This window comes from Ammospiza caudacuta, chromosome 36 (genome assembly GCF_027887145.1).
Source record: "Ammospiza caudacuta isolate bAmmCau1 chromosome 36, bAmmCau1.pri, whole genome shotgun sequence".
Classification (NCBI taxonomy): domain Eukaryota; kingdom Metazoa; phylum Chordata; class Aves; order Passeriformes; family Passerellidae; genus Ammospiza; species Ammospiza caudacuta.
This window is the reverse complement of record NC_080628.1, coordinates 985,533-1,055,545: the sequence shown is the minus strand read 5'-3', so window position 1 is coordinate 1,055,545 and position 70,013 is coordinate 985,533. Positions and strand designations below refer to the sequence as shown.

General features: G+C 54.6%; 4 protein-coding genes and 1 non-coding gene across 6 annotated transcripts in view; 3 read left to right on the top strand and 2 right to left on the bottom strand.

Annotated features, from left to right (window-relative positions):
* The window catches only part of LOC131570649 (polyunsaturated fatty acid lipoxygenase ALOX15B-like), a 29,088-nt gene extending 20,498 nt beyond the window's left edge, over positions 1–8,590 (top strand). The window contains exons 11-15 of the mRNA XM_058823022.1: positions 475–644; positions 2,371–2,492; positions 3,475–3,575; positions 6,598–6,768; positions 8,371–8,590. Coding sequence (XP_058679005.1) covers positions 475–644; positions 2,371–2,492; positions 3,475–3,575; positions 6,598–6,768; positions 8,371–8,550 — 744 coding nt within the window. The 3' untranslated portion in view covers positions 8,551–8,590. The remainder of the gene's footprint in view (positions 1–474; positions 645–2,370; positions 2,493–3,474; positions 3,576–6,597; positions 6,769–8,370) is intronic.
* Positions 8,591–17,936: 9,346 nt separating this feature from the next.
* On the top strand, positions 17,937–30,735 carry LOC131570573 (polyunsaturated fatty acid lipoxygenase ALOX15B-like). Its single transcript, XM_058822938.1, has 11 exons — positions 17,937–18,610; positions 19,135–19,235; positions 19,846–20,018; positions 22,354–22,497; positions 23,795–23,989; positions 24,638–24,724; positions 26,147–26,316; positions 27,283–27,404; positions 28,620–28,720; positions 29,377–29,547; positions 30,556–30,735. The coding sequence occupies exons 1-11, from the start codon at positions 17,937–17,939 to the stop codon at positions 30,733–30,735; spliced, it is 2,118 nt and encodes a 705-aa protein (XP_058678921.1).
* Positions 30,736–34,216: 3,481 nt separating this feature from the next.
* Positions 34,217–49,442, top strand: MOGAT3 (monoacylglycerol O-acyltransferase 3). The gene is made up of 8 exons (XM_058822937.1): positions 34,217–34,289; positions 35,647–35,754; positions 37,751–37,821; positions 39,009–39,121; positions 39,893–40,005; positions 43,066–43,234; positions 46,852–47,039; positions 49,300–49,442. The coding sequence occupies exons 1-8, from the start codon at positions 34,217–34,219 to the stop codon at positions 49,440–49,442; spliced, it is 978 nt and encodes a 325-aa protein (XP_058678920.1).
* A 4,798-nt stretch (positions 49,443–54,240) lies between these two features.
* Positions 54,241–54,314, bottom strand: TRNAT-AGU (transfer RNA threonine (anticodon AGU)). Its single transcript has one exon. It is a non-coding gene; the product is annotated as a tRNA-Thr (tRNA).
* Positions 54,315–66,865: 12,551 nt separating this feature from the next.
* The window catches only part of AP1S1 (adaptor related protein complex 1 subunit sigma 1), an 11,089-nt gene continuing 7,941 nt past the window's right edge, over positions 66,866–70,013 (bottom strand). For both annotated transcript variants that reach the window (XM_058823014.1, XM_058823015.1), the window contains exon 5: positions 66,866–67,366. In XM_058823014.1, coding sequence (XP_058678997.1) covers positions 67,319–67,366 — 48 coding nt within the window. In that variant the 3' untranslated portion in view covers positions 66,866–67,318. The remainder of the gene's footprint in view (positions 67,367–70,013) is intronic.

The following is a 70,013-nucleotide window of genomic DNA, read 5'->3' as shown; positions in this document are numbered from 1 at the left end:
TTCGGGATTTTGGGCGGGAATTTCGGGGTTTTGGTGACACCGGGGTGGCACCGCCGTGTGTCCCCAATGTCCCCAATGTCCCCTCGGTGTCCCCAGGCGGTGGCGCTGGGTCTGCTGGCACCGAAGGGGCGGGATTTGGGGCAGAATCGCGGCATTTTGGGCTGGAATTGGGGGATTTGGGGCTGGAATTTCGGGATTTGGGGCTGGAATTTCGGGATTTTGGGCGGGAATTTCGGGGCTTTGGTGACACTGGGGTGGCACCGCCGTGTGTCCCCAATGTCCCCAATGTCCCCTCGGTGTCCCCAGGCGGTGGCGCTGGCTCTGCTGGCACCACTGGGGCGGGATTTGGGCTGGAATTGGGGGATTTTGGGCTGGAATTGGGGGATTTTGGGCGGGAATTTCGGGGTTTTGGTGGCACCGGGGTGGCACCGCCGTGTGTCCCCGGTGTCCCCAATGTCCCCTCGGTGTCCCCAGGCGGTGGCGCTCGGCCGGCGCGGGCTGCTGGCGCTGGTGGCGCGGGGGCTGCGGGCGCTGCGCTGGCGCTCGCTGGTGCTGCCGCGGGACCTGCGGCACCGCGGGGTGGCGGCCACCAGGGGGCACCACTTCGGCAGCGACGCCACCCAGGTGTGGCGCGCCATCCGCAGGTGGGGACACCCACGGTGTCACCTCAGTGTCACCTCAGTGTCCCATCAGTGTCACCCCAGTGTCCCCAATGTCCCCCCAATGTCCTCAATGTCCCCATTAATGTCCCCAATGTCCCCAGTGTCCCTAAGGTCACCCAGGTGTGGCGCGACATCCGCAGGTGGGGACACCCACGGTGTCACCTCAGTGTCACCTCAGTGTCACCTCAGTGTCTCTTCAGTGTCACCCCAGTGTCCCCACTGTCCCCTCAGTGTCACCTCAGTGTCACCTCAGTGTCCCCAGTGTCTCCTCAGTGTCCCCTCAGTGTCCCCAGTGTCCCCTCAGTGTCCCCTCAGTGTCCCATCAGTGTCACCCCAGTGTCCCCAATGTCCCCCCAATGTCCTCAATGTCCCCATTAATGTCCCCCATGTCCCCAGTGTCCCTAAGGTCACCCAGGTGTGGCGCGCCATCCACAGGTGGGGACACCCACGGTGTCACCTCAGTGTCACCTCAGTGTCCCCAGTGTCACCTCAATGTCCCCCCAGTGTCCCCAATGTCCCCCCAATGTCCTCAGTGTCCCCAATGTCCCCAGTGTCCCTAAGGTCACCCAGGTGTGGCGCGCCATCCGCAGGTGGGGACACCCACGGTGTCACCTCAGTGTCACCAGTGTCCCCTCAGTGTCACCAGTGTCCCCTCAGTGTCCCCTCAGTGTCCCCAGTGTCTCCTCAGTGTCACCTCAGTGTCCCCAATGTCCCCATTAATGTCCCCAGGTCACCCAGGTGTGGCGCGCCATCCGCAGGTGGGGACACCCACAATGTCCCCATTAATGTCCCCAATGTCCCCAATGTCCCCTGAGTGTCCCCGTTAATGTCCCCAATGTCCCCTCAGTGTTCCCAGTGTCCCCTCAGTGTCCCCATTAATGTCCCCAATGTCCCCACTGTCCCCAATGTCCCCATTGCTGTCCCCAGGTTTGTCACCTCCATCGTGTCCCTCTGTTACCGATGTTACGCCGATGTCCAGCAGGACCCCGAGCTCCCCAGTGTCCCCAATGTCCCCATTGCTGTCCCCAATCCCCCAGTGTCCCCAATGTCCCTGCTGTCCCCAATGCCCCCAAAATCCCCAGTGTCCCCATTGCTGTCCCCATTGATGTCCCCAATGTCCCCAATCCCCCAAATGTCCCCAATGTCCCCAATGTCCCCATTGCTGTCCCCAAGGTGTCCCCAGTGTCCCCATTGCTCTCCCCAGGTTTGTCACCTCCGTGGTGTCCCTGTACTACCCGGGTGACGCCGACGTCCAGCAGGACCCCGATGTCCCCAACATCCCCGGTGTCCCCAATGTCCCCATTGATGTCCCCAGTGTCCCCAGTGTCCCCAGTGTCCTCAATGTCCCCACTGTCCCCAACATACCCAATGTCCCCTTTGCTGTCCCCAGTGTCCCCAATGTCCCCAACATCCCCACTGTCCCCAGTGTCCCCAAGGTGTCCCCAAATCCCCCCAACATCCCCAGTGTCCCCATTGATGTCCCCAATGTCCCCAGTGTCCCCATTGATGTCCCCAATGTCCCCAGTGTCCCCAATCCCCCCAATGTCCCCAATGTCCCCATTGATGTCCCCAGTGTCCCCAATGTCCCCAGTGTCCCCAAGGTGTCCCCAATCCCCCCAGTGTCCCCAGTGTCCCCAAGGTGTCCCCAATGTCCCCAATGCCCCCAACATCCCCAGTGTCCCCAAGGTGTCCCCATTGCTGTCCCCAGGTTTGTCACCTCCGTGCTGTCCCTGTACTACCCGGGTGACGCCGACGTCCAGCAGGACCCCGAGCTCCAGGCCTGGGTGGGCGAAATCTTCACCAGGGGCTTCCTGGGCAGGAGGAGCTCAGGTGGGCACGGGGGGCACCGCGGGTGGGCGCAGGTGGGCTCAGGTGGGCTCAGGTGGGCACGGGGGGCACCGCGGGTGGGCGCAGGTGGGCTCAGGTGGGTTTAGATGGGCACAGGTGGGTTCAGGTGGGCTCAGGTGAGCACGGGGGGCACCTCAGGTGAGCACAGGTAGGTTCAGGTGGGCACAGGTGGGCTCAGGTGAGCTCAGGTGGGCACAGGTGGGTTCAGGTGGCACCTCAGGTGGGCACAGGTGGGCACGGGGGGCACCTTAGGTGGGCTCAGGTGGGTTCAGGTGGGTTCAGGTGGGTTTAGATGGGCACGGGGGGCACCTCAGGTGGGCTCAGGTGGATTCAGGTGGGCACAGGTGGGTTTAGCTGGGCACAGGGGGCACCTCAGGTGGGCACAGGTGGGTTCAGGTGGGTTCAAGTGGGCTCAGGTGGGCACAGGTGGGCACGGGGGGCACCGCGGGTGGGCGCAGGTGGGCTCAGGTGGGTTTAGATGGGCACAGGTGGGTTCAGGTGGGCTCAGGTGAGCACAGGAGGCACCTCAGGTGGGCACAGGTGGGCTCAGGTGAGCACAGGTGGCACCACAGGTGGGCTCAGGTGGGTTTAGATGGGCACAGGGGGCACCTCAGGGTGGGCACAGGTGGGCACAGGTGGGCTCAGGTGGGCTCAGGTGGGTTTAGGTGGCTCCACAGGTGGGTTCAGGTGGGCACAGGGGGCACCTCAGGTGGGCACAGGTGGGTTCAGGTGGGCACAGGGGGCACCTCAGGTGGGCACAGGTGGCTTTAGATGGGCACAGGTGGCTCCTCAGGTGGGCTCAGGTGGGCACAGGTGACCCTTGAGGTGACCCCGGGTGACCCCAGGTGACCCCTGAGGTGGACACAGGTGGGCACAGGTGGGTTCAGGTGGGCACAGGTGGGCTCAGGTGGGCACAGGTGACCCCTGAGGTGACCCCGGGTGACCCCGGCCGTGCCCGTGCCAGGTGTCCCCTCCCGCCTGGACTCCGTGCGCGGCCTCGTCACCTTCGTCACCACCGTGATCTACACCTGCTCTGCGCACCACGCGGCCACCAACAGCGGCCAGGTGAGTGACCACTGACCACTGACCACCCAGAGTGACCACTGACCACTGACCACTGACCACTGACCACTGACCTGAGTGACCACTGACCACTGACCACTGACCTGAGTGACCACTGACCACTGACCACTGACCCACCGTGATCTACACCTGCTCTGTGACCACGCGGCCACCAACAGCGGCCAGGTGAGAGTGACCACTGACCACTGACCACTGACCACTGACCACTGACCACTGACCACTGACAACTGACCACACTGACCACAGTGACCACTGACCACTGACCACTGACCACTGACAACTGACCACACTGACCACTGACCACAGTGACCACTGACCACAGTGACCACTGACCACTGACCACACTGACCACTGACCTGAGTGACCACTGACCACTGACCACAGTGACCACTGACCACACTGACCACCCAGAGTGACCACTGACCACCCACACTGACCACTGACCACAGTGACCACTGACCACTGACCACTGACCTGAGTGACCACTGACCCCTCAGAGTGACCACTGACCCACCGTGATCTACACCTGCTCTGCGACCACACGGCCACCAACGGCGGCCAGGTGAGAGTGACCACTGACCACTGACCACTGACCACTGACCTGAGTGACCACTGACCACCCAGAGTGACCACTGACCACTGACCACCCACACTGACCACTGACCTGAGTGACCACTGACCACTGACAACTGACCACTGACCACTGACCACCCACACTGACCACTGACCACTGACCTGAGTGACCACTGACCACCCAGAGTGACCACACACTGACCTGAGTGACCACTGACCACTGACCACTGACCACTGACCCACCATGATCTACACCTGCTCTGTGACCACGCGGCCACCAACAGCGGCCAGGTGAGAGTGACCACTGACCACTGACCACTGACCACTGACCTGAGTGACCACTGACCACCCAGAGTGACCACTGACCACTGACCACCCACACTGACCACTGACCTGAGTGACCACTGACCACTGACCACTGACCACTGACCCACCGTGATCTACACCTGCTCTGCGACCACGCGGCCACCAACGGCGGCCAGGTGAGAGTGACCACTGACCACTGACCACTGACCACTGACCACTGACAACTGACCACACTGACCACAGTGACCACTGACCACTGACCACTGACCTGAGTGACCACTGACCACTGACCCACCGTGATCTACACCTGCTCTGCGACCACGCGGCCCCCAACGGCGGCCAGGTGAGTGACCACTGACCACTGACCACTGACCTGAGTGACCACTGACCACTGACCACAGTGACCACTGACCACAGTGACCACTGACCACACTGACCACCCAGAGTGACCACAGTGACCACTGACCACTGACCGCCCAGAGTGACCACACACTGACCAGAGGGACCACACACTGACCACTGACCCCTCAGAGTGACCACAGTGACCACCCAGAGTGACCGCACACTGACCAGAGTGACCACTGACCACACACTGACCACAGTGACCACCCAGAGTGACCACTGACCACTGACCCCTCAGAGTGACCACTGACCACCCTGAGTGACCACACACTGACCACTGACCACCCAGAGTGACCACAGTGACCACCCAGAGTGACCACACACTGACCAGAGTGACCACTGACCACTGACCTGAGTGACCACTGACCACACTGACCAGAGTGACCACACTGACCGCAGTGACCACAGTGACCACTGACCACAGTGACCGCCCAGAGTGACCACTGACCCCTCAGAGTGACCACTGACCACTGACCACAGTGACCACTGACCTGAGTGACCACTGACTGCTCATAGTGACCACTGACCACCCAGAGTGACCACAGTGACCACTGACCACTGACCTGAGTGACCACTGACCACAGTGACCACAGTGACCACTGACATTGGGGTCCCTCTCCCCATTTTTGGGGTCTCTTTTCCTGTTTTTTCCCATTTTCGGGGTTCCCGAGTCTGATTTTGGGTCTCTTTTCCCATTTTTGGTCACTTTGAGCTCTCTCACATTGGGGTCTCTCTCCCCCCATTTTTGGGGTCTCTTTTCCCATTTTCGGGGTCTCTCTCCCCATTTTCGGGGTCCCCGACTCCGATTTCGGGGTCCCTGACTCTGATTTTGGGTCTCTTTTCCCGTTTTTGGTCACTTTGAGCTCTCTCACGTTGGGTTTTCTCTCCCCCCATTTTTGGGGTCTCTTTTCCCATTTTTGGGGTCCCTCTCCCCATTTTCGGGGTCCCCGACTCCGATTTCGGGGTCTCTGACTCTGATTTTGGGTCTCTTTTCCCATTTTTGGTCACTTTGAGCTCTCTCAGGGTTTTCTCTCCCCCATTTTGGGTTCTCTCTCTCCCCCATTTTTGGGGTCTCTTTTCCCATTTTCGGGGTCCCTCTCCCCATTTTCGGGGTCCCTGACTCTGATTTCGGGGTCCCCGAGTCTGATTTTGGGTCTCTTTTCCCATTTTTGGTCACTTTGAGCTCTCTCACATTGGGGTCTCTCTCCCCCCATTTTTGGGGTCTCTTTTCCCATTTTTTCCCATTTTTGGGGTCTCTTTTCCCATTTTTCCCCATTTTCGGGGTCCCCGACTCTGATTTTGGGGTCCCCGACTCTGATTTTGGGGTCTCTGACTCTGATTTTGGGTCTCTTTTCCCGTTTTTGGTCACTTTGAGCTCTCTCACATTGGGTTTTCTCTCCCCCCATTTTTGGGGTCTCTTTTCCCATTTTCGGGGTCCCTTTCCCCATTTTTGGGGTCCCTCTCCCCATTTTCGGGGTCCCCGACTCTGATTTCGGGGTCCCCGAGTCTGATTTTGGGTCTCTTTTCCCATTTTTGGTCACTTTGAGCTCTCTCACATTGGGGTCTCTCTCCCCCCATTTTTGGGGTCTCTTTTCCCGTTTTTTCTCATTTTCGGGGTCCCTCTCCCCATTTTCGGGGTCCCTGACTCTGATTTTGGGGTCCCTGACTCTGATTTCGGGGTCCCCGAGTGTGATTTTGGGTCTCTTTTCCCGTTTTGGGGCAGTTTGAGCTCTCGGCCTTCCCCCCCAACGCCCCGGCCGCCATGCGGGCGCCCCCTCCCCAGTCCAAGGCCGCTCTGAGCGAGCGCGAATTCCTGGAGGCTCTGCCGGCCATGAACACCTCGGCCACGGTGCTGGCCGTGCTCTGGGTGCTCAGGAACGAGCCCATGGACATGGTGAGACCCCTCCCCAAATTTGGAACCCGGGCCCTGAGACCCCTCCCCAAAATAACCCAGCAAAACCCCCCAAAAAAACCAAAAAAACCCAAATAATGCACCCTAAAACACCCCAAATCCACACAGAACTGACCCAAAACCGACCTAAACCAACCCAAACCAACCCCCTGAGACCCCTCCCCAAATTTGGAACCCGGGCCTTGAGACCCCTCCCCAAAATAACCCAGAAAAACCCTCCAAAAAAACCCAAAAAACCCCAAATAATGCACCCAAAACTGACCCAAACCAACCCAAAACCCACCCAAACCAACCCAACCCAACCCCCTGAGACCCCTCCCCAAATTTGGAACCCGGGCCCTGAGACCCCTCCCCAAAATAACCCAGAAAAAACCCCAAAAAGACCCCAAAAACCTCAAAAAACCAACCCAAAACTGACCCAAACCCACCCAAACCCACCCAAACCCACCCAAACCCACCCAAACCCCTGAGACCCCTCCCCAAATTCTCCCCCCAGCGACCCCCGGGCCGTTACCCCAGTGCTCCCAGCGCTCCCAGTTCATCCCAGTTCGTCCCAGTTCATCCCAGTTCACCCCAGTTCATTCCAGTAACCTCAGTTTGTCCCAGTTTGTCCCTCCCAGTCCATCCCAGTCCATCCCAGTTCGTCCCAGTAACCCCAGTTTTCCCCCCAGCGCCCCCTGGGCCGTTACCCCAGTGCTCCCAGTTCATCCCAGTTCACCCCAGTAACCCCAGTTCATCCCAATTCCTCCCAGTTCATCCCAGTCCATCCCAGTTTGTCCCTCCCAGTCCCTCCCAGTCCATCCCAGTTCCCTCCCAGTTTGTCCCAGTCCCTCCCAGTCCCTCCCAGTTCCTCCCAGTCCACCCCAGTCCATCCCAGTCCACCCCAGTTCACCCCAGTAACCCCAGTCTGTCCCAGTTCATCCCAGTCTGTCCCAGTCCATCCCAGTCCATCCCAGTTCCCTCCCAGTCCATCCCAGTTCCTCCCAGTCCCTCCCAGTTCCTCCCAGTCCCTCCCAGTTCCTCCCAGTCCATCCCAGTCCCTCCCAGTCCATCCCAGTCCCTCCCAGTCCATCCCAGTCCATCCCAGTTCACCCCAGTTCATCCCAGTTCACCCCAGTGCTCCCAGTCTGTCCCAGTTCATCCCAGTTCCTCCCAGTCCACCCCAGTCCATCTCAGTCCACCCCAGTTCACCCCAGTAACCCCAGTCTGTCCCAGTTCATCCCAGTCCATCCCAGTTCATCCCAGTAACCCCAGTTTGTCCCTCCTGGTCTGTCCCAGTCCCTCCCAGTCCCTCCCAGTTCCATCCCAGTTCCCCCCAGTCCCTCCCAGTCCCTCCCAGTCCATCCCAGTCCATCCCAGTCCATCCCAGTTCCATCCCAGTCCATCCCAGTTCCTCCCAGTCCATCCCAGTCCATCCCAGTTCCTCCCAGTCCATCCCAGTCCATCCCAGTTCCATCCCAGTCCATCCCAGTCCATCCCAGTCCCTCCCAGTTCCATCCCAGTCCATCCCAGTCCCTCCCAGTCCCTCCCAGTTCCTCCCAGTCCCTCCCAGTCCCTCCCAGTAACCCCAGTTTTTCCCCCCAGCGCCCCCTGGGCCGTTACCCCGACCGTCACTTCACCGAGGGCGCCCCCCGGGCCCGGATCCGGCGTTTCCGGCGCCGCCTGCGCCGAATCTCCCGCGGGATCCGGGCCCGGAACGCGGCCCTGGAGAGACCCTACCCCTACCTGGACCCCGAGAGCATCGAGAACTCCGTGGCCATCTGAGGGACGCCCCAAAATCAGCCCAAAATCACCCCAAAATCACCCCAAAAATATCCCAAAATATCCCAAAAATACACCCCGAAAATAGCCCAAAATCCACCCCAAAAATATCCCAAAATCAGCCAAATATACACCCCAAAAATATCCCAAAATCAGACAAAAATACACCCCAAAAATATCCCCAAAATATCCCAAAATACACCCCAAAAATATCCCAAAATACACCCCAAAAATATCCCAAAATCACCCCCAAAAATATCCCCAAAATATCCCAAAAATATACCCCAAAAATAGCCCAAAATCACCCCAAAAATATCCCAAAATCACCCCCAAAATATCCCAAAATGCACCCCAAAATATCTCCAAAATATCCCAAAAATTCACCCCAAAATATCCCAAAATCACCCCCAAAAATATCCCAAAATCACCCCAAAAATATCCCCAAAATCACCCCCAAAAATATCCCCAAAATATCCCAAAACCACCCCAAAATTATACCAAAATCAGCCAAAAATCCACCGCAAAAATATCCCAAAATCACCCCAAAAATATCCCAAAACCACCCCAAAATCACCCCAAAATTTTCCCAAAATTTTCCCAAAATTACCCCAAAATCCACCCCAAAAATTTCCCAAATTTCTCCAAAAATTCCCCAAAAATTCCCCAAATTTTCCCCAAAAATTCCCCAAAATTTTCCCAAAATGCCCCAAAGTTCCCCCAGGATCGAGAATGGCGATGGAACCGTGACGTGCCCAGTGTGGCACTGGTGTGTACTGGTTTGTACTGGTTTGTACTGGTTTGTACTGGTCTGTACTGGTCTGTACTGGTTTGTACTGGTTTGTACTGGTTTGTACTGGTCTGTACTGGTTTGTACTGGTCTGTACTGGTTTGTACTGGTTTGTACTGGTCTGTACTGGTCTGTACTGGTCTGTACTGGTCTGTACTGGTTTGTACTGGGAACCGTTACTGGTCTGTACTGGTTTGTACTGGTTTGTACTGGTCTGTACTGGTTTGTACTGGTTTGTACTGGTTTGTACTGGTCTGTACTGGTTTGTACTGGTTTGTACTGGTCTCTACTGGTTTGTACTGGTTTGTACTGGTCTCTACTGGTTTGTACTGGTTTGTACTGGTTTGTACTGGTTCGTACTGGTTTGTACTGGGCTGTACTGGTTTGTACTGGGAACCGTTACTGGTCTGCACTGGGCCATACTGGGAGCTGTTACTGGTCTGTACTGGTCTGTACTGGGAATTTTGTTGTATACTGGGAACTGTTACTGGTTTGTACTGGTTTATACTGGGAATATTGTTATATACTGGGAACTGTTACTGGTCTGTACTGGGAACTGTGACTGGTCTGTACTGGTTTATACTGGGAACCGTTACTGGTTTATACTGGGAATGTTGTTGTATACTGGGAGCTGTTACTGGTCTGTACTGGTTTATACTGGGAGCTGTCACTGGTCTGTACTGGGAGCTGTTACTGGGTTATACTGGTAACCGTCACTGGTCTGTACTGGTCTATACTGGGAATATTGCTGTATACTGGGAACCGTCACTGGTCTGTACTGGTTTATACTGGGAGCTGTCACTGGTTTATACTGGGAGCTGTTACTGGTCTGTACTGGTTTATACTGGGAGCTGTCACTGGTTTATACTGGGGGCTGTTACTGGTCTGTACTGGTTTATACTGGAGTGTTACTGGTGTCAATAAAGGTGTCGGTGGAGCAGTACTGGTCTGTACTGGTCTGTACTGGTCTGTACTGGTCTGTACTGGTTTGTACTGGTTTTTACTGGGCAGAGGTGGGACACAGCCAGGGATGGACTGGGATGGACTGGGACAAACTGGGATGGACTGGGACAAACTGGGATGGACTGGGAGGGACTGGGATGGACTGGGATGGACTGGGATGAACTGGGACGAACTGGGTGGGACTGGGACGGACTGGGATGAACTGGGACGAACTGGGCGGGACTGGTGCGGGGGTGGCTGAGGCCGGCGGGGCTGGAACTGGTCAGACTGGGAGCGGTGGTGAAACTGGGAGGAAACTGGGAGGGAACTGGGACAAACTGGGAGGGAACTGGGAGGGAACTGGGACATTCCTGAGGCCGGGAGTGCCCTGACCGGCCGGACTGGGATGAACTGGGAGGGACTGGGATGAACTGGGAGGGGATTGGGAGGAGACTGAGGGGAAACTGGGAGGGGACTGGGAGGGGATTGGGACAAACTGGGATGAACTGGGAGGGACTGGGAGGGACTGGGATGAACTGGGAGGGGATTGGGACAAACTGGGAGGGACTGGGACAAACTGGGACAAACTGGGAGGGACTGGGACAAACTGGGACAAACTGGGACAAACTGGGAGGGACTGGGAGGGAACTGGGAGGGAACTGGGACAAACTGGGAGGGAACTGGGACATTCCTGAGGCCGGCAGTGCCCTGACCGGCCGGACTGGGATGAACTGGGAGGGACTGGGAGGGGACTGGGAGGGACTGGGAGGGGACTGGGACAAACTGGGAGGGGACTGGGAGGGGACTGGGACAAACTGGGACAAACTGGGAGCACTGGGAGCTGTCACTGGGAGCACTGGGAGCAGCCGAGCCCGAGCGACTCCGGAGCCGCCGAGGGACCCCCCGGGACCCCCCCCCAGGAGCGAGAGACCCCCGGGGACCCCCCCAAAATCCTTAAAGGGACCCCCCCCAAAAAACCCCCAGGGACCCCCGGGGACCCCCCAAAATCTCCTAAGGACCCCCAGGAACCCCCCCAAAACCCACAGGGACCCCCCAAAAACCCCAAAATCCCCCGGGGACCCCCAAAATCCTTAAAGGGACCCCCCAAAATCCCCCGGGGACCCCCAGGGACCCCCCCAAAAACCCCCCAAAACCCCAAAACCTCCCGGGGACCCCCTAAAAAACCCCAGGGACCCCCCCCCAAAACCCCAAAATCTCCCGGGGACCCCCCCAAAATCCTTAGAGACCCCCCAAAATCCCCCGGGGACCCCCGGGGACCCCCAAAAACCCTCAGGGACCCCCCAAAACCCCAAAATCCCCCGGGGACCCCCAAAATCCTTAAAGGGACCCCCCAAAATCCCCCGGGGACCCCCAGGGACCCCCCAAAAACCCCCCAAAACCCCAAAACCTCCCGGGGACCCCCCTAAAAAACCCCAGGGACCCCCCCCCAAAACCCCAAAATCTCCCGGGGACCCCCCCAAAATCCTTAGAGACCCCCCAAAAACCCCCAGGGACCCCCGGGGACCCCCAAAAACCCTCAGGGACCCCCCAAAACCCCAAAATCCCCCGGGGACCCCCAAAATCCTTAAAGGGACCCCCCAAAATCCCCCGGGGACCCCCAGGGACCCCCCAAAAACCCCCCAAAACCCCAAAACCTCCCGGGGACCCCCCTAAAAAACCCCAGGGACCCCCCCCCAAAACCCCAAAATCTCCCGGGGACCCCCCCAAAATCCTTAGAGACCCCCCAAAAACCCCCAGGGACCCCCGGGGACCCCCAAAAACCCTCAGGGACCCCCCAAAACCCCAAAATCCCCCGGGGACCCCCAAAATCCTTAAAGGGACCCCCCAAAATCCCCCGGGGACCCCCGGGGACCCCCCAAAAACCCCCCAAAACCCCAAAACCCCCCAGGGACCCCCCAAAACCCCCCGGGGACCCCCCAAAAACCCCAAAATCCCCCGGGGACCCCCAAAATCCTTAAAGGGACCCCCCGAAAACCCCCAAGGATCCCCGGGGACCCCCCCCAAAACCCACAGGGACCCCCCAAAATCCCCCAGAGACCCCAAAACCCCCCGGGGACCCCCCGAAATCCTTAAAGGGAGCCCCCCAAAAACCCCAAAATCCTTAAAGGGACCCCCCCAGGACTGGGAGACCCCCGGGGACCCCCCCAAAATCCCCACAGGGACCCCCCAAAAACCCCAAAATCCCCCCGGGGACCCCCCAAAATCCCCACAGGGACCCCCCAAAATCGCCTAAAGACCCCCGGGGACCCCCCAAAAACCCTCAGGGACCCCCCAAAAACCCCCAAATCCCCTCGGGGACCCCCCAAAATCCCCTCGGGGACCCCAAAAACCCCTCAAGGACCCCCCCCAAAAACCCCCCAGGGACCCCCAGGGACCCCCGAGTGACCCCCGAGTGACCCCCGAGTGACCTTTAGTGACCCTTCGGTGCCCCCTGGGTGACCCCCTGACCATTGACGGACCCCTGAGTGACCCCTGAGCGACCTTTGACCCCTGAGTGACCCCTCAGGGCCCTCCACGGACCCCTGAGTGACCTCTAGTGACCCCTGAGTGACCCCTGAGTGACCTTGAGTGACCCCTGACTGACCTTGAGTGACCTTGAGTGACCCCTGAGTGACCTCTGAGTGACCCTTGACCACTGAGTGACCCCTCAGGACCCTCCAGGACTCTTGAGTGACCCCTGAGTGACCTCTAGTGACCCCGGAGTGACCCCTGAGTGACCTCTAGTGACCCCGGAGTGACCCCTGAGTGACCTTGAGTGACCCCTGGGTGACCCCTGCCTGACCCTTGACCACTGAGTGACCCCTCAGGGCCCTCCAGGACCCTTGAGTGACCCCTGAGTGACCCCTGAGTGACCCCTGAGTGACCCCTGAGTGACCCCTGAGTGACCTTTAGTGACCCCTGGGTGACCCCTGGGTGACCCCGGCCATGTCCAGCGGGGGTGGGGGAGGGGCCCGGTACCGCCTGGGCGTGACCACGGGTGACCAATGGGGGGGGGGCACCCTGGGGACGGTGACGGTGACGCTGAGGGGGACGGCGGGGGTGGCACCGCCCTGGCACCTGGGCTGGCACCAACTCAGGGCCGGCACGGTGAGTCCGTACTGGTTTGTACTGGTTTGTACTGGTTTGTATTGGATATAATGGTTTGTACTGGTTTGTACTGGTTTGTACTGGTTTGTACTGGGAGGGGACAGCGGGGGTGACACCGCCCCGGCACCTGGGCTGGCACCACCTGAGACCCGGAAATGTGAGTCCGTACTGGTTTGTACTGGTTTATACTGGTTTGTACTGGTTTGTACTGGTTTGTACTGGGTATAATGGTTTGTATTGGATATACTGGTTTGTACTGGTTTATACTGGTTTGTACTGGGAGGGGACGGTGACGGTGACACTGCAGGGGACAGCGGGGGTGGCACCGCCCTGGCACCTGGGCTGGCACCAACTCAGGGCCGGAAATGTGACTGTACTGGTTTATACTGGTTTATACTGGTTTGTACTGGTTTATATTGGATATAATGGTTTATACTGGTTTATACTGGGTTATACTGGGATATATTGGATATAGTGACACAGGTGACACTCAAGTGACACACAGGTGACACAGGTGACAGGTCCATCAGATGGAGATGCTCTCAGTGACACACGTGACACAGGTGACACAGGTGTGACACACAGGTGACACACAGATGACACAGGTGACGCACAGGTGACACACAGGTTGCACACAGGTAACACAGGTGTGACACACAGGTTGCACAGGTGACACACAGGTGACACAGGTGTGACACACAGGTGTGACACACAGATGACACAGATGACACAGGTGACACACAGGTGACACACAGGTGACACAGCTGTCCCCGTCCCCAGACCCTGTGGCTCGATGTCACCTGTCCCCGTCCCTTGGGGACGCTGCTGTGCCTGTCACCGACACTGGGGGTGACACAGGTGTGACACAGGTGTGACACACAGGTGACACTCAGGTGACACAGATGACACAGGTGACACACAGGTGACACACACAGGTGACACACAGGTGACACAGGTGTGACACACAGGTTGCACAGGTGACACACAGGTGACACACACAGGTGACACACAGATGACACAGGTGACACACAGGTGACACACAGGTGACACACAGGTGACACAGGTGTGACACACAGGTTGCACAGGTGACACACAGATGACACAGGTGACACACAGGTGACACACAGGTGACACAGGTGACACAGGTGTGACACACAGGTGACACAGGTGACCCACAGGTGACACACAGATGACACAGGTGACACACAGGTGACACACAGGTGACACACAGGTTGCACAGGTGACACACAGATGACACAGGTGACACACAGGTGACACACAGGTGACACAGGTGACACAGGTGTGACACACAGGTTGCACACAGGTGACACAGATGACACAGGTGACACACAGGTGACACACAGGTGACACACAGGTGACACAGGTGTGACACACAGGTGACACAGGTGACACACAGGTGTGACACACAAGTGACACAGGTGTGACACACAGGTTGCACACAGGTAACACAGGTGTGACACACAGGTGACACAGGTGACACACAGGTGACACAGATGACACACAGGTGACACACAAGTGACACAGGTGTGACACACAGGTTGCACACAGGTGACACAGGTGACACACAGGTGACACAGATGACACACAGGTGACACAGGTGACACAGGTGTGACACACAGGTGTGACACACAGATGACACAGGTGACACACAGGTGACACAGGTGTGACAGATGACACACACAGGTGACACACAGGTGACACAGCTGTCCCCGTCCCCAGACCCTGTGGCTCGATGTCACCTGTCCCCGTCCCCTGGGGACGCTGCTGTCCCTGCGCCTGCACAAGGAGCCGCTGCTGTCCCTCGTCCCCGACCGCTGGTTCTGTGACAGCGTCACCGTCACCGGGCCCCTGCCTGGGGACACCCGCGGGGACACCGGGGACGCCTCTGGGGACAGCGCTGGGGACACCGGGGACGTCCCCACGGCCACCTTCCCCTGCCACCGCTGGGTGGAGAGCGGCGAGCTGGAGCTGCGCGAGGGGACAGGTACGGGGACACTGTGGGGACGTTGGGGACATTGGGGACATTGAGGACACTGGGGGGACGTTGGGGACATTGGGGGGATTGGGGACATTGTGGGGGTTTGGGGACATTGGGGACATTGGGGGGGTTTGGGGACATTGGGGACATTGTGGGGGTTTGGGGACATTGGGGACATTGTGGGGGTTTGGGGACATTGGGGACAGTGGGGTGGTTGGGGACATTGGGGACACTGTGGGGACATTGGGGACATCAGGTTCCTTCACGATGTCCACACTGATGTCCCCAGTGTCCCCAATAACGTCCCCAAGTGTCCCCAATGTCCCCAAACGCCCCCAATCCCCCCCAAACGTCCCCACTGATGTCCCCATTGGTGTCCCCAGTGTCCCCAATCCCTTCTTCCCCTGATTTCCCCCATTTCCCCCAGAATGTCCCCAATGTCCCCATTGATGTCCCCCCAACGTCCCCAACATCCCCAATGTCCCCGATGTCCCCAATGTCCCCAATGTCCCCAATGTCCCCAATCCCCTCCAATGTCCCCAGTGTCCCCAACACCCCCAGTGTCCCCAATGTCCCCACAATGTCCCCAATCCCCCCCCAATGTCCCCATTGGTGTCCCCAATGTCCCCAACCCCAAAAATGTCCCCAGATCTCCCAAATTCCAAAAATGTCCCCAATGTCCCCAACGCCCCCAACGCCCCCAATGTCCCCAATGTCCCCAATGTCCCCATTGATGTCCCCAGTGTCCCCAACACCCCCAGTGTCCCCAATGTCCCCACAATGTCCCCAATGTCCCCAATCCCCCCCAATCCCCCCCAATGTCCCCAATGTCCCCAACACCCCCATTGTCCCCAATGTCCCCAATGTCGCCACTGTCCCCAATTCCCCCAATCACCCACAATGTCCCCAATGTCCCCAATGTCCCCAACCCCAAAAATGTCCCCAGATCTCCCAAATTCCAAAAATGTCCCCAACGCCCCCAATCCCCCCCAATGTCCCCAATGTCCCCAGTGTCCCCAATGTCCCCCAGTGTCCCCAGTGTCCCCAATGTCCCCATCGCTGTCCCCAGCCCGCACTCCCCGTGTCGCCGCCCGGGTGCCGCAGCTGCTGCAGCAGCGCCAGGAGGAGCGGAGAGAGCGGCGGGAGAACTTCCAGTGAGCACCGGGACGGACTGGGAGGGACTGGGATATACTGGGAGGGACTGGGATATACTGGGATATACTGGGAGGGACAGGGATATACTGGGAGGGACTGGGATATACTGGGATATACTGGATTATACTGGGATATACTGGGAGGGACTGGGAGGGGACTGGGATATACTGGGAGGGACTGGAATATACTGGTTTATACTGGGAGGGGACTGGGATGGACTGGGATATACTGGTTTATACTGAGATATACTGGATTATACTGGGATATACTGGGATGGACTGGGAGGGGACTGGGATATACTGGGAGGGGACTCAGACATACTGGTTTATACTGGGAGGGACTGGGATATACTGGGAGGAACTGGGATGGACTGGTTTATACTGGGATATACTGGTTTATACTGGTTTATACTGGGAGGGGACTCGGACATACTGGGATATACTGGGAGGGACTGGGATGGACTGGGATATACTGGTTTATACTGGGAGGGACTGGGAGGGGACTGGGATGTACTGTTTTATACTGGGATATACTGGTTTATACTGGTTTATACTGGGAGGGGACTCAGACATACTGGTTTATACTGGGAGGGACTGGGATGTACTGGTTTATACTGGTTTATACTGGGAGGGACTGGGATGGACTGGGATATACTGGGATGTACTGGTTTATACTGGGAGGTACTGGAATGGAACTGGGAGGGACTGGGATGGAACTGGGAGGGAACTGGGATATACTGGGTTATACTGGGATGGACTGGGAAGGGATTGGGAGGAGATTGGGATATACTGGGATATACTGGGAGGGACTGGGATGGGATTGGGTTATACTGGGATGAACTGGGATGAACTGGGACGAACTGAGATGGAACTGGGATGAACTGGGACGAACTGGGCGGGACTGGGAGGGACTGGGATGAACTGGGACGAACTGGGCGGGACTGGTGCGGGGGTGGCTGAGGCCGGCGGGGCTGGAACTGGTCAGACTGGGAGCGGTGGTGAAACTGGGAGGGAACTGGGAGGGAACTGGGACAAACTGGGAGGGAACTGGGAGGGACTGGGACAAACTGGGAGGGAACTGGGAGGGACTGGGACATTCCTGAGGCCGGGAGTGCCCTGACCGGCCGGACTGGGATGAACTGGGAGGGACTGGGATGAACTGGGAGGGACTGGGATGAACTGGGAGGGAACTGGGAGGGGATTGGAGGGAACTGGGAGGGACTGTGTTATACTGGGTTATACTGGGTTATACTGGGAGGGACTGGGAGGGAACTGCTGGTCACTCATGGTCACCAGTGGTCACTCTGTCCAGGTGGGCTCTGGGATCACCAGTGGTCACTCTGGTCACCCGTGGTCACTCTGGTCACCCGTGGTCACTCGTGGTCACCAGTGGTCACTCATGGTCACCAGTGGTCACTCTGGCCACTCGTGGTCACCAGTGGTCACTGCTGGTCACCCGCGGTCACTCTGGTCACCCGTGGTCACTGCTGGTCACCAGTGGTCACTCGTGGTCACCAGTGGTCACTCTGGTCACCTGTGGTCACTCGTGGTCACCAGTGGTCACTCATGGTCACCCGTGGTCACTCTGGTCACCAGTGGTCACTGCTGGTCACCCGTGGTCACTCGTGGTCACCCGTGGTCACTGCTGGTCACCCGTGGTCACTCGTGGTCACCCGTGGTCACTGCTGGTCACCCGTGGTCACTCTGGTCACCAGTGGTCACTCTGGTCACTCTGTCCAGGTGGGCTCCCTATGCCCCGGGCTGGCCGTGGCGTCTCCGGGCGCTGCCCCCGGCCCTGTGCCCTTGGCCACGCCCTCCGGCCACGCCCCCTCCGGCCACGCCCCCTCCTGACACGCCCACAATGGTGACGTCACGGGAGGAGCCGCCAGCAACGACGTCGCAGGAGCGGTCGATGACGTCACAGGAGCCGCCGATGACGTCACAGGAGACGCGGTCGACGACGTCACACGAGGGGCCGTCGATGACGTCACAGGCCCCGCCCACCGCGCTGTCGCCCACCCTGAGCTTCCCCCTGGGGCACCGGGCCCAGCTGGCCGCGCGCGCCGCCGCCGCGTCAGTGACGTCATCGGGGTCACCGGGGGGTCACCGGGGGTCATCGGGGGTCAATGGGGGTCAATCAACATCAATGGGGGTCAATGGGGTCAATGGGGGTCAATGGGGTCAATGGGGTCAATGGGGTTCATCAAGGGTCCCCAATGTCCCCAATCCCCACAATGTCCTCAATCCCCCCACTGTCCCCAATGTCCCCTCACTGTCCCCGCTGTCCCCATTGATGTCCCCATTGATGTCCCCGCTGTCCCCAATGTCCCCTCGCTGTCCCCTCACTGTCCCCTCACTGTCCCCTCATTGTCCCCTCGCTGTCCCCATTGATGTCCCCGCTGTCCCCAATGTCCTCAATGTCCCCACTGTCCCCTCACTGTCCCCTCATTGTCCCCTCACTGTCCCCTCGCTGTCCCCTCGCTGTCCCCATTGATGTCCCAGCTGTCCCCAATGTCCCCGCTGTCCCCGCTGTCCCCAATGTCCCCGCTGTCCCCAATGTCCCCAATGTCCCCAATGTCCCCTCGCTGTCCCCTCAGGCGCATCCGGCTCCGGCTCCGGGGGCTCTGTCCTGGCGGCTCCTGGCGCAGCCTCGGGGACGTTCGGGCGGCGCTCGAGGGGCCCGGGACCCCCATCAGCGGTGGGTGGCGCTGTCCCCCATGTCCCCAGCGTCCCCAAGGTGTCCCCAGGGTGTCCCCAATTTCCCCGGTGTCCCCACTGTCCCCAATGTCCCCGATGTCCTCAAGGTGTCCCTGATGTCTCCCCAAGTGTCCCCAAGGTGTCCCCAGTAATGTCCCCCAATGTCCTCAAGGTGTCCCAAATAATGTCCCCAATGTCCCCAGTGTCCCCAAGGTGTCCCCAATGTCCCCAATGTCCCCAAGGTGTCCCAAATAATGTCCCCAATAATGTCCCCAACGTCCCCAATAATGTCCCCAATGTCCCCGAACATCCCCAACAATGTCCCCAATAATGTCCCAAATATCCCAAATAATGTCCCCCAATGTCCCCAATAATGTCCCCAGTAATGTCCCCAATGTCCCCAATAATGTCCCCAATGTCCCCAATAATGTCCCCAATCCCCCCAATGTCCCCAATGTCCCCAACATCCCCAATGCCCCCAATGTCCCAAACATCCCCAATGTCCCCAATCCCCCCAATGTCCCCAACATCCCCAATGTCCCCAATGTCCCCAATGTCCCCAACAATGTCCCCAACAATGTCCCCAACGCTGTCCCCAACGCTGTCCCCAGAGTACGTGGTGCGGCACTGGCAGTCGGACGCGTTTTTCGGGGAGCAGTTCCTGAGCGGGGTGAACCCCGTCCTGCTGCGCCGCTGCCGCCGCCTGCCCCCCAACTTCCCGGTCACCGGGGACATGGTGGCACCGACCTTGGGGACAGGGACGGACCTGCAGCGCGAGATGGAGGTGAGGAACCCGAAAAACCACCCCAAAATCCATAGAACGCACCCCAAAATCCATAAAAACCACCCCATAATCCATAAAAATCACCCCAAAATCATCAAAACCCCATAAACACCCCCAAAAAACCCCGAACAAACTCCAAGGCCGTGGTGGCCCCGGGCCTGGGGACAGGGACGTCCCTGCGGCGGGAGATGGAGGTGAGAAACCCTAAAATGCCCAATAAACCACCCCAAAATCCATAAAAACCACCCCAAAATCCATAAAATCCACCCCAAAATCCATGAAAACCACTCCAAAATCCATAAAAACCGCCCCAAAATCCATAAAAGCCACCCCAAAATCCATAAAAGCCACCCCAAAATCCATAAAACGCACCCCAAAATCCACAACAACCACCCCAATATCCATAAAGTCCACCCCAAAATCCATGAAAACCACCCTAAAACTCATAAAAAATCACCCCAAAATCATCAAAACCCCATAAACACCCTAAAAAAAACCCCAAACAAACTCCAAGGCCATGGTGGCCCCGGGCCTGGGGACAGGGACGTCCCTGCGGCGGGAGATGGAGGTGAGAAACCCTAAAAACCATCAAATACCCCAAAAAACCGCAACCAGAAACCCCCAAAACCTCAAGAATCCACAAAGAGAAAGTCAGAAAACCCAAAAAACCCCGAAGAGAAACCCCCAAAAAAAATCCCCCCAAAAAAATCCCCCCAAAAAATCCCCAAAATCCCCCAAATCCCCCAAACCCCCCAAAATCCCCAAGCCCCAAATCCCAAAACCCAAAAATTCCCAAAGCCCCCCAACCCCAAAATCCTCAAATCCCCAAAACCCCATTTTGGGGTCCCCATTTTTGGGGTGTTTGGGGGGGGTTTCGCATTTTTCGGGGTTCTCATTTCAGTATCTCCATTTTTGGGGTGTCTGGGGGTTCCCATTTTTGGGGTTCCCCATTTTTGGGGTGTCTGACGTTTCCCATTTTTGGGGTGTCTGACGTTTCTCATTTCGGCGTCCCCGTTTCTGGTGTCCCCATTTTGGGGTGTCTGGGGGTTCCCATTTTTGGGGTTCCCCATTTTTGGGGTGTCTGACCTTTCCCATTTTTGGGGTTCCCCATTTTTGGGGTGTCTGACGTTTCCCATTTTTGGGGTGTCTGACGTTTCTCATTTCGGTGTCCCCATTTTCGGGGTTCTCATTTCCGTGTCCCCATTTTGGTGTCCCCATTTTCGGGGTTCTCATTTTTGGGGTGTCTGGAATTTCTCATTTCAATGTCCCAAATTTTGGTGTCCCCATTTTCGGGGTTCTCATTTTTGGGGTGTCTGGGGTTTCTCATTTCAACGTCCCAAATTTTGGTGTCCCCATTTTTGGGGTTCTCATTTTTGGGGTGTCTGAGGTTTCTCATTTCCGTGTCCCCATTTTCAGGGTGTCCCCGTTTTTGGGGTATCTGTGGATTTCCATTTTTGGGGTGTCTGACGTTTCTCATTTCTGTGTCCCCATTTTGGGGTGTCTGAGGTTTCTCATTTCCGTGTCCCCATTTTGGTGTCCCCATTTTTGGGGTTCTCATTTCGGTGTCCCCATTTTTGGTGTCCCCATTTTTGGGGTGTCTGGGGATTTCCATTTTCGGGGTGTCTGACCTTTCTCCTTTCTGTACCCCAATTTTCGGGGTGTCCCCATTTCGGGGTGTCCCCGATTTTGGTGCACAGGCCAGCTGCCCCTTCCTGGCCGATTACATTTCAACGTCCCAAATTTTGGTGTCCCCATTTTCGGGGTTCTCATTTTTGGGGTGTCTGAGGTTTCTCATTTCCGTGTCCCCATTTTCGGGGTGTCCCCGTTTTTGGGGTGTCTGACATGTCTCCTTTCTTTATCCCCATTTTTGGTGTCCCCATTTTTGGGGTATCTGGGAATTTCCGTTTTTGGGGTGTCTGGGATTTCTCATTTCAATGTCCCAATTTTGGTTTCCCCATTTTTGGGGTTCTCATTTTTTGGGGTGTCTGAGGTTTCTCATTTCCGTGTCCCCATTTTGGTGTCTCCATTTTCGGGGTTCTCATTTTTGGGGTGTCTGGAATTTCTCATTTCAACGTCCCAAATTTTGGTGTCCCCATTTTCGGGGTTCTCATTTCGTTGTCCCCATTTTCGGGGTGTCCCCATTTTCGGGTTCCCATTTTTGGGGTGTCTGGGGAGGGAGGGGGTTTCTCATTTCCATATCTCCGTTTTCGGGGTGTCTCACCTTTCTCCTTTCTGTCCCCCCCTTCCCCCCGTTTTTCGGGGTGTCCCCATTTTCGGGGTGTCCCCATTTTCGGGGTGTCCCCATTTTCGGGGTGTCCCCGATTTCGGGGCGCAGGCCGGCCGCCTCTTCCTGGCCGATTACGCGATGCTCGAGGGGCTCCCCACGGGCACCATCGGGGGGCGCCCCCAGTTCGTGGCTGCCCCCCTGTGCCTGCTCTGGCTCGGCCCCCGCGGCCGCCTCCTGCCCGTGGCCATCCAGGTACGGCCCCCCAGTGTCCCCAGGTGTCCCCAGGTGTCCCCAAGTGTCCCCATTGACCCCATTGACCCCAATGTCCCCCAATGTCCCCCAATCCCCCCATTGACCCCAATGTCTCCAATGTCCCCAATCCCCCCATTGACCCCAATGTCCCCCAATGTCCCCCAATGTCCCCAAGTGTCCCCAAATATCCCTAGATGTCCTTCATGTGTCACCCGTGTCCCCAAATGTCCCCAAAATATCCTCTCCGTGTCCCTCTGCGTCTCCCCGCTGTGTCCCCAAATGTCCCCAAATGTCCTTCATGTTGCACCCGTGTCCCCAAATGTCCCTAAATGTCCCTAAATGTCCCTGATGTCCCCAATGTCCCCAGTGTCCCCAATGTCCCAAATCCCCTCAATGTCCCCAATGTCCCCCCAATGTCCCCAATGTCCCCAATGTCCCCATTGACCCCAATGTCCCAAATCCCCTCAATGTCCCCAATGTCCCTCAATGTCCCCCCAATGTCCCCATCAACCCCAATGTTCCCCAATGTCCCCAATGTCCCCATTGCCCCCAATGTCCCCAATGTCCCCAGTGTCCCCAGTGTCCCCAATGTCCCCAATCCCCTCAATGTCCCCAATGTCCCCAATGTCCCCATTGACCCCAATCCCCCCAATGTCCCCAATGTCCCCATTGACCCCACTGTCCCCAATCCCCCCAATCCCCCCAATGTCCCCAATCCCCCCAATGTCCCCCAATGTCCCCAATGTCCCCAAGGTCCCCATTGACCCCAAATCCCCTCAATGTCCCCAATCCCCTCAATGTCCCAAATCCCCTCAATGTCCCCAATCCCCTCAATGTCCCAAATCCCCTCAATGTCCCCAATCCCCCCAATGTCCCCAATGTCCCCCACAGCTGTCCCAGCACCCCGGGCCGGGGTCCCCCGTTTTCGTCCCCGGGGGCCGTGGCTGGGCCCTGGCCAAGCTGTGGGTCAGGAGCGCCCACTTTGTGCTGACCCCTGTGACCCCCCCGATGTCCCCAATGTCCCCAATCCCCTCAATGTCCCCGATGTCCCCAATGTCGCCAGTGTCCCCCCAATCCCCCCAATGTCCCCAATGCCCCCAATGTCTCCCCACTGTCCCAAATCCCCCCAATCCCCCCAGTGTCCCCACTGTCCCCAATCCCCCCAATGTCCCCGATGTCCCCAATGTCCCCATTGACCCCAATGTCCCCAATGCCCCCAATGTCTCCCCACTGTCCCCAATCCCCCCAATCCCCCCAATGTCCCCAATCCCCTCAATGTCCCCAATGTCCCCCACAGCTGTCCCAGCACCCCGGGCCGGGGTCCCCCGTTTTCGTCCCCGGGGGCCGTGGCTGGGCCCTGGCCAAGCTGTGGGTCAGGAGCGCCCACTTTGTGCTGCACGAGATGGTGACGCACCTGCTGCACGGCCACTTCCTGGCCGAGGCCTTCGCCGTGGCCACCCAGCGCCTGCCGGCCGCGCACCCCGTGCACCAGGTACCCCGAGAAACGGACCCGAACCCCGAAAAGTGAACCCCGAAATCGCCGTCCCGAAATCCCCGACGCTGACCCCAAAAACCGCGTCCCGAAATCGCCGTCCCAAAATCCCCGACCCTGACCCCCAAAAACAGCACACAAATCCCAAAAAGCGAACCCCGAAATCGCCGTCCCAAAATCCCCAACCCTGACCCCGAAAATGGCACCCAAACCCCAAAAAATGCACCATGACCCCAATGTCCCCAATGTCCCCAATGTCCCCAATGTCCCCAATGTCCCCAAATCCCCCAAATCCCCCCAATGTCCCCACTGTCCCCAATGTTCGCCCAATGTCCCCAATGTTCCCCCAATGTCCCCAAATGTCCCCAAATCCCATAAATGTCCCCAAATGGCCCCGATGTCCCCAATGTCCCCAATGTCCCCACTGTCCCCAATGTCCCCAATGTTCCCCCAATGTCCCCAATGTCCCCAATGTTCCCAAATGTCCCCAAATCCCCTAAATGTCCCCAAATGCCCCCGATGTCCCCAATGCCCCCAATGTCCCCAATGTCCCCAATATCCCCACTGTCCCCAAATGTCCCCAATGTCCCCAATGTCCCCAATGTCGCCACTGTCCCCAAATGTCCCCAATGTCCCCGCTGTCCCCAGCTGCTCCTCCCCCACGTGCGTTTCACCTTCCACATCAACATCCTGGCGCGGGAGACGCTGCTGAACCCCGGCGGCATCATCGACCAGGTGAGGGGACACACCTGGGACACGCCTGTCACCTGTGTCACCTGTGTCACCTCGGTGTCACCTCGGTGTCACCTCGGTCTCACCTGTGTCACCTGTGTCACCTGTGTGAGCTGTGTCACCTCCCTGTGTCACCTGGGTGAGCTGTGTGAGCTGTGTCACCTTCCCTGTGTCACCTGTGTGAGCTGTGTCACCTCGGTGTCACCTCGGTGTCACCTCGGTCTCACCTGTGTGATCTGTGTCACCTGTGTGTCACCTGTGTGTCACCTGTGTGTCACCTGTGTCACCTGTGTGAGCTGTGTCACCTGTGTGTCACCTCCCAGTGTCACCTGTGTGTCATCTGTGTGAGTTGTGTCACCTCCCTGTGTCACCTGTGTCACCTGTGCCACCTCGGTGTCACCTGTGTGTCATCTGTGTCACCTGTGTCACCTGTGTGAGCTGTGTCACCTGTGTGTCACCTCCCAGTGTCACCTGTGTGTCATCTGTGTGTCACCTTTGTTACCTCCCTGTGCCACCTGGGTGTCACCTCCTGTGTGTCAACGGTGTGTCACCTGGGTCTCATATGTGTCACCTGTGTGTCACCTCGGTGTCACCTGTGTGATCTGTGTCACCTGTGTGTCACCTGTGTGTCACCTGTGTGTCACCTGTGTCACCTGTGTGATCTGTGTGAGCTGTGTCACCTCCCTGTGTCACCTGTGTCACCTGTGTGATCTGTGTCACCTTTGTCACCTCCCTGTGTCAACTGTGTCACCTGGGTCACCTGGGGCACCTGTGTGTGAACTGTGTCACCTGTGTGTCATCTGTGTCACCCGGGTGTCACCTTAGCATCATCTGTGTGTCACCTGTGTCACCTGTGTGTCACCTGTGTGTCATCTGTGTCACCTGAGGCACCTGGGGCACCTGTGTGTCACCTGTGTGTCACCTGAGGGGACACCTGTGTGTCACCTGTGTGGCACCTGTGCCACCTGTGTGTCACCTGGGTGTCACCTGTGTCACCTGTGTCACCTGTGTGTCACCTGGGTGTCACCTGTGTCCCCACTGGTGACACCAGGACATGTTGGTCCCCCTCGGTGTCACCTGGGTCCCCCTGGGGACACCTGGGTGACACTGAGGGTGACACTGAGGGCTGTCCCTGTCCCCAGGCCACCTCGGTGGGACACAGGTGACACTGAGGGTGACACTGAGGGGTGTCCCTGTCCCCAGGCCACCTCGGTGGTCAGGAGGTGACACAGGTGACACTGAGGGTGACACTGAGGGTGTCCCTGTCCCCAGGCCACCTCGGTGGGCCGCGAGGTGACACTGGTGGGACACAGGTGACACTGAGGGTGACACTGAGGGGCGTCCCCTGTCCCCAGGCCACCTCGGTGGTCAGGAGGTGACACAGGTGACACTGAGGGTGACACAGAGGGGCGTCCCTGTCCCCAGGCCACCTCGGTGGGCCGCGAGGGGACGCTGGCGCTGGTGGCCCGGGGCACGGCGGCGCTGACGTTCCGCGAGCTCTGCGTCCCCGATGACGTGGCCGAGCGCGGCGTTGGGGACATCCCCGGCTACCACTACAGGGACGACGCCATGGACATCTGGGAGGCCATCCAGGGGTGGGGACACTGGGGGGACAATGGGGACAATGGGGACATTGGGGGGATTAGGGACACTGGGGACAGTGGGGGCAATGGGGACATTGGGGGCAATGGGGACACTGAGGGGACAATGGGGACAATGGGGACAGTGGGGACAATGGGGACAGTGGGGACAATGGGGACATTGGGGACAATGGGGACAATGGGACAATGGGGACAATGGGGACAATGGGGACACTGAGGGGACAATGGGGACAATGGGGACATTGGGGATAATGGGGGCAATGGGGACAATGGGGACAATGGGACAATGGGGATATTGGGGGCAATGGGGACACTGAGGGGACAATGGGGACAATGGGGACAATGGGGACACTGAGGGGACAGTGTTGGGGACATCCCCGGCTACCACTACAGGGACGACGCCGTGGACATCTGGGAGGCCATCCAGGGGTGGGGACACTGGGGGGACAATGGGGACAGTGGGGACAGTGAGAGGACAGTGAGAGGACAATGGGGACAGTGGGGACAATGAGGACAGTGGGGACAATGGGAACAATGGGGACACTGAGGGGACAATGGGGACAATGGGGACACTGGGGACAGTGGGGGGATTAGGGACACTGGGGACAGTGGGGGCAATGGGGACATTGGGGACAATGGGGACATTGGGGGCAATGGGGACACTGAGGGGACAATGGGGGCAATGGGGACAATGGGGACACTGGGGACAATGGGGACATTGGGGTCATTGGGGACAATGGGGACACTGAGGGGACACTAAGGGGACACTGAGGGGACAGGGAGGTGGCAGTGGTGGGGACACTGAGGGGACACTGACAATGGGAACAGGGCCACAGGGATGGGACACCAGCAGTGGTGGGGACACGGGGACAGGGACACGGGGTGGGCCGTCACTTGCGTGTCACCGCGGTGTCCCTGAATGTCACCGCGGTGTCCCTGAATGTCACCGTGGTGTCCCAGCTACGTGGAGGGCATCGTGGCGCTCTTCTACGCCGAGGACGAGGAGGTGGCCGAGGATGAGGAGCTGCAGGAGTGGGTGGGCGAGATCTTCACCTACGGCGTCCTCGGCAACGAGAAGAGCGGTAGGGGACACCAGGGTGGGGGTGACAGGGACAGGTGAGGGGACACGGGGACGCGGCGGTGATGGGTGGTGGTCATGGTCATGGTGGTGGTCACGGTTGTCATGGTCGTGTCGTGGTGATGGTGATGGTGGTGGTCATGGTGATGGTGATGGTCATGGTGGTGGTCACGGTTGTCATGGTCATGTCATGGTGATGGTGATGGTGGTGGTCATGGTCAAGTCATGGATGTGGTCATGGTCAAGTCATGGTCATGGTCAAGTCATGGTGATGGTGGTGGTGGTGGTCATGGTCGTGGTCAAGTCATGGTTGTGGTCATGGTCAAGTCATGGTGATGGTGGTGGTGGTGGTCATGGTGATGGTCAGTCATGGTCATGGTCATGGTGATGGTCGTGGTCGAGTCATGATTGGGGTCATGGTCAAGTCATGGTGATGGTCATGGTGGTGGTCATGGTCATGGTCATGGTCATGGTCAAGTCATGGTTGTGGTCATGGTCAAGTCATGGTGATGGTGGTGGTCATGGTCATAGAATGGTTGGGGTCATGGTCAAGTCATGGTGATGGTCATGGTGGTGGTCATGGTGATGGTCATGGTCAAGTCATGGTGATGGTGGTGGTGGTGGTGGTCATGGTGATGGTCATGGTCAAGTCATGGTGGTGGTAGTGGTCATGGACGTGGACGTGGATGTGGTCACGGTGATGATGATTGTCATGGTCACGGTCATGGTGATGGTCAATCATGGTCATGGTCATGGTGATGGTTGTGGTCATGGTGATGGTCATTGCCATGGTCATGGTCACGTCATGGTGATGGTGATGGTCAATCATGGCATGGTCATGGTCATGGTCATGGCCTGGTCAAGTCATGGTCATGGTGGTGGTCATGGTTGTGGTCATGGTCATGGTGGTGGTCAATCATGGTCATGGCATGGTCATGGTTGTGGTCATGGTCAAGGCACGGTGATGGTGGTGGTGGTGGTCATGGTCATGGTGATGGTGATGGTCATGGTGGTGGTCATGGTTATGGTCAAGTCATGGTGATGGTCATGGTGATGGTCATGGCATGGTCAAGTGATGGTGGTGGTGGTCATGGTCATGGTGGTGGTCATGGTCCCCAATGTCCCCAATGTCCCCAATCCCTCAATGTCCCCAATGTCCCCAATCCCTCAATGTCCCCAATGTCCCCAATGTCCCCTCAATGTCCCCAAATGTCCCCAGGGTTCCCGTCCAAGCTCTGCAGCCGCCCCGAGCTGGTGAAGTTCCTGACCATGATCATCTTCTGCTGCTCCGCCCGGCACGCGGCCGTCAACAGCGGCCAGGTGACACCGGGGACACCTGGGGACGCCTGGGGACAGCTGGGGACAGCTGGGGACACTGGGGACATTGGGGACATTGGGGGGATTGGGGACATTGGGGGGATTGGGGACTTTGGGGGGATTCAGGACATTGGGACACTTGGGGACATTGGGGACACTGGGGGGACACTGGGGGGACATTGGGGGGACACCTGGGGACACTGGGGACACTGGGGACATTGGGGAGAGTGGGGACATTGGGGACATTGGGGGGATTCAGGACATTGGGACACTTGGGGACATTGGGGACACTGGGACACTTGGGGACACTGGGGGGACATTGGGGAGAGTGGGGACATTGAGGGGATTGGGGACATTGGGGGGACACCTGGGGACAGCTGGGGACACTGAGGACATTGGGGACAGCTGGGGACACTGGGGACATTGGGGACACTGGGGACACCTGGGGACATTGGGGACACTGGGGGGACATTGGGGACACCTGGGGACACTGGGTGGCTCAGGACACACCCGAGCGTGGCCATCAAGCTCATCTTGGCCACCAACCCCACCTTGGTGACCACCAAAGGACGCGGGGATGTGACAGCACCCAGGTGGCACCCGAGTGACCCCGGGTGACCCCGCGTGACCCCGCGTGACCCCGCTGTCCCCTCCCCCAGTACGACTACGCCGCCTGGATGCCCAACACGCCGGGGACAATGCAGCGGCCACCGCCGGCTGGTGACGCCGAGGCCACCGAGGAGCTGCTGGTGGCCTCGCTGCCGTCCCCCGAGGCCACCGGGGCCCTGCTGGCCCTGCTGAGCGTGGTCAGCTACGAGGGCGGGGAGCTGGTGAGAGCCTGGGGACATTTGGGGACGTTGGGGACATTCGGGGACGTTGGGGGGATTGGGGACATTGGGGGCATTGAGGGTGGACAGGGACACCGGGGGGTTGTGAACTTCATGGTGACGTTGGGTTTTGGTGTTCCCCAATGTCCCCAATCCCCTCAATGTCCCCAATGTCCCCAATATCCCCAATGTCCCCAATGTCCCCAATGTCCCCAATGTCCCAAATGTCCCCAATCCCCTCAATGTCCCCAATGCCCCCAGTGTCCCCAGCCCCATTTTTCCCAATTTCTCCCATTTTTTCCCCATTATTCCCCATTTTCCCCTCAATGTCCCCAATGTCCCCAATGTCCCCAATGTCCCCATTGTCCCCATAACCCCCAATGTCCCCAATGTCCCCAATGTCCCCAATCCCCTCAATCCTCCCAATGTCCCCAATGCCCCCAATGTCCCCAATGTCCCCAATGCCCTCAATGCCCCCAATGTCCCCAATGTCCCAAATGTCCCCAATCCCCTCAATGTCCCCAATGTCCCCAATGTCCCCAGCCCCATTTTTCCCAATTTCTCCCATTTTTTCCCCATTATTCCCCATTTTCCCCTCAATGTCCCCAATGTCCCCAATGTCCCCATTGTCCCCATAACCCCCAATCCCCCCAATGTCCCCTCTAATGTCCCCAATCCCCTCAATGTCCCCAATGTCCCCAATGTTCCCAGCCCCATTTTTCCCAATTTCTCTCGTTTTTTCCCCATTGTTCCCCATTTTCCCCTCAATGTCCCCAATGTCCCCATAACCCCCAATGTCCCCACTGTCCCCATAACCCCCAATGTCCCCAATGTCCCCTCTAATGTCCCCAATCCCCTCAATCCTCCCAATGTCCCCACCCCCATTTTTCCCAATTTCTCCCATTTTTTCCCCCAATGTCCCCAATCCCCCCAATGTCCCCAATGTCCCCAATGTCCCCAATGTCCCCAATGTCCCCTCTGATGTCCCCAATGTCCCTTTGGTGTCCCCAGCGCCCCCTGGGCTCGCGTTCCCAGGATCTCCTCTCGGGTCCCGGCCCCGGTTCCGTCCTGGCCGCGTTCCGGGCGCGCCTGGCCCAGATCTCGGAGCGGATCCGGAGCCGGAACGCGGAGCTGGAGCTGCCCTACCCCTACCTGGAGCCCACCTGTGTCACCGAGAGCATCTCCATCTGATGGACCTGTCACCTGTGTCACCTGTGCCACCTGTGTCACCTGTGTGTCACCTGTGTGTCACCTGTGTCACTGAGAGCATCTCCATCTGATGGCACTTGTCACCCGTGTCACCTGTGTGTCACCTGTGTCACCTGTGTCATCATCAACCATCACCTGTGTCACCGAGAGCATCTCCATCTGATGGACCTGTCACCTGTGTCACCTGTGTCACCTGTGTGTCACCTGTGTCACCGAGAGCATCTCCATCTGATGGACCTGTCACCCGTGTCACCTGTGTCACCTGTGTCACCTGTGTCATCATCAACCATCACCTGTGTCACCGAGAGCATCTCCATCTGATGGCACTTGTCACCTGTGCCACCTGTGCCACCTGTGTCACCTGTGTCACCTGTGTATCACCTGTGTGTCACCTGTGTCACCAAGAGCATCTCCATCTGATGGACCTGTCACCTGTGCCACCTGTGTGTCACCTGTGTGTCACCTGTGTGACCTGTGTCACCTGTGTATCACCTGTGTGTCACCTGTGTCACCAAGAGCATCTCCATCTGATGGACCTGTCACCTGTGCCACCTGTGTGTCACCTGTGTGTCACCTGTGTGTCACCTGTGTGTCACCTGTGCCACCTGTGTCACCTGTGCCACCTGTGTCACCTGTGTATCACCTGTGTGTCACCTGTGTCACCGAGAGCATCTCCATCTGATGGCACTTGTCACCCGTGTCACCTGTGTGTCACCTGTGTGTCACCTGTGTCATCATCAACCATCACCTGTGTCACCGAGAGCATCTCCATCTGATGGCCCTGTCACCTGTGCCACCTGTGTCACCTGTGTGTCACCTGTGTGTCACCTGTGTCACCTGTGTCACCTGTGTGTCACCTGTGTCACACCTGTGTCACCTGTGTCACCTGTGTGTCACCTGTGTCACCTGTGTGTCACCTGTGTGTCACCTGTGTCACCGAGAGCATCTCCATCAGAGAAAAAATCCCAAAAAAACCCCCCAAAAATCAGGGGGGAAACCACAAAAAATCAGGGAAAAAAAAAAAACAAAAACAAAACAAAACCAAAAAATCAGAGAAAAAAAAATCCAAAAAACTCCCCCAAAAATCAGGGAAAAAAACCCAAAAAATCAGAGGAATAAACCCCAAAAAATCAGAGGGAAAAACCCCAAAAAAATCAGGGAAAAAAACCCAATCAGGGGAAAAAATTAAAAAAAAAAAAAAAAAAAAATCAAGGGAAAAACCCCAAAAAATCAGGGAAAAAAAACCCAAAAAATCAGGGAAAAAATCCCAATCGGGAAAAAAATCCCAAAAAAATCAAGGAAAAAACCCCAAAATTCAGGGAAAAAAATCCTAAAAAATCAGAGAAAAAATGACAAAAAAACAGGAAAAAAAAAAAAACAAACCAACAAAATATCAGGGAAAAAATCCTAAAAATCAGAGAAAAAGCCCCACAAAAGCAGAAAAAAAATCCCAAAAAATCAGGAAAAAAAAAAAAACCAAAAAATCAAAGGAAAAATTTGGAATTTTGGGATTTTTTAGGGGATTTTTGGGGCTCCTCAGCTTCGTGTGAATCCCCAAAAAATTCCAAAAAACCCCAAAATTTCGGAACCCCAAAAATTTTATTGAAACCCCAATAAATGGATTGAAAATGAGGCGGAGTCGGAATTTTTGGGGGTTTTGGGGAGATTTTGGGGGGATTTTGGGGATTTTTATGGGATTTTAATGGGAATTTTTTTGGGATTTTTATGCGATTTTTGGGGGATTTTCGAAGGATTTTTTGGGGGGATTTTTATGGGATTTTGGGGGGATTTTTTTGGGATTTTTTGGGGATTTTAATGGGATTTTTGGGGGGATTTAATGGGAATTTTATGAGATTTTAATGGCATTTTTGGGGCTATTTTAATGGGATTTTAATGGGATTTTTGGGGCTGTTTTAATGGGATTTTAATGGGATTTTAAAGGGATTTTTGGGGCTATTTCAATGGGATTTTAATGGGATTTTTGGGGCTATTTTCATAGGATTTTAATGGGATTTTTGGGGCTGTTTAATGGGATTTTAATGGGATTTTGGGGGCTATTTTAATGGGATTTTAATGGGATTTTTGGGATTATTTTAGTGGGATTTTAATGGGATTTTAATGGGATTTTGGGTCTATTTTAATGGGATTTTAATGGGATTTTTGGGGCTATTTTAATGGGATTTTTGGGGCTATTTTAATGGGATTTTCATGGGATTTTCATGGGATTTTAATGGGATTTTCATGGGATTTTGGGGCTATTTTAATGGGATTTTAATGGGATTTTTGAGGCTATTTTAATGTGATTTTTATGGGATTTTAGTGGGATTTTTGGGGCTATTTTAATGGGAATTTTATGGGATTTTCATGGGATTTTTGGGGCGATTTTAATGGGATTTTCATGGGATTTTCATGGGATTTTTGGGGCTATTTTCATGGGATTTTAATGGGATTTTTAGGGCTATTTTTGGGGCTATTTTAATGGGATTTTAATGGGATTTTAATGGGATTGTAATGGGATTTTTGGGGCTATTTTAATGGGACTTTTGGGGCTATTTTCATGGGATTTTAATGGGATTTTCATGGGATTTTGGGGGCTATTTTAATGGGATTTTAATGAGATTTTTGGGGCTATTTTAATGGGGTTTTAATGGGATTTTTGGGGCTATTTTAATGGGATTTTTATGGGATTTTTATGGGATTTTTTGGGCTATTTTAATGGGAATTTTATGGGATTTTAATGGGATTTTTGGGGCTATTTTAGTGCGAATTTCATGGGATTTTAATGGGATTTTTGGGGCTATTTTCATGGGATTTTAATGGGATTTTTAGGGCTATTTTAATGGGATTTTAATGAGATTTTTGGGGCTATTTTAATGGGATTTTGGGGGCTATTTTAATGGGATTTTCATGGGATTTTCATGGGATTTTGGGGCTGTTTTAATGGGATTTTAATGGGGTTTTTATGGGATTTTGGGGCTGTTTTAATGGGATTTTAATGAGGTTTTTAATGGGATTTTGGGGCTGTTTTAATGGGATTTTAATGGGATTTTCATGGGATTTTTGGGTCTATTTTAATGGGATTTCATGTGATTTTTGGGTCTATTTTAATGGGATTTTTATGGGATTTTTGGGGCTATTTTAATGGGATTTTTTTTCAATTTTCGGGTTTTTTCACACCATTTTCCTCCCCACCCTTTTCTGACCTTTCGGGGTTCCCATCTCGGGGTTCCCCCCCCCCCCTTTTTCCCTTTTTCCCCTCCCCCCCCCGGCCCCTCCCGGCTCCGTCCCCGCCCGGGTCAAAGTTCGGGGCTCGCTCGGGACGTGGCGCCCTGGCCGGTACCAAAGGGGGGTCCGGGGGGGGTTTCGGGTTCTTGGGGTCCCCCCCGGGGTTTTTTGGGCTCCCCCCGAATTTGGGGGATCCCCCCGGTGTCACCCCCAATTGTGTCCCCCCGGTCGCGCAGGGATGGAGCGAACTTTGCGTTCCGCGCTGCAGGCGCTGAGCGTCGCGCAGTGGATGCTGACCTTCCTCTTCCTCGGTAATTAGCGCGGGTTAATTAGTGTTAATTAAGGGTTTGGAGGGTAATTAAGGCCTTGAGGAAGGGGTCCAGCCGTGGAAGGGGGATTAATTGCGGGGTTAATTAATTCGAAGCGTTAATTAATGAGGAAATGGGATCTGGATGGGTTAAAGGTAGAGGGCGCAATTAAGCGGGTTAATTAAGGTTGTGGGGTTAATTAGCGCGGATTAATTAGGGTAATTAAGGGTTTGGAGGGGTAATTAAGGCCTTGAGGAAGGGGTCTAGCCGTGGAGGGGGGATTAATTGCGGGGTTAATTAATTCGAAGCGTTAATTAATGAGGAAAGGGGTTCTTTATGGAGTTAAAGGGAACAATCGGAGAGCTTTAATTAAAGTTGTGGGGTTAATTAGCGCGGGTTAATTAGGGTTAATTAAGGGTTTGAAGGGTTAATTAAGGCCTTGACGAAGGGGTCCAGCCGTGGAGGGGGGATTAATTGCGGGGTTAATTAACTAGAAGCGTTAATTAATGAGGAAAGGGGATCTGGATGGGGTTAAATAATGGTAGAGGGGGCAATTAGTGGCCTTAATTAGCTCGGTTGATTAGGGTTAATTAACCCTTTGGAGGGTTAATTAAGGCCTTGAGGAAGGGGTCCAGCCGTGGAGGGGGGATTAATTGCGGTGTTAATTAATTAGAAGCGTTAATTAATGAGGAAATGGGATCTGGATGGGTCAAAGGTAGAGGACGCAATTAAGGGGTTAATTAATGGATTTAATTAATGCTGAGGGGGTAATTAACCCTTTAGAGGGTTAATTAAGGCCTTGAGGAAGGGGTTTAGGCCCTAAAGGGGTAATTGATTGGGGGATTAATTAATTAGAAGCGTTAATTAATGAGGAAAGGGGATCTGGATGGGTTAAAGGTAGAGGGCACAATTAAGGGGGGTTAATTAAGGTTGTGGGGTTAATTAGCGCGGGTTAATTAGGGTTAATTAAGGGTTTGGAGGGTAATTAAGGCCTTGAGGAAGGGGTCCAGCCGTGGAGGGGAGATTAATTGCGGGGTTAATTAATTAGAAGCATTAATTAATGAGGAAAGGGGATCTGGATGGGGTTAAAGGTAGAGGGCGCAATTAGCGGAGGTTAATGAAGGCTCCGGGGTTAATTAGCCTCAAACGATCGTTAATAATTAATTAATTAACCTGGAATTAATTAGCTCGAGCGTGTTAATTAATGACAGGGGGAGGAAATTAACCCTTAAAGGGGAGGCTACAATTAACAGAGCGGGGTTAATTAACGACGAGAACGGGAACAGTAAAGGCAACGGGGCCGCCGTATGCTAATTTATGGTGATGTATGCTAATTAACGCTAATGAATATGCAAACGAGGCCCGGGCTCGGCGCTGGCGCTGCTGTGGCTGCTGCGGACGCGGCTCTGGATCGTCCCCGTCACCTACGCGGGGTGGTGGCTCTGGGACTGGCACGGGGCTGACACAGGTGGGGACACGTTGGGGACAATGGGGACATTGGGGACATTGGGGACAATGGGGACATTGGGGACATTGGGGACAATGGGGACAATGGGGACAGTGGGGACAATGGGGACAATGGGGACAATGGGGACAGTGGGGACACAATGGGGACAGAGGGGGGATTGGGGACATTGGGGGGATTGGGGACAATGGGGACATTGGGGACACATTTGGGACATTGGGGACATTGGGGCTCTGGATCGTCCCCGTCACCTACGCGGGGTGGTGGCTCTGGGACTGGCACGGGGCTGACACAGGTGGGGACAGTGGGGACATTGGGGACATTGGGGACAGAGGGGGGATTGGGGACAATGGGGACATTGGGGGGATTGGGGACACAATGGGGATATTGGGGATGTTGGGGACAGAGGGGACAGTGGGGACAGTGGGGACATTGGGGACGTTGGGGACATTGAGGACATTGGGGACAATGGGGGGATTGGGGACAATGGGGACATTGGGGACATAATGGGGACAATGGAGACATTGGGGGATTGGGGACAATGGGGACACATTGGGGACAATGGGGACAATGGGGACATTGGGGACAAAATGGGGACATTGGGGACATTGGGGACATTGGGGACATTGGGGGGATTGGGGACATTGGGGGGATTGGGGACATTGGGGACAGTGGGGACACAATGGGGACAGTGGGGACATGGAGGGGTGTGGGCATTGGGGACATCAATGGGGCATCAATGGGGACATTGGGGACAATGGGGACAATGGGGACACAATGGGGACATTGGGGACATTGGGGCTCTGGATCGTCCCCGTCACCTACGCGGGGTGGTGGCTCTGGGACTGGCACGGGGCAGAGAGAGGTGGGGACATTGGGGACATTGGGGACATTGGGGACATTGGGGACATTGGGGCGATTTGGGACAGTGGGGACAAAAAGGACACAATGGGGACAATGGGGACACATTGGGGACAATGGGGACACAATGGGGACAATGGGGATATTGGGGACGTTGGGGACATTGGGGACATTGGGGACAATGGGGACATCAATGGGGACAGTGGGGACATGGAGGGGTGTGGGCATTGGGGACATCAATGGGGCATCAATGGGGACATTGGGGACAGTGGGGACATTGGGGCGATTGGGGACATTGGGGACAATGGGGACATCAGTGGGGACATTGGGGACATGGGGGGGTGGGGGCATTGGGGGATTTGGGGACATTGGGGGGATTGGGGCGATTTGGGACATTGGGGACAGTGGGGACATTGGGGACATCAATGGGGACATCAATGGGGACATTGGGGACAGAGGGGACACTGGGGACACCCAGGGGATTTGGGGACACTGGGGACAGTGGGGGGATTGGGGGGGTTGGGGACATTGGGGGGGTTGGAGACATTAATGGGGACATCAATGGGGACAGTGGGGACATTGGGGACACCCGGGGGACATTGGGGACAATGGGGGGGATTTGGGGGCATTTTCGGGATTGGGGCATTGGGGACATCGGGGACGTTTTTGGGATTTGGGACATTGGGGGACATTGGGGACAGTGGGGGGATTTGGGGACATCAAGGACAACGAGGACATTGAGGACATTGTGGGGACATTTGGGGACATTGGGGGACACTGGGGACATGTTTGGGATTGGGGGGGGTTGGGGACATTGGGGGCTTGGGGACACTTGGGGGACATTGAGGGATCGGGGCCTTTCCTGGACATTTGGGGACATTGGGGACATTGGGGACAGCAGGGGGGACACAGGCAGGGGGTGCAGCCACCAACCCCCCATGGATGTCCCCAATGTCCCCACTGTCCCCACTGTCCCCAATGTCCCCATTGATGTCCTCACTGTCCCCAATGTCCCCAGTGTCCCCAATGCCCCCACTGTCCCCAGTGTCCCCAGTGTCCCCAGTGTCCCCATTGATGTCCCCAATGTCCCCATTGATGTCCCCATTGATGTCCCCAATGTCCCCATTGATGTCCCCAGGGCCCCGGCACTGGGATTGGCTGCGGAATTGGCGCATCTGGGACCATTTCTGTGACTACTTCCCCATCACGGTAACCATGGCAACGGTGGCACCGGTGACACCAACGTCACCAGTGTCCCCAATGTCCCCAATGTCCCCATTGATGTCCCCAATCCCCCCAATGTCCCCAATGTCCCCAATGTCCCCAAATCCCATAAATGTCCCCAATGTCCCCAATGTCCCCAATCCCTCCACTGTCCCTAATGTCCCCAATGTCCCCAATGTCCCCAATGTCCCCAAATCCCATAAATGTCCCCAATGTCCCCAATGTCCCCAATCCCCCCAATGTCCCCAAATGTCCCCAGGTGATCCGAGAGTGTCCCCTCTCCCCCAGCCACAGTTACATTCTCGCCGCTCACCCTCAAATGTCCCCAATGTCCCCAAATCCCATAAATGTCTCCAATGTCCCCAATCCCCCCAATGTCCCCAATCCCCCCAATGTCCCCAATGTCCCCAATCCCCCTGATGTCCCCAATGTCCCCATTGATGTCCCCAATCCCCCAATGTCCCCAAAGTCCCCAATGTCCCCAATGTGCCCAAATCCCCCAAATCCCATAACTGTCCCCAATGACCCCGATGTCCCCAATGTGCCCAGATGTCCCCAGATGATCCGGGAGTGTCCCCTCCCTCCCCGGGCGCAGTTACATCCTCCCCGCTCACCCTCAAATGTCCCCAATGTCCCCAAATCCCATAAATGTCCCCAATGTCCCCATTGATGTCCCCAATCCCCCCAATGTCCCCAATGTCCCCAATGTCCCCAAATGTCCCCAATCCCCCCAATCCCCCCAATCCCCCCACTGTCCCCGATGTCCCCAATGTCCCCAATGACCCAAATGTCCCCAGTCCCCCCAATGACCCCGATGTCCCCAATGTCCCCACTGTCCTCAATGTCCTCAATGTCCCCAATGTCCCCAATGTCCCCAAATCCCATAAATGTCCCCAATGTCCCCAATACGCCCAATTACCCCACTGTCCCCAATGTCCCCAATGTCCCCAATGTCCCCAATCCCCCCAATGTCCCCAAATCCCATAAATGTCCCCAATGTCCCCAATGTCCCCTGCTGTCCCCAATGACCCAAATGTCCCCAATCCCCCCGATAACCCCAATGTCCCCTGCTGTCCCCAATGTCCCCAATGTCCCCAATGTCCCCAATCCCCCCAATGTCCCCATTGTCCCCAATGTCCCCAAATCCCATAAATGTCCCCTGGTGTCCCCAGGTGATCCGGGAGTGTCCCCTCCCCCCCGGGCGCAGTTACATCCTCCCCGCTCACCCTCACGGCATTTCCTGCATCGGCGTCTTCGGGGCCTTCGTCACCGGCGGCTGCGGGGCCGCGGGCAGGGACCCCAAAAGGGACCCCAAATCCGACCCCAAATCCGACCCCAAATCTCAGTGGATTCACCCCAAATCTGACCCCAAAAGGGACCCCAAAAACCAATGGGATGACCCCAGGTCTGACCCCAAATTCAACCCCAAATCTGATTGGGACGACCCCAAATCTGACCCCAAAAGGGACCCCAATACTGACCCCAAATCTGATTGGGGTGACCCCAAATCCAACCCCGACCCCAAATCCGACCCCGACCCCAAATCCGACCCCAAATCCCATTGGGATGACCCCAAATCCAACCCCAAATCTGGGACTGACCCCAAATCCGACCCCAAATCTGATTGGGGTGACCCCAAATCCGACCTTGAATCCAACCCTAAATCTGACCCCAAATCTGATTGGGGTGACCCCAAATCCGACCCCAACCCCAACCCCAACCCCGACCCCAAACCTGACCCCAAATCCAACCCTAAATCCCACTGGGATGACCCCAAATCCAATTGGGATGACCCCAAATCCGACTCCAAACCCAACCCTAAATCCAATTGGGGTGACCCCAAATCCAACCCTGACCCCAAACCCAACCCCAAATCCGACCCCGACCCCGACCCCAAACCCTTTTGGGGTGACCCCAAATCCACCCCTGACCCCGACCCCGACCCCAAACCCTTTTGGGGTGACCCCAAATCCAACCCTGACCCCAAACCTGACCCCAAACCCTTTTGGGGTGACCCCAAATCCAACCCTGACCCCAAACCTGACCCCAAACCCTTTTGGGGTGACCCCAACCCCTCGGGGGGTCCCTGCCCGGGGCTGCGCCCCAACCTGGCAGCGCTGGAGGGGCTGTTCCGGCTGCCCCTGTACCGGGAGTACGCCATGGCCGCCGGTCAGTGGGGTTTTTATAGGGTTTTTATAGGGTTTTATAGGATTTTATAGGATTTGGGGTTTTTTGGGGGATTTTTTTGGGGATTTTTTGGGGGTTTTTTGGGTTTTTTTTGGGGGTTTTTTAAGGGTTTTCAATGGGGCTGTTCCGGCTGCCCTGGTACCGGGAGTACGCCATGGCCGCCGGTCAGTGGGGTTTTTATAGGGTTTTTATAGGGTTTTATAGGATTTTATAGGATTTGGGGTTTTTTGGGGGATTTTTTTGGGGATTTTTTGGGGGTTTTTTGGGGTTTTTTTGGGGGTTTTTTAAGGGTTTTCAATGGGGCTGTTCCGGCTGCCCTGGTACCGGGAGTACGCCATGGCCGCCGGTCAGTGGGGATTTTATGGGGTTTTTATGGGATTTTTATAGGAATTTATAATGCTTTATAGAATTTTATAGGATTTTATAGGGTTTTTATAGGATTTGGGGGATTTATGGGATTTTTTGAGGATTTTTTTGGGTTTTTTTGGGGTTTTTTATGGGGTTTCAATGGGGCTGTTCCGGCTGCCCTTGTACCGGGAGTACGCCATGGCCGCCGGTCAGTGGGGATTTATAGGATTTTTATCGGATTTTTATAGGAATTTATAGGATTTTTTTGGGGATTTTATAGGGTTTGGGGTTTTTTTTGGGATTTTTTTGGGATTTTTTGGGGTTTTTTAAGGGTTTTTAATGGGGCTGTTCCGGCTGCCCTTGTACCGGGAGTACGCCATGGCCGCCGGTCAGTGGGGATTTTATAGCGTTTTTATAGGATTTTTATAGAATTTTATAGGATTTTTATAGAATTTTATAGGATTTTAGAGGGTTTTTATAGGGTTTGGGGGTTTTATGGGATTTTTTGGGTTTTTTTTGGGGTTTTTTAAGGGTTTTTAATGGGGCTGTTCCGGCTGCCCTGGTACCGGGAGTACGCCATGGCCGCCGGTCAGTGGGGATTTATAGGATTTTTATCGGATTTTTATAGGAATTTATAGGATTTTTTTGGGGATTTTATAGGGTTTGGGGTTTTTTGGGGGATTTTTTTGGGGTTTTTTGGGGTTTTTTAAGGGTTTTTAATGGGGCTGTTCCGGCTGCCCTGGTACCGGGAGTACGCCATGGCCGCCGGTCAGTGGGGATTTTATAGCGTTTTTATAGGATTTTTATAGAATTTTATAGGATTTTTATAGAATTTTATAGGATTCTATAGGGTTTTTTTTGGGATTTTTTTGGGATTTTTTGGGGGTTTTTTTGAGGGTTTTTTATGGGGTTGTTCTGGTTATCGATCTACCGGGAGTACGCCATGGCCGCCGGTCAGTGGGGATTTATGGGGTTTTTATAGGATTTTATAGGATTTTATAGGATTTTTATAGGATTTGGGGATATTTTGGGGGACTTTTTGGTGTTTTTTTTGATTTTTAATATTTTAGGATTTCTGACACATTTGGGATTTATGTTTAGTAGGACTGACTTGGGGATTTTGGGGTTTTGGGGTCTCTTTAGGGTCAATTTTAACCCTTTTTTCACCGGGATTTTCCCCCATTTTTGGGGTTTTTTTGGGATTTTTTTTTTGGTTTTTTGGGGATTTTTTTTTTTATTTTTTTGGTGGTTTTTGGGACTTTTAATATTTTAGGATTTCTGACACATTTGGGATTTATTTTAGTAGCTCTGACTTGGGGTTTTGGGGTCTCTTTTGGGGGGTAACTTTGGTGGTTTTGGGGGGAATTTTGGGGGTTTTAGGGTCAATTTTAACCCTTTTTCCACCGGGTTTTTTCCCATTTTTGGGGATTTTTTTGGGGATATTTTTGGGATTTTTTTGAGGATTTTTTTGGGACTTTTAATATTTTAGGATTTCTGACACATTTGGGATTTATTTTCAGTAGCACTGACTTGGAGGTTTTGGGGTTTTGGGGTCTCTTTTGGGGGGGAATTTTGAGGGTTTTAGGGTCAATTTTAACCCTTTTTCCACCGGGTTTTTTCCCATTTTTGGGGTTTTTTGTGGGGATTTTTTTGGGGATTTTTTTTGACTTTTAATATTTTAGGATTTCTGACACATTTGGGATTTATTTTAGTAGCACTGACTTGGGGATTTGGGGTCTCTTTTGGGGGGTAACTTTGGTGGTTTTGGGGGGAATTTTGGGGGTTTTAGGGTCAATTTTAACCCTTTTTTCACCGGGTTTTTTCCCATTTTTGGGGATTTTTTGGGGGATATTTTTGGGATTTTTTTGGTGGTTTTTTGGGACTTTTAATATTTTAGGATTTCTGACACATTTGGGATTTATTTTCAGTAGCACTGACTTGGAGGTTTTGGGGTTTTGGGGTCTCTTTTGGGGGGGAATTTTGAGGGTTTTAGGGTCAATTTTAACCCTTTTTCCACCGGGTTTTTTCCCATTTTTGGGGTTTTTTGTGGGGATTTTTTTGGGGATTTTTTTTGACTTTTAATATTTTAGGATTTCTGACACATTTGGGATTTATTTTAGTAGCACTGACTTGGGGATTTGGGGTCTCTTTTGGGGGGGAATTTTGGGGGTTTTGGGGGGAATTTTGGGGGTTTTAGGGTCAATTTTAACCCTTTTTCCACCGGGTTTTTTCCCATTTTTGGGGATTTTTTTGGGGATATTTTTGGGATTTTCTTGGTGGTTTTTTGGGGATTTTTAATATTATAGGATTTCTGACACATTTGGGATTTATTTTCAGTAGCACTGACTTGGAGATTTTGGGGTTTTGGGGTCTCTTTTGGGGGGGGAATTTTGAGGGTTTTAGGGTCAATTTTAACCCTTTTTCCACCGGGTTTTTTCCCCATTTTTTGGGTTTTTTTGGGGATTTTAAAGGGATTTTTAGGGGATTTTTTTTTTACTTTTAATATTTTAGGATTTCTGACACATTTGGGATTTATTTTAGTAGCACTGACTTGGGGATTTTGGGGTCTCTTTTGGGGGGTAATTTTGGGGGTTTTAGGGTCAATTTTAACCCTTTTTCCACCGGGTTTTTTCCCATTTTTGGGGTTTTTTGGGTGTTTTTTCCCCAATTTTCCCCATTTTTTCCCCGTTTCAGGGCTGTGCCCGGTGAGCCAGCGCTGCCTGGACTCGGTGCTGTCGCGGCCGTCGCAGGCGCTGCTGATCGTGGTCGGGGGCGCGGCCGAGGCGCTCGAGGGGACCCCGGGGCGTCACCGCGTCACCCTGCGCCAGCGCCGCGGCTTCGTCCGGCTGGCGCTGAGACACGGGTGAGATTCGGGGCAAATTGGGGAAATTTGGGGAAATTTGGGATTTTTCAGCGTTTTTTAGGCATTTTTTTGGTGATCTTTGGGTATTTTTTGGGCGTTTTTTGGGTGGTTTTTGGGTATTTTTTGGGTGGTTTTTGGGTGCTTTTGGGTGTTTTTTAGGCGATTTTTGGGCGATTTTTGGGTGTTTTTGGGGTGTTTTTTGTGTATTTTTTGGGTGTTTTTGGGGTGTTTTTTGTGTATTTTTGGGTGTTTTATGGGCGTTTTCAGGGCGTTTTTGGGCGTTTTTTGGGCAATGTTGAGTGGTTTTTGAGCGTTTTTTGGCATATTTTGGGTGTTTTTTGGGTGTTCTTTGGGTATTTTTTGGGTGCTTTTGGGTGGTTTTTGGGCATTTTTTGGGTGGTTTTTGGGTGTTTTTTAGGCGATTTTTGGGTGGGTTTGGGGCGTTTTTTGGGTGTTTTTGGGGCGTTTTTTGTGCATTTTTGGGGGGTTTTATGGGCGTTTTTGGGGTATTTTTGGGTGGTTTTTGGGTGGTTTTTGGGTATTTTTTGGGTGGTTTTTGGGTGGTTTTGGGGTGGTTTTTGGGTGTTTTTTAGGCGATTTTTGGGTGTTTTTTGGGTGTTTTTTGGACGATTTTTGGGGATTTTTGGGCGTTTTTTTGGCCGTTTTTGGGGCTTTTTTTGGTTGTCTTGGGGTGTTTTTTGTGTATTTTTTGGGTGTTTTTAGGGCGTTTTGGGGCGTTTTTTGGGCAATGTTGAGTGGTTTTTGGGTACTTTTTGGGTACTTTTTGGGTGTTTTTTGGGTGTTTTTTGGGTACTTTTTGGATGTTTTTTAGGCAATTTTTGGGCGATTTTTTTGTGGTTTTTGGGTGTTTTTTGGGTGATTTTTGGGCGGTTTTTGAGCGATTTTGGGGCATTTTGGAGGAGATCTGAGGTGGTTTCGGGGCGGTGTTGGGGTGACCTGGAGAGGTTTTGGGGGAATTTGGGGGTTTTGGGGTGGTTTGGGGGGTTTGGGGACCCCGGGGCGTCACCGCGTCACCCTGCGCCAGCGCCGCGGCTTCGTCCGGCCGGCGCTGAGACACGGGTGAGATTCGGGCTGAAACCGGGAAAATTCGGGAAAATTCGGGAAAATTTGGGAAAATTTGGGAAAATTTGGGATTTTTGGTGATTTTTCAGCGTTTTTTGGGCGTTTTTTGGGTGATTTTTGGGTGTTTTTTGGGTGATTTTTGGGTGTTTCTTGGGTGTTTGTCAGGCATTTTTGGGGTGTGTTTGGTCTTTTTTGGGTGTTTTTTGGCTGTTTTGGGGTGTTTTTTGGGTATTTTTGGGTGTTTTTTGGGCATTTTTTGGGTGGTTTTAGGCGTTTTTTAGGCGATTTTTGGGCATTTTTTGGGTGGGTTTGGGGTGTTTTTTGGGCGTTTTGGGGGTGTTTTTTGTGTATTTTTGGGTGTTTTTTGGCCGTTTTTGGGCGTTTTTTGGGCAATGTTGAGTGGTTTTTGGGTACTTTTTGGGTGTTTTTTGGGTACTTTTTGGAAGTTTTTTAGGCAATTTTTGGGCGATTTTTTGTGGTTTTTGGGTATTTTTTGGGTGTTTTCTGGGTGCTTTTGGGTGTTTTTTGGGCACTTTTTGGGTGGTTTTTGGGTGTTTTTTAGGCGATTTTTGGGCGGTTTGGGGCATTTCTTTGACGTTTTGTGGGGCGTTTTTTGTGTATTTTTTGGGTATTTTTTGGGCGTTTTCGGGGCATTTTTGGGCGTCTTTTGGGCAATGTTGAGTGGTTTTTGGGTACTTTTTGGGTGGTTTTGGGTGTTTTTTTGGGTGTTTTTTAGACGATTTTTGGGTGTTTTTGGGTGTTTTTAAGGTGGTTTTTTTGGGTGTTTTTTGGGTGATTTTGGGGTGATTTTTGGAGGGTGGTTTGGGGCGGTTTTGGGATTTTTGGGGTGATTTTTGGGGTGGTTTTGGGGGATTTTTGTCAGGATTTGGGGTGATTTTGGGGGGATTTTTGGTGCGGTTTTGGGGTGATCTGGAGGCTTTTTGGGGGAGGATTTTTGGGGGCGGTTTTGGGGTCCTGGGGGGGTTTTGGGATTTGGGGGGATCACGGAGGGGTCTTGGGGTGACCTGAAGGGTTTTGGGGGGATCTGGGGGAGATTTCAGGGGCTCCAAGGACAAAATTTTGGGGTTTGGGAGCGAATTTCGGGGTTCAATCTCCGGATTTGGGGTTGAAAGGGAAAATTTTGGGGTCACGATTTTGGGGGTTCCAGGGACACAATTTGGGGTTTTAATGGCAAAATTTTGGGGTACAGGGGGACAATTTTTGGAGGGGTTTGAGGGCAAAATTTTGGGGTTTTCAGCGACCCAATTTTGGGGTTCGTGAGCGATTTTGGGGTCACAGTTTTTGGGGTTCAGGGGGACAAATTTTGGGGTTCCAGGGGCACAATTTTGGGGTTGAAAGGGAAAATTTCAGGGTTCCAAGGGCACAATTTTGGGGTTTTAATGGCAAAATTTTGGGGTTCAGTGGGACAATTTTGGGGGTCCAAGCTCCGAATTTTGGGGGGTTTAAGGAACACAATTTTGGGGTTCAAGGTCACAATTTTGGGGTTCAGGGGGACAATTTTTGGGGTCCAAGCTCCGAATTTTGGGGGGGTTCCAGGGACATAATTCCGGGGGGATTTTGGCAAAATGTTGGGGTTCCAGGGGACAATTTTGGGGTTCATTGCTGACAATTTTTTTGGGGGGGGGTTCGAACTCCCAGTTTTGGGGTACGGGAGCGAATTTGGGGGTCACAATTTTTGGGGTTCAGGGGGACAAATTTTGGGGTTGAAAGGGAAAATTTCAGGGTTCCAAGGGCGCAATTTTGGGGTTTTAATGGCAAAATTTTGGGGTTCAGGGGGACAAATTTGGGGGTTTTAATGGCAGAATTTTGGGGTTCAGGGGGACAAATTTGGGGGTTTTAATGGCAGAATTTTGGGGTTCAGGGGGACAATTTTTGGGGGCTTTCAGTGACCCAAATTCGGGGTTGAAAGGGGAGAATTTCGGGGTTCCAAGGTCACAATTTTTGGGGTTCGAGCTCCCAATTTTGGGGTTGAAAGGGAAAATTTTGGGGTCACAATTTTTGGGGTTCAGGGGGACAATTTTGGGGTCCAAGGGCAAATTTTCGGGGCGGTACCAAGGGCAAATTTTGGGGGTTCATGGGGACAATTTTGGAGGGGTTCCAGGGATGCAATTTTGGGGTTTTAGTGGCAAAATTTTGGGGTCCAAGGTCACAATTTTGGGGGGGGTTCAGAAGTCAAGTCACAATTTTGGGGGGGGTTCAGAAGTCAAATTTGGGGGTTCCAGGGACACAATTTTGGGGCGTTTGAGGGCACAATGTTGGGGTTCGGGGGGACAAATTTTGGGGGTTTTAATGGCAGAATTTTGGGGTTCAGGGGGACAAATTGGGGGGTTTTAATGGCAGAATTTTGGGGTTCAGGGGGACAAATTTGGGGTTGGAAGGGGAAACTTTTGGGGTTACAACGGCGCAGTTTGGAGGGTTCGGGAGCGAATTTCGGGGTTCAATCCCCGGATTTAGGGTTGGGGGAGCCCCCCCATATTTCGGGGAGCCCTGTTTGAATTTGGGGGTGCCCCCAGGGCCCCGCTGGTGCCCGTGTACGTTTTTGGGGAGCAGGACGCGTTCCAGCAGCCCCCCCTGGCCGAGCGGTCGCTGCTGCGGCGCCTCCAGCGCGGCCTCAAGAGGATTTTGGGGTTCGCCCCCTGCCTGTTCTGGGGCCGGGGGGGGCTCCCGGTGCTGCCCTTCCGGGTGCCCCTCACCGTGGTGGGTGAGTTTTGGGGGGATTTGGGGGTTTTTGGGGGGTTTTGGGGTTTTTTTGGGGGGATTTGGGGTTTTTTGGGGGGATTTGGGCTTTTTGGGGGGTTTTGGGGTTTTTTTGGGGTTTTTTTGGGGTGATTTTGCGGAGTTTTGGGGGGATTTTAAGGGGGTTTTAAGGGGGATTTTAAGGGGATTTAGGGGAGGATTTGGGGAGATTTTGGGGGGATTTGGGGACTTTTAGGGGGGATTTTGGGGGGTTTGGGGTGGATTTGGGGGAGGGATTTGGGAGTTTATGGGGGATTTGAGGGGATTTTGGGGGATTTTGGGGGAGTTTTGGGGGATATTGGGGGAGTTTTGGGGGGTTTTGTGGGGGTTTTAAGGGATTTTGAGGGATTTTTGGGGAATTTTTGGGTGATTTTGCGGAGTTTTGGGGGGATTTGGGCTTTTTGGGGGGTTTTGGGGGTTTTTTGGGTTTTTTTTGGGTTATTTTGCGGAGTTTTGGGGGATTTTAAGGGGATTTTGGGGGGATTTTAAAGGGGATTTTGAGGGGGTTTAGGGGGATTTTGGGGGGATTTTAAGGGGAGTTTTGGGGAGATTTGGGGGGTTTGGAGTAATTTTTGGGGGGATTTGGGGGAGTTCAGGGGGATTTTGGGGGGTTTGGGGTGGATTTGGGGGAGGGATTTGGAGTTTATGGGGGATTTGGGGGGATTTTGGGGGGATATTGGGGGAATTTTAAGGGGATTTTGAGGGATTTTTGGGTTTTTTTGGGGTGATTTTGTGGAGTTTTGGGGGATTTTATGGGGATTTTGGGTCATTTGGGATTTTGGGGGGTTTTGGGGTTTTTTTGGGGTGATTTTGCGGAGTTTTGGGGGGATTTTAAGGGATTTTGGGGGCGATTTTAAAGGGATTTTTGAGGGGGTTTTTGGGGGGATTTTGGGGGGATTTTTGGGGAGTTTTGGGGAGATTTTGGGAGGGATTTTTGGGGGGGGTTTGGAGTAATTTTGGGGGGATTTGGGGGAGTTCAGGGGGGGTTTTGGGGGGTTTGGGGTGGATTTGGGGGAGGATTTGGAGTTTATGGGGGATTTGGGGGGATTTTGGGATATTGGGGGAATTTTGGGGGGTTTTAAGGGGATTTTGGGGGGATTTTAAAGGGATTTTGAGGGGATTTTTGGGGAATTTTTGGGTGATTTTGTGGAGTTTTGGGGGGATTTGGGCTTTTTGGGGGGTTTTGGGGGTTTTTTTGGGTTTTTTTTGGGGTGATTTTGCGGAGTTTTGGGGGGATTTTAAGGGGATTTTGGGGCGATTTAAAGGGATTTTTGAGGGGGTTTAGGGGGGATTTTGGGGGGATTTTAAGGGGAGTTTTGGGGGGATTTTGGGAGGGATTTTTGGGGGGGGTTTGGAGTAATTTTGGGGGGATTTTGGGGAGTTCAGGGGGGGTTTTGGGGGGTTTGGGGTGGATTTGGGGGAGGGATTTGGGAGTTTATGGGGGATTTGAGGGGATTTTGGGGGAGTTTTGGGGCTTTTAAGGGGATTTTGGGGGGATTTTAAAGGGATTTTGAGGGGATTTTTGGGAATTTTTGGGGTGATTTTGTGGAGTTTTGGGGGGGATTTTAAGGGGATTTTGGGTGGATTTGGGAGGGATTTGAGGAATTTTTGGGGAGGGGCTTGGGGGGATTTTAAGGGGAGTTTCGGGGGGATTTTAGGGGGTTTTAAGGGGATTTTGGGGGGATTTGGGAGATTTTGGGAGGGACTGGGGGATTTGGGGAATTTTGGGGGGATTTTAGGGGGGTTTTTGGGGGTTTTTGGGGGATTTGGGGGCGATTTTGGGGAGAGTTTGGGGGGATTTTAAGGGGTTTTAAAGGGGATTTTAAGGGGATTTTGGGTGAGGATTTGGGGGGATTTGATGAAGTTTGGGAGGGATTTGGGGGAATTTTAGGGGTGGATTTTGGGGGAATTTTTTGGGGGGGAATTTTGGGGTTTTCAGGGGTTTTGGGGGCGACTTTTGAGGGAGTTTGGGGGAGATTTGAGGGGATTCGAGGGGATTTTTAAGGGCATTTGAATGGGATTTTGGGGGAATTTTGGGGGCAATTTTGGGGTTTTTATAAGGGGATTTTGGGGAAATTTGGAGTAATTTTGGGGGGTTTTGAAGGGATTTTGGGGGATTTTAAGGGTTTTTAGGGGTTTTGAGGGGTTTTGGGGATTTTAATGGGGGATTGGGGGGATTAAGGGGGGATTTTTGGGGTGTTCACCCCATTTTTTCCCCACAACAGTCGGGACCCCCCTGGAGGTGCCGCGGGTTCCTCGCCCCTCGCCCGAGTTGGTCGCCCACTACCACGAGCTCTACGTGCAGCGGCTGCAGGAGCTCTTCGAGAGGCACAAAGTGGCTTGTGGGGTGTCCCCCGAACCCCCCTGATCATCGCCTGAACCCCAAAGAATCCCTCAAAACCTCCAAAAAAAAATTCACCAAAAATCCCCCCAAAAAAATCCTCACAATTCCCCCCCAAAAATCCCAAAAAAATCCCTCAAATCTCCCCGAAAAAAATCCCCAAAAATCCCTCAAAATCCCCTCAAAATCCCCTCAAAAAATCCCCCCAAAAAATCCCCAAAAATCCTCAAAATCTCCCCAAGAAATTCCCAAACCCCCCCAAAAAATTCCCCAAAATCCCCCCAAAAAATCCCCCACAAATCCCACAAAATCTCCCCAAAAAATCCCCAAAACCTCCCCAAAAAATCCATCAAAATCCCCCCAAAAAAATCCCCAAAAAATCCCCTAAAACTTCCCCAAAAAATCCCCAAAATCCCCCCCAAAAATCCCTCAAACCTCCCCAAAAATACCCTCACAACCTCCCCAAAAATCCCCAAAATTCCCTCAAAATTCACCCAAAATCTCCCCAAAATCCCTCAAAATCCCCCAAAATCCCTCAAAACCTCCCCAAAAATACCCTCAAAACTTCCCCCAAAAAATCCCCAAAATCCCCCCAAAAATCCTTCAAAATCCCCCCAAGAAATCCCTCAAATTCCCCCCAAAAAATTCCCCAAATCCCCCCAAAAATCCCTCAAAATCCCCCCAAAAATCCCCTAAAACTTCCCCAAAAAAATCCCAAAATCCCCCCAAAAAATCCTTCAAAATCCCCCCAAAACCTCCTCAAAAATCCCTCGAAATCCCCCCAAAAAATCCCGAAATCCCCCCAAAAATCCCTTAAAATCCCCCTAAAAAATCCCTCAAAATCTCCCAAAATATCCCCTAAAACTTCCCCAAAAAAATCCCCAAAATCCCCCAAAAAAATCCTTCAAAATCCCCCCCAAAACCTCCTCAAAAATCCCTGGAAATTCCCCCCAAAAAATCCCCAAAATCCAACAAAAAATCTCTCAAAAAATCCCCCCCAAAATCCTCAAAACCTCCCAAAAAATCCCTCAAAATCTCCCCAAAAAATCCCTCAAAATCTCCCCAAGAAATCCCCAAAACCTCCCCAAAAAATTCCCCAAAATCCCCCCCAAATCCCTCAAATCTCCCCAAAATATCCCCTAAAACTTCCCCCAAAAAATCCCCAAAATCCCCCCAAAAAATCCTTCAAAATCTCCTCAAAAAATCCCAAAACATCCCCCAAAAATACCCTCAAAACTTCCCCAAAAATCCCCTCAAAAATCCCTCAAAACCTCCCCAAAAAATCCCCAAAACCTCCCCAAAAAATCCCCCAAAATCCCCCCAAAAAATCCCCCAAATCCCCCCAAAAATCCCTCAAAGTCCCCCCCCAAATCCCTCAAAATCTCCCAAAAAAATCCCCTAAAACTTCCCCAAAAAAACCCCCAAAATCCCCCCAAAAAATCCCTCAAAATCCCCCCAAAACCTCCTCAAAAATCCCCCCAAAAAATCCCCAAAATCCCAACAAAAAAATCTCTCAAAAAATCCCCCCCAAATCCCTCAAATTCTCCCCAAAAAATCCTTCAAAAAATCAAAAAAAATCCCCCAAAATCCCCCCAAAAATCCTCAAAACGTCCCAAAAAATCCCCAAAACATCCCTCAAAATCCCCCCCAAAAATCCCTCAAAATCTCCTCAAAAAAATCCCCAAAACATCCCCCAAAAATCCCTCAAAATCCCCTCAAGAAAACCCCTCAAAATCTCCCTAAAAATCCCCTAAAACTTCCCCAAAAAAATGCCCAAAATCCCCCCAAAAAATCCCTCAAAATCCACCCAAAAAATCCCCCCAAAAATCCCTCAAAATCTCCCCAAAAAATCCCCAAAACCTCCCCAAAAAATCCCTCAAAACCTCGATAAAAAATCCTCAAAATCACCCCAAAAATCCCTCAAAATCCCCCCAAAAATCCCCCAAAACCTCCCCAAAAATTCCCTCAAAAGCTCCCCAAAAATCCCTCAAAAAGCTCAGGAACTGCCTCACAAAATTCGGGTTTTTTTGCCCAAAAATGGGAGTTTTCCTCTCAAAAAAAAAAGGAGTTTACAGGTTTAAATTGTGTTTGTGTGTTGTACACACCCCGAAAAAAATGGGGTGAACCCCAAAAAAAGGGGATTGTCCCCCAAAAATGGGGCGCGGGGCAAAAGGCGCCGGCGGGATTCGAACCTGCGACCTCTCGGTTACTTTAACCAAAAAAACCCCCCAAAATCGGGGCTTTTTCACTCAAACTTCGGGGTTTTTTCACCCAAAATTCGGGGGTTTTGTCCAAAATTCAGGATTTTCTCCCCAGATTGAGTGTCCCCCCAAAAATGAGGGGGTGTTCCACCCCAAAAATGGGGTGCGGGGGTAAAAGGCACCGGCGGGATTCGAACCTGCGACCTCTCGGTTACTTTAACCAATAAAACCCCCCAAAATCGGGGCTTTTTCACTCAAACTTCGGGGTTTTTTCACCCAGAATTCGGGGGTTTTGTCCAAAATTCAGGATTTTCTCCCCAGATTGAGTGTCCCCCCAAAAATGAGGGGGTGTTCCACCCCAAAAATGGGGTGCGGGGGTAAAAGGCGCCACCGGGATTCGAACCTGCGACCTCTCGGTTACTTTAACCAAAAAAACCCCCCAAAATCGGGGCTTTTTCACTCAAACTTCGGGGTTTTTTTTCCCAAAATTCGGGGGTTTTGTCCAAAATTCAGGATTTTCTCCCCAGATTGAGTGTCCCACCAAAAATGAGGGGGTGTTCCACCCCAAAAATGGGGTGCGGGGGTAAAAGGCGCCACCGGGATTCGAACCTGCGACCTCTCGGTTACTTTAACCAAAAAAACCCCCCAAAATCGGGGCTTTTTCACTCAAACTTCGGGGTTTTTTTTCCCAAAATTCGGGGGTTTTGTCCAAAATTCAGGATTTTCTCCCCAGATTGAGTGTCCCCCCAAAAATGAGGGGGTGTTCCACCCCAAAAATGGGGTGCGGGGGTAAAAGGCGCCACCGGGATTCGAACCTGCAACCTCTCGGTTACTTTAACCAATAAAACCCCCCAAAATCGGGGCTTTTTCACTCAAACTTCGGGGTTTTTTTTCCCAAAACTCGGGGGTTTGGTCCAAAATTCAGGATTTTCTCCCCAGATTGAGTGTCCCCCCAAAAATGAGGGGGTGTTCCACCCCAAAAATGGGGTGCGGGGGTAAAAGGCGCCACCGGGATTCGAACCTGCGACCTCTCGGTTACTTTAACCAATAAAACCCCCCAAAATCGGGGCTTTTTCACTCAAACTTCGGGGTTTTTTCACCCAAAATTCGGGGGTTTTGTCCAAAATTCAGGATTTTCTCCCCAGATTGAGTGTCCCACCAAAAATGAGGGGGTGTTCCACCCCAAAAATGGGGTGCGGGGGTAAAAGGCGCCACCGGGATTCGAACCTGCGACCTCTCGGTTACTTTAACCAATAAAACCCCCCAAAATCGGGGCTTTTTCACTCAAACTTCGGGGTTTTTTTTCCCAAAATTCGGGGGTTTTTGCCCAAAATTCGGGGGTTTTGGTCCAAAATTCAGGATTTTCTCCCCAGATTGAGTGTCCCCCCAAAAATGAGGGGGTGTTCCACCCCAAAAATGGGGTGCGGGGGTAAAAGGCACCGGCGGGATTCGAATCTGCGACCTCTCGGTTACTTTAACCAATAAAACCCCCCAAAATCGGGGCTTTTTCACTCAAACTTCGGGGTTTTTTCACCCAAAATTCGGGGGTTTTGGTCCAAAATTCAGGATTTTCTCCCCAAATTGAGTGTCCCTCGCTAAATTGGGGGTGTCCCGCCCAAAAGAGGAGGATCCCGGTAAAAGGCGCCGGCGGGATTAGAACCGGTGATCTCCTGGTTACTTTTAACCAAATAAGCCCCAAAAAATCGGATTTTTTCACTCAAAAATCGGGGGTTTTGGCCCAAAATTCAGTGTTTTCTTCCAAACTGAGTGTCCCCCGTTAAATTGGGGGTGTCCCCCCGCGCAAAGAAGTGGTGCCCGTGGAATTCACCGGCGGGATTCGAACCTGCCGCCTCCCGTTTTCTCTAACCAGGCGCTTTAACCAACGAAATAAACCCCTAAAATTCGGGGGTTTTCACCCGAAATCCGGGTGTTTTTTCCCAAAACTCGTTGTTTTCCTCTCCAATGAACTATACAGCATGAAACTGGGGGTGTCCCACCCAAAAGGGGGGTGCCCCGGTAAAAGCCAACGGCGGGATTCGAATCCCCATCTCCCGTTTACTTTAATCAGGCATTAAATAAAGCCCCAAAATCCGGAGGTTTTTACCCAAAATCCGAGGGTTTTTTTCCCAAAACTCGGGGGTTCCCCCAATAGAGTGTCCGTCATTAAACAGGGAGTGTCCCCCGTTAAATTGGGGGGGGCCCGGTAAAAGGCATCGGCGAGATTCGAACCCGGGACCTCCTTTTTACTTTAATCACGTATTTTAACCAAATAAACCCCTAAAATTCGAGGTTTTTTTCACCCAAAATCCGGTTTTTGTCCCCCAAATTTCGGAGGTTTCCCCTCGAATAGATTGTCCCTCTTTAATATTAGGGGGTCTCCCCCCAAAAAGGGGGTGCCGCGGTAAAAGGCACTGCTGGGATTCGAACCGGCGACCTCCCATTTACTCTAACCAGGCGTTTTAAGCAACCAATAAACGCGTAAAATTCGAGGATTTTTCACCCAAAATTCGGGGTTTTTTACCCAAAATTCAAGACTTTTCCGCCCAATGGTGTATCCCATGTTAAACAGGGGGTGTCCACCTAAACTGGGGTGTCCCTGCCAAAAAGGGGCGGCCCCGGATAAAAGGCACCGCTGGGATTCGAACCCAGGATCTCCTGTTTACTAGACAGGCGCTTTAACCAACTAAGCCACGGCGCCGCCTGCCCTGCTCGCGCCGCCGGCTCCTTCCCGCGCCTGCAGCGCGCATGCGCGGGGGAGACCGCGAAGGGGGAATTTTTGGGGTATTTTTTGGGGGAATTTTGGGGGATTTTTGGGGGGAATTTTGGGGGAAGAGTGGGGGGAAATGGGGTGGGAGAATGGGGGGGATTTAAGAGTGGGATTGGAGGGATTTTGGGAGGATTTTGGGGTGGGATTATGGGAGAATTGGGGGGATTTTGAGGGGCGGCTAGGGAGATTTTGGGGGAATTTTTGAGGGATTTTGGGTGGGAATAGGGGAATTTGGGTGGATTTTTGGCGGGGGGATTTGGGAGAATTTTGGGGGACTTATGGGGGGATTTCGGGGCATTTTGGGGGTTACGATGGAGGGAATTAAATGTGGGGAACGATGGGGTGGGATAAGGGGAGGGATTGTGGGAAAATTTGGGAAAAATGAGGAGGAATGAGGGGAGAATGAGGGGAATTGGGGGAAGAACTGGTGGCAAAGAAGGGGAACTGGGGGAGAAAATGTGGGCAAAAAGAGGGAATGGGGGGTGGAGATGAGAATTGGGGCAGAAACTGGGGGAGGGATGAAGATTTTGGGCGACAATGGCATTACTGGGAACACTGGGAGCAAAACCAAAGCTTGCAAGAGCAGCTACTGGGAGGAAACGGGGAGGAACTGGGATGGCGGGCGACAATTCCGGGCAGGCACGCGCCACCACAGAGTGTCACTCGTGTCCCTCTCGCCGTGTGTCACACGCGTGTCCCTTCCTGCCCGAGGTCGGTCTCGAACCATAGTTCTCCGCTCCGCGGGCGGCGACGCTTCCGCTGCGCCACGGGGCCGCCGGCGGAGCCGGCGCGGCGGGAGCCACCCCATTGGTACCAGGAGGGGTTTTATTGGTGGGGGAGGAATTTGGGGAGGGGTCTTGGGGCTCCTGAGTGATTTTTTGGGGGCATTGTGGTGATTTTGGGGGGTGATCTTAATTTGGGGAGGGGTCTTGGGGGTCTTCAGTAATTTTGGGGGATTTTGAGGGGGTTTTTGGTGATTTTGGGGGAGATCTTGGGGGTCTTGAGGGATTTTGGGGGGGGGGATTTTTGGGGGGGTTTTGGTGATTTTTGGGGGTGGGGGGGAGGGGGCGGGGCTGCATTTCCCGCGCCGCCGTTGCCATGACAACGTTGAGGGTGGGGTGGGGGGGATCCCGATTTTCCCCTCCCCCCACTCGGGGTCACCCCCAAGGACGGGGGGGGGGGGGGGGGGAGGAGGGGGAGGGGTCGGCTCGTGCCGCCCCCTCCCCCACCCCTTCCCCCCCCCACGCCACACGTGACGCCGCGATGACGTCACGGCCGCCCCTCCCCCACCCCCCATCCAAAAGAGGCGCGTGGGAACGCCGGGGGTGGGGGAGGGGCGGGGGGCGATGCCGCAGGGGTGAATCATCGGCGGGGGGAGGGGGGGGGGGGAGGGGCGGGGAAGGGAGGCCCCAGTGGGTCCCCACGGGCCCTATAGAACCCTATGGACCCTCTAGGAACCTATAGAACACCCCCGGAACCCCATAGAACCCTATAGACACTCTAGGAACCTATAGAACACCCCCGGAACCCCATAGAACCCTATAGACGCTCTAGGAACCTATAGAACACCCCCGGAACCCCATAGAACCCTATAGACACTCTAGGAACCCTATAGAACACCCCCGGAACCCCATAGAACCCTATGGACCCTCTAGGAACCTATAGAACACTCCCGGAACCCTATGGAACCCACCCCGACCCTATAGGACCCTATAAGAACCTACAGGACCTTATAGATCCCATAGAACACCTCCCAGTCCTATAGAACCCCCATAGACCCCTATGGGACCCCACTGACACCTATAGAACCCTATGGAACCCTATAGACCCTATAAAACCCCTCCGGTCCTATGGAACCCACCCCAACCCTATAGGAGCCTATAGAACACCCCCGGACCCCTATAGATCCCTATAGAACCCTACAGGAACCTATAGAAGACCCCCCGATCCATAGAACACCCCCAGACCCTTTAGACACCTATAGGGCCCTACAGAACCCTCTCGATCCCATAGAACCCCTATAGGGCCCCATAGAACCCCTATAGACCCGTAAAGGACCCTATTGAACCCCCCTGATCCTATAGAAACCCTATAGGGCCCTCTGGAACACCCCTGCCCCCTATAGATCCCCTGCAGACCCCTTTAGAACCCTATAGAACACCCCCATAGCCTATGGAACCCCTATAGAACCCCATAGGACCCCTCCCATATCCTATTGAACCCTTGTAGGGCCCTACAGAAATCCTATAGACCCTATAGGACCCTATAGAACCCCCTCAATCCTATAGAACAGCCCTGGACTCTATAGACCCCCATAGAACCCCCTATAGCCCCTATGGGACCCCCTATGGATCCCCTATAGGTTCCACATCCCCCATAGCCCCTATAGCCCCTATAGAACCGCCTATAGATCCCATAGCCCCCTACAGAGACCTATAGGTCTCTTATAGGTTCCTATCGGTCTCAATGGTTCTTATAGGTTCCTACAGGCCTCTATAGGTTCCTATAGGTCCCAGTAGGTCCCCATAGGTCCCTATAGGTCTCTATAAGTTCCTATAGGTCTCTGTACATTCCTATAGGTTCTTATGGGTCTCTATAGGTCTCAATAGATTCCTAAAGGTCCCCATAGGTCCCTATAGGTCTCTATAAGTTCCTATAGGTCTCTGTACATTCCTATAGGTTCTTATGGGTCTCTATAGGTCTCAATAGATTCCTAAAGGTCCCCATAGGTCCCTATAGGTCTCTATAAGTTCCTATAGGTCTCTATACATTCCTATAGGTTCTTATGGGTCTCTATAGGTATCAATAGATTCCTAAAGGTCCCCATAGGTCCCTATAGGTCTCTATAAGTTCCTATAGGTCTCTATACATTCCTATAGGTTCTTATGGGTCTCTATAGGTCTCAGTAGATTCCTAAAGGTCCCCATAGGTCCCTATAGGTCTCAATAGATCCCTATAAGTCTCTATAGGTTCCCATAGGTTCCTATAAGTCTGTATAGGTACCTACGGGTCTCAATAGGCTCCTCTAGGTCCTTATAGATCCCTATAGGTCTCTATAGGTTCCTACGGGTTCCTACAGGACTCAATAGGTTCCTATAGGTCTCTATAGTTTCCTATAGGTCTCAATAGGTTTCTATAGGTCTCAATGGGTTCCTACAGGTCCCTGGAGGTTCCCATAGGTTCCCATAGGCCTCTGTGGGTCCCAGTAGGTTCTTATAAGTTTCTTTAGGTCCCTATAGATTCCTATAGGTCTCAATGGGTTCTTATAGGCTCCTATAGGTCCCTATAGGTCTCTATAGGTCCCTATAGGTCTCAATGGGTTCTTATAGGCTCCTATAGGTCCCTATAGGTCCCTATAGGTCTCAATGGGTTCCTATAGGCTCCTATAGGTCCCTACAGGTCTCTATAGGTCCCTATAGGTCTCAATGGGTTCTTATAGGCTCCTATAGGTCCCTATAGGTCTCAATGGGTTTCTATAGGTCTCAATGGGTCTCTATGGATCTCTATAGGTCGCTGTAGGTCTCAGTAGTTCCCCATAGGTCCCTATAAGTCTCTACAGTTCTCTACAGGTTCCTATAGTTCTCTATAGGTCTCAATAGGTTTCTATAGGTCCCAGTGGGTCTCTATGGGTCCCTAACAGGTCCCTATAGGTCCCCGTGGCTCCCCAGATGCCCCCAGTCCCCTGTAACCCCCCTCATCCCCTATATCCCCTGTATCCCCTACAGGCCCCATAGCCCCCACATCCCCCCTATAGCCCCTATAGGCCCCATATCGCCCCTATGGCCCCCATAGCCCCCATCCCCCCCACAGGGGTGGGGGAGGGGCGGGAGCTCCACACGGGCCCCTCCTCCCCCCCCAGCAGCTGCATTGGTGACTCACCGAGGCCGCAGTGCTGGGGGGGGCACCTATGGGGGCCATAGGGGACCGGGGGGGGGCCAGGGAGCCATGGGAACCTATAGGGACCCATAGGAACCCATAGGGACCTATAGGGGACCCATAGGAACCCATAGGGATCTATGGGGAGAGCCATTGAGACCCATGGAGAGAGCCAGAGAGGGACCTATGGGGGCTATAGGGGACCGGGGGGGGCGCAGAGAGCCATGGGGACCTATAGAGACTCATAGAAAACCATAGGAACCTATAGGGACCCCATAGGAACAGGCACCGGGACCTATGGATCGATTGGGACCCATGGAGAGAGCCAGAGATGGACCTATGGGGGCTATAGGGGACCTGGTGGGGGCAGGGGGCCATGGGGACCTCTAGAGACCCATAGGAACCTATAGGGACCTATAGGAAATCATAGAGACCCATAGGAACCTATAGGGACCTATAGGAAATTATAGAGACCCATAGGAACCTATAGAATCTAAAGGGGCAGGCACGGAGACCCATGGATCCATTGGGACCCATGGAGAGAGCCAGAGAGGGACCTATGGGGGCTATAGGGGTCTGGGGGGGCTCGGAGAGCTATGGAGACCTATAGGGACCCATAGACACCCATAGGAACCTATAGGGACCCATAGACACCCATAGGAACCTATAGGGATCTATAGGAAACTATAGGGCCAGGCACGGGGACTATGGATCCATTGGGACCCATGGAGAGCCATAGGAATTCTATAGGGGAAGATCCATAGGGACCTATGGACAGCCAGAGAGGGACCTATAGATCTATAGGGACCTGTAGAGGTACCTATGGGGATCCACAAAGACCCACAGAGAGACCCATGGCCACCTATAGATCCACAGGGACCTATAGAGAGACCTATGGAGATCCATGGAGGGATCCACAGGCGCCTATAGGAAACGATGGGATTGGGTGTGGGGACGTACAGAACACGTATAGGGACCTATAGGAGCACCTATAGACGGGTGTGGTGCTTATGGACGGACAGACAGACACGGGCCGGGTGGAGGGGGTGTGTAAGGGGTCTATAGGGGGAGTGTGTAAGGCGTGAGTAAGGCGTGTGTGGGGTGTGCAGGGGGTGTGTAGGGGGGTGTGTAGGTCCATAGGGGTCTATAGGGGTGTGTAGGGGGTCTCCATGTGTGTCACAGCCCCCCCAAAATTCACTCCCCCAGCCCCATTCATCCCCTGCCCCATTGATTCACCCCCGGCCCCATTTCCCCCCCACTGATGCCCTGCCCCATTCACCCCTTCCCCATTCATCCCCTTTGAGCCTCATTCATTCACCCCTGGCTCCATTCATGCCCCAGTCCCGTTCACCCCCATTCATCCCTGGCTCAAATTCACCCCAGCCCCATTTCCCCCCACTCCCATTCATCCCCCCCAACCCCATTCATTCCCTCCCTTGCCCCATTCATCTCCCCCAGACTCATTCATGCCTCCATCCCATTCCCTCCGTTGCCCCATTCATCCCCCTACTCTTATTAATTACTCCCCCAGCCCCATTAATTCTCCAATCCCATTCACTCCCAGCCTCATTCACCCCCTGCCCCATTAATTACCCCCCAGTTCCATTCATTCACCCCCAGCCCCATTTCCAACCCGACCCCATTCACCCCCCAGCCCCATTCATCACCCCCGACCCATTCATGCCCCCACCCCATTGATCCCCCCCACCCAATTCATTCATCACCCCCCACGTCACACCCTCAGCCCCACCCCATTCACCCCCCAGCCCCATTCATCACTCCCACCCCATTTTATACCCCCACCCCATTGATCCCACCCACCCAATTCATTCCCCCCACCTCACAGTCCCAGCCCCACCCCATTCACCCCCCCAACCCCATTAATCCCCCCCCAGCCCCATTGATTCCCCCAGCCCCAATTCACCCCCAAACCCATTCATGCCCCCAAACCCATTCGTACCCCCAGCCCCATTCATGCCCCCCCAGCCCCATTTCACCCCCCCAACCCCATTCATCCCCCCCAGCCCCGCTCCACCCACCCCCCCCTCCCCCTCCCCCTCCCCCCCCCCCGCCCATTCATCCCCCCGCGTCCATTCATTCATCCCTCCGCGGCGGCGCTCTCTGCGCATGCGCGAGGTTCCCCCCCTTCCACGACACCACCCCTTTTTTTTTCCCCAGGCCCGGCCGGATTTTTATGAATGGGCCATTGACGTCATCGGAGACCCCCCACGTGGGGCCCCCGCGCGTATAAAGGGGGCGGAGCCGGCGCTGTCCGCGGTGCTGAAGGGCGAGACGACGGCGAGACCACCGCGACCCCTCCCCCCCCGTTTTTCTTTCCCCCCTTTTCTCACCGCGACCCCTCCCCCCACCCCCTATCGCGACCCCCACCCTCCCTTATCGGGACCACCCCCCACCCCCGCTCGGAGCCACCTTTCTTCCAGACCCCCCCCCCCCCCCCCGCCCACCCCTCCCCAAAATTTTTGGCGCCCCTCCCCCCACCGAGCACCGCCCACCCACCCCCCCCCAGGCTGGAAAAGGGGGGGGGACCCCCCCGGATCGGCTGAGACCCCCCCGGAGCCGGTAGGAGCCCCCTCCCCATTTTGGGTTGATTTTGGGGTGTGGGGGGGGGGGGGAGGGGAATTTGGGTGGGGTTTCCCCCCCCTCCCATGGGGTTTTTTTGGGGTGGGGGGAGGGGGCGGGAATTTGGGGTGGGGGGAGGGGTGCGAGGAGCGCGTGGGCGCGCGGGGATGGGGAGAGGGGGGGGGGATGGGCGAGCGTGGGAGCGATGGCTGGCGGGGGGAGGGGCGGGATGGACGTGGGTGTGGTCGTGGGGGGAGGGGAGGGGAGGGGGAGGGGGGGCGGGGTGAGGGGGGAGGGGGGGGGATCGCTCACGTGCGGGTGAGGGCGCGCGCACGTGAGTGGGCGTGGTCACGCGCGCAACGCGCGCGAGCGGTCCAGGTGTGCTCGCACGTGCGTGTGTTCTGTGCGTGTGTTCACACCCGTGAATTCCAGGTGTGTGTTCCAGGTGTGTGCACGCCTGTCTGTGTGTGTTCCGTGTGTGTGCAAGTGTCCCCTGGGGTTGTGTGTCACCCTGAGTGTGTGTCACCGTGAGTGTGTCACCCCCCCTGCGTGTGTCACCATGAGTCACTGTGTGTGTGTGACTGTTCTCCAGGTGTTCACACCTGTGAGTGTGTTCTCTGTGTTCTGGGTGTTTGTGTGTGTGTGTGTGTGTCACCTGGGAATGTGTCACCCTTCATGTGTCACCGTGAGTGTGTCACCATGAGTCATCCTGCGTGTGTCACCATGAGTGTGTCACCCCGCGAGCGTGTCACCCTGCAGTGTGTGTGTGACTGTTCCCGGGTGTTCACACCTGTGAGCGTGTTCTCTGTGTGTGCGACCTGGGAATTCGTCACCCCGCGTGTGTCACCGTGTGTCACCATGAGTCACCCCACGTGTGTCACCCTGCAGGGTGCGAGTGTTCCCCAGGTGTTCACACCCGCGAGCGTGTTTTGTGTGTGTTCCGTGTGCGTTCACACCTGTGCGTGTGTGCTCTCTGTGTGTGTGTGTGTCACCTGGGAACTTGTCACCATGAGTGTGTCACCGTTGAACGTGTCACCCACCCTGCGTGTGTCACCCTGCAGGGAGTGATTGTTCCCCAGGTGTTCACACCTGTGAGTGTGTTTTGTGCGTGTTCTGTGTGTTCACACCTGTGTGTTCTGTGCGTGTGCAGGTGTGTGTGTGTCACCTGGCAATGTGCCGAAGCGTGTGTGTCACCATGAGTCACCCTGCGTGTGTCACCATGAGTGCGTCACCCTGCAGGGTGTGTGAGTGTTCCCCAGGTGCTCACACCTGTGAGTGTGTTCCGTGTGTGTTCTGTGTGTTCAAATCTATGTGTGGTTGTTCACACCTGTGTTCACACCTGTGCATTCCATGTGTGTTCACGCCTGTATGTATCTTCTGTGTGTAGTCACAACTGCGAGTTCACACCTGGGCATTCACACCTGGGCATTCCATGTGTGTTCACACCTGTGCATGTGAGTTCACACCTGAGCATTCATACCAGTGTGTGTATTCACACCTCTGTGTTCACACCTGTGTGTGTGTGTTCACACCTGTGCATTCCATGTCAGTTCACACCTCAGTGTTCACACCTGTGTGTTCTGTGTGTTCACACCTGTGTGTGTGTTCACACCTGTGCATTCCATGTGTGTTCACACCTGTGTGTGTGTGTTCTGTGTGTACTCACACCTGTACGCGTGTTGACACCCGTGTATGTGTGTTCTGTGTTCTCACCTGTGTGTGGGTTCACACCCGAGCGTTCACACCTGTGTGTGTGGGTTCACACCTGTGAGTTCACACCTGTGTGTGTGTGTGGGTTCACACCCGAGCGTTCACACCTGTGTGTGTATTCACACCTGTGCCCTCACACCTTGGGGGAAATCCCCGGGGCTGCCTGGGGGGACACGGTGAGGGGGTGACACGAGGGACATGAGGGGGGTCCCTGGGGGGGTCTCTGGGGGGCGTCTGGGGGTGACACAAGGAGGACACGGGGGGTGACATGAGGGGACATTGGGGTGGGGTCCCTGGGGTGACACAAGGAGGACGCGGGGGGGTGACATAAGGGACAATGGGGAGGGGTCCCTAGGGGGTCTCTGGGGGGATCTCTGGGGGTGACACAAAGAGGACACGGGGGGTGACATGAGGGGACAATGGGGAGGGGTCCCTGGGGTGACACGAGGGACATGGGGGGAGTCCCTGGGGTGGTCCCTAAAGGGGACACAAGGAGGACACAGGTGGTGACATGAGGGACAATGGGGAGGGTCTTTGGGGGATCCCTGGGGGTGTCCTGGGGGTCCCTGGGGGGACACGAGGAGGACACATGGGGGTGACAGGAGGGGACGATGGGGTGGGGTCCCTGGGGTGACACAAGGGACATGGGGGGCGGTCTCTGGGGGGGTTCTGGGGGGTCCCTGGGGGAGACACAAGGGAACCCCCGAGTGACAAAACCACTGCTGGGGAGGCGGGGGGGGACAGGAGTGACAATGTGTGTGTGGGGGGACGCAATGACATCACCAACACCACCACAAGTGGGGACAATGACATTGAGGGGAACAACCCCCTCCCCAAGTTTTGTCTCTCACCCCCAAATCCCCCCTTTTCCCCCCCCCCATTTTTTATTCCAGCCGCCATGACGCCCCCACCTCGCCCCTTGCGCAGCGCCGCCCTCCTCCTCTCCATCACCCTCCTCGTCCAGAGCCGCCCCCAACCCACCCCAGGACCCCCCAGGACCACCCCCACCACCCCGCCAACCCCCCCGACCACCCCTCACTCCATCTCCAAACGCTCCCCACCTTCATCATCCTCATCCTCATCCTCCTCCCACCCGTCCGACGTGCTGAAGGAGCTGGAGGAGCTGGGGCGGCTCCGCGCCGAAGCCAAACGGGACCGGCAGCGGGACCGGGAGCGGGAGCGGGAGCTGGGCTGGGCGAGCTCCCGGCAGCTGCGGCAGCAGCAGAGCCTGGAGCACCGGCTGCTGGAGCGGCGCTACCAGGAGCTGGCCGAGAGCCGGCGGCAGGCGCAGGCGGCGCGGAAAGCGGCGGCCGAGGAGGAGCGTTTGGCCGACCTGGCCTCGGATCTTCTGCTGCGGTACCTCCTGAGAGGGCCCGGAGGCGTCGTGGCCGAGGATAAACGGTCCGAGGAGGAGGAGGAGGAGGAGGAGGAGGAAGGGTTTGGAGGTGGGAAGGATGGGTTTGGCGAAGAGGATGAGGATGAGGAGTTTGGTGGTTATAAGAGGAAGGAGGGGTTTGGCGGTGGTGAGGATCTCAATGGTCTTGGTGGCTACAAGGGCAAGGACAGGTTTGGTCTTGGTGAGGACCTCAATGATGAGCTTGGTGGCCACCAGAGCTACAAGAGCAGGTTTGGCCTCAGCAATGACCTCAATGATGATCTCAACGATGACCTCGGTGCCCACAAGGCCAAGGACAGGTTTGGTCTGGGTGATGACCTCAACGACGACCTCAACGATGACTTTGGTGGCCACCAGAGCTACAAGACCAAGGACAGGTTTGGTTTTGGCAATGACCTCAATGATGACCTTGGTGGCTACAAGGCCAAGGACAGGTTCAACCTTGGCAATGACCTCAACGACGACCTCATCGATGACCACCAGACCTTCAAGAGCAAGGACAGATTTGGGTTTGGCAATGATCTCAACGACGACCTGGATGACCACCAGACCTACAGGGCCAGGGACAGATTTGGCCTCAACAACGACCTCAACGACGACTTTGACCTCTACAAGTCCAAGGACAGGTTCAACCTCGATGGGTACAGGGGCGCCTACGACGCCAACGACGCCAACGAGGTCTTCAAGGTCAACCGGCGCTTCAAGCTCAGAGGTGGCGCCAACGATGACCTGAAGGCCAACGACGACCTCGGCGACAACTTCAAGATCAGGGGCGGCTTGGACGACCTCAACGGCGGCTTGGAGGACAACGAGATCCTCCCGGCGCGAGGCCACCGCGGCAACCGGATCGCGACGGCTTCGTCGTCGTCATCATCATCATCATCAGAGGTGACCACCGGCGATTCCGAGGAGGTGTCGCCACAAGACCCGGCCGAGGTGGACGAGCTGGACCCCGGCACCATCGACCAACTGATCGAGCTGTCCAGCAAGCTGCACCTGCCGGCCGACGACGTGGTGGACATCATCCACGACGTGGAGCAGAAACGCAAAGAGGAGGAGGCCACGGGCTTGGGCATGGCCATGGCGGCCATGGGCGTGGCGGCGCCGGCCGTGGATGAGGAGACGCCGCCGCCGCCGCCGCCCAAGGTGCCGGGGCGGGTCCCCAAATCCAGGATCCGGCCGCCGGAGCAGATCCCGGCCAGGACTTTGGTGCCGCGGCGTCCCCCGCCGCCGCTGAGGGATCGCCAGGTGGAGAAATATCTCGAGAGGGTTTTGGGGAGCCCTCCCCGGGGGTATCCCTGAGGTTTTTGGGGGTTCTTCCCCCCCCAAAAAAAACCCCCAACCCCCCCCATCCCCCCCTCCCCATGCTCGGGTGTGTTGTCCCTTCCCAGTTTGTCCCAGTTTGTCCCAGTTTGTCCCAGTTCTGATTGTGGAGTTCCTCACCCTTTCCCGGTCTCATGGTTCCAGTTGTCCCTCCCAGTTAATGCCAGTTCTGCCCAGTCCTGGTTCTGGTTTGTCACCGTTCAGCCCTTGAGGCGCCCAGTTCCTCCCAGTTCCCTCCCAGTTCTCCCAGTTCCAGCTCCAGACCCTTCCCGTTCTCTCCCAGTCCCTCCCAGTCCATCCCAGTTCCCTCACAACCCCTCCCAGTCCCTCCCAGTTCCCCCCAGTCCCTCCCAGTCTCTCCCAGTTTGTCCCAGTCCTTCCCAGTCCCTCCCAGTTTATCCCAGTCCCTCCCAGTCCGTCCCAGTTTCCACCAGTCTGTCCCAGTTTCCTCCCAGTCCCTCCCAGTCCATCCCAATCCCCTCCCAGTATATCCCAGTCCATCCCAGTTCCCTCCCAGTTCATCCCAGTTCCCTCCCAGTTCATCCCAGTTCCCCCCAGTTCATCCCAGTCCCTCCCAGTTCATCCCAGTTCCCCCCAGTCCATCCCAGTCTCTCCCAGTTTGTCCCAGTTCCCTCCCAGTCCCTCCCAGTCCATCCCAGTCCCTCCCAGTTTATCCCAGTCCCTCCCAGTCCGTCCCAGTTCCCCGCGGGGGGGTTGCCTGTAAATAACCCCCCAATGACGAATTTTGCTAACGAATAAAAGCGACTATTTTAGTACGAGTTCCTCCCGTTCTTTGGGGGGGGTGGGGGCAAATTCCGACCCCCCCGGGGCAAATTTGGACTCCCCAGGGTCAAATTCGGACCCCAGGGGTAAATTCAGACACCCCAGAGGTAAAACTGCCCCAAAAAGGGGTCGAAATAACCCCAAAAAAGGGAATAAATGACACTAAAAAGGGAATAAATGACCCCAAAAAAGGGGTAAATTCCACCCCCAAGGGGCAAATTCTGCCCCCAGGGGTAAAACTGCCCCAAAAAGGGGTCGAAATAACCCCAAAAAAGGGAATAAATGACCCCAAAATTGGAATAAAGGACACCAAAAAGAGAATAAATGACACCAAAAAGGGAATAAATGACCCCAAAAATGGAATGAATTACCCCAAAAAGAGAATAAATGACCCCAAAAAAGGGGTTAACCCCCTCCCCAAAAATGATAAAATAACCCCCAAAAACATGAAATAACCCACAAAAATTATAAAATAACCCCCCCCCCAAAAAAAGACCCCAAAAATTATAAAATAACGCAAAAAAGGAGAAAATAACCCCAAAAAAAGAGCAAAATAACTCCTAAAATGTGGTAAAATAACCCCAAAAAGAGGCAACCCCCCCCCCAAAAAGATAAAATAACCCATCAAAATATGAAATAACCCTAAAAAATTCTGCAATAACCCCAAAAATGATAAAATAACCCCAAAAAATTATAAAATAACCCCAAAGAATTCTGATTTTTTAACCCCCTCTATAAAAAAATCACCAAGGTCAACTCGACTCTCCACAGATTTTATTCCAAATTTTTTAATTTTTTCCTTTTTTTGGGGTGGGGGCTCCGTGGTCCCATAATTGAGGGGGTCCCTAAAAATTTGGGGGGGTCCCCAAAAAATTTTGGGGGGGTCCCAAAATTAATTTTTGGGGGGTTAGACCCCAAAAAATTTGGGGGAAAATTTTAAATTATTTCCCCTTTCCCCCCCCCCCTTTTTTTTTTTTTGGGTTTGTGCCCCAAATTTGAGGGGGGGCCCCCAAAATTTGGGGATCCCACATAGGAAATAATTGGGGACCCCCCAAAAATAATTTTTGGGGACCCCAAAAATTAGGGCCCCCCACATTATAGATATATTTACAATTTGGGGGGGCCATAGGGGGGTGTCCCCTTCTCCCACCCCCCCAATTTTATTCCAGGCTGGGATTGGTCCCATGGGGGCTCCCCAAAATTTGAGGGGGGGGGGGGTCCCCAAAAATTGAGGGGGGGTCCCCAAAATTCGGGGGTTCGGGGGGGGCTACGCCAGCCCCATTTCCTCCAGGACGCTCCGGGGGGATTCGTCCTCCTGTGGGGGGGAAAGGAAGGGTTAAATTTGGGGGGGGGGGGGGGGAACCCCAAAATTTGGGGGGAAAGATCCCAAAATTTGGGGGGAAAAACCTCAAAATTTTGGGGGGAATTTGGGGGGGGGGGGGAATCCCAAAATTTGGGGGGGTTGGACCCCAAAATTTGGGGGGGAAAGGGGGGAATAAAGGGGAACCAACTCCAGGATTTGGGGGGACACAACCCCAAAATTTGGGGCGCCCTTTGGGGGGTTAAAAGGGAACGGAACCCCAAATTTTGGGGGGACAAAGGAGGGGAATGAACCCCAAAATTTGGGGGGATAAAGGGGGGACTGAAGCCTAAAATTTGGGCGGGGACTAAATCCCAAAATCTGGGGGGACAAAAGGGGGCTGAACCCCAAAAATTTTTAGGGGAAGGAAGGGGGGGAGTGAACCCTAATATCTCAGGGGGAAAGACCCTAAAATTTGGGGGGGCAAACCCTAAAATTTGGGGGGAGAAGGGGGAAAAGAACCCCAAAATTTTGGGGGTAGAGGGGGACAGAACCCCAAAATTTGGGGGGAAAGAGGAGGCACAGAAACCTAAAATTTAGGGGGCGAAAGAACCCCAAAATTTGGGGGGATAAGGGAAGAAAGTGAACCCCAAAATTTCGGGGGTGGGGGGATGGAGACCCCCAAAATTTGGGGGGATAAAGGGGGAGGGGGCTGAACCCCAAAATCTGGGGGGACCAAAACTCAACATTTTGGGGGTAAAGGGGAGAAGTGAACCCCAAATTATAAAATTATTCCTGGAGGGGAATAAAAGGGGACTGAACCCCCAAATTTTGGGGGGGGGGGGGGGGGGGTGTTCCCATTTTTTGGTGGGGTATGGGGACATTGGGGACACATTTGGGGACACAGGGGGTGACACTGGTGACGTCACAGGTTTGGGGGCACTGGGGGGGGTGTCACGTGTCCGGGGAGGTGACGGGGGGGGGGGGGGGGGAGGTGACACCGGTGACGTCACAGGTTTGGGGGGGACATCTGGGGACACTGGGGGTGACACCGGTGACGTCACAGGTTTGGGGAGGAACACTGGGGACACATTTGGGGACATGAGGGGGTGACACCGGTGACGTCACACATTTTGGGGGGGGACATTGGGGGGGTGTCACGTGTCTGTGGGGGTGACAAGGGGGGGGAAGGTGACACCAGAGGTGACACCGGTGACGTCACAGGTTTGGGGGGGACATTTGGGGACACGTTTGAGGACACTGGGGGGCGGTGACAAGGGGGGAGGTGACACGGGGTGGGGGGTGACACCGGTGACGTCATAGGTTTGGGGGGGACATCTGGGGACACTGGGGGTGACACCGGTGACGTCACAGGTTTGGAGGAACACTGGGGACACATTTGGGGACATGAGGGGGTGACACCGGTGACGTCACACATTTTGGGGGGGGACATTGGGGGGGTGTCACGTGTCTGTGGGGGTGACAAGGGGGGGGAAGGTGACACCAGAGGTGACACCGGTGACGTCACAGGTTTGGGGGGGGGACACTGGGGACACACTGGGGACACTGGGATGGGGTGTCACATGTCCGGGGGGGTGACACAGGGAACACATTGGGGGACACGGTGGTGGGGGGGGGGACATTGGGGACACATTCGGGGACATTGTGGGGGGGGGGGGGGGGGTGACAAGAGGGAGGTGACACAGGGGGTGACACCGGTGACATCACTGGTTTGGGGGACACATTTGGGGACACTGGGGGTGACACCGGTGACGTCACAGGTTTGGGGGACACATTTGGGGACACTGGGGGGGGGGTGTCACGTATCCGGGGTGACAAGGGGGGGGGAGGTGACACGGGAGGTGACACTGTCATCGGTGCCACCACCGCAGCCGTGACTCATTTCCCATTTCCCATCTCTCGTTTCCCTGCAGCGCCCGAGGGGCCCCCCCGAGCTCTGCAGCAAAATGGGGGGGGCGAAACCAGTTTGGGGGGGTCCAAACCAGTTTGGGGGGGGCTCAAACCAGTTTGGGGGGGTCAATCCCAGTTTGGGGGGGTTCAAACCAGTTTGGGGGGGGCTCAAACCAGTTTGGGGGGGTCAATCCCAGTTTGGGGGGGTTCAAACCAGTTTGGGGGGGGCTCAAACCAGTTTGGGGGGGTCAATCCCAGTTTGGGGGGGTTCAAACCAGTTTGGGGGGGTCCAAACCAGTTTGGGGGGGGTCCAAACCAGTTTGGGGGGTCTGGAACCAGTTTGGGGGGGTTCAAACCAGTTTGTGGGGGCTCTATCCCAGTTTGGGGGGGGCTCAAACCAGTTTGGGGGGGTCAATCCCAGTTTGGGGGAGGTCAATCCCAGTTTGGGGGGGTTCAAACCAGTTTGGGGGGGGTCCAAACCAGTTTGGGGGGGTCCAAACCAGTTTGGGGGGTCTGGAACCAGTTTGGGGGGGGGTCCAAACCAGTTTGGGGGGGGTCCAAACCAGTTTGGGGGGGTCAATCCCAGTTTGGGGGGGTCTAAACCAGTTTGCGGGGGGTCAATCCCAGTTTGGGGGAGGTCAATCCCAGTTTGGGGGGGTTCAAACCAGTTTGGGGGGGTCAATCCCAGTTTGGGGGGGTCTAAACCAGTTTGGGGGGGTTCAAACCAGTTTGGGGGGGGCTGGAACCAGTT

Bases quoted from the DNA above. Each gene is read 5' to 3' on its own strand.
- MOGAT3 (XM_058822937.1), top strand. From the start codon at position 34,217: ATGGAGCGAACTTTGCGTTCCGCGCTGCAGGCGCTGAGCGTCGCGCAG. The intron at 34,290-35,646 runs GTAATTAGCGCG...TATGCAAACGAG, and splicing joins GCTGACCTTCCTCTTCCTCG to GCCCGGGCTCGGCGCTGGCG. The intron at 39,122-39,892 runs CGCGGGCAGGGA...CCCCAAACCCTT, and splicing joins GTCACCGGCGGCTGCGGGGC to TTGGGGTGACCCCAACCCCT.
- LOC131570573 (XM_058822938.1), top strand. From the start codon at position 17,937: ATGGTCACCAGTGGTCACTCTGGCCACTCGTGGTCACCAGTGGTCACT. The intron at 26,317-27,282 runs GTGGGGACACTG...GTGGTGTCCCAG, and splicing joins ATCTGGGAGGCCATCCAGGG to CTACGTGGAGGGCATCGTGG. The intron at 27,405-28,619 runs GTAGGGGACACC...AAATGTCCCCAG, and splicing joins CCTCGGCAACGAGAAGAGCG to GGTTCCCGTCCAAGCTCTGC.